This window comes from Acomys russatus, chromosome 31 (assembly GCF_903995435.1).
Source record: "Acomys russatus chromosome 31, mAcoRus1.1, whole genome shotgun sequence".
Lineage (NCBI taxonomy): Eukaryota > Metazoa > Chordata > Mammalia > Rodentia > Muridae > Acomys > Acomys russatus.
Genome location: NC_067167.1, coordinates 3279932 through 3352020, shown reverse-complemented (window position 1 = coordinate 3352020; position 72089 = coordinate 3279932). Strand labels below are relative to the sequence as shown.

General features: G+C 44.6%; 2 protein-coding genes across 2 annotated transcripts; both read right to left on the bottom strand.

Moving 5' to 3' along the window:
* Positions 1 to 29766: 29766 nt before the first annotated feature.
* LOC127212581 (zinc finger protein 431-like) lies at positions 29767 to 55041 on the bottom strand. Its single transcript, XM_051172670.1, has 4 exons — positions 54984 to 55041; positions 32267 to 32393; positions 32009 to 32066; positions 29767 to 31250 (listed from the first exon to the last, which is right to left on the bottom strand). Exons 1-4 carry the CDS (start codon positions 54984 to 54986, stop codon positions 29777 to 29779), a joined length of 1662 nt encoding a protein of 553 aa, XP_051028627.1. The 5' UTR covers positions 54987 to 55041; the 3' UTR covers positions 29767 to 29776.
* A 2302-nt stretch (positions 55042 to 57343) lies between these two features.
* LOC127212647 (zinc finger protein 433-like) lies at positions 57344 to 58612 on the bottom strand. Its single transcript, XM_051172733.1, has one exon. It carries the CDS (start codon positions 58610 to 58612, stop codon positions 57344 to 57346), a length of 1269 nt encoding a protein of 422 aa, XP_051028690.1.
* Positions 58613 to 72089: the final 13477 nt, after the last annotated feature.

Sequence of the window (72089 nt, the reverse complement as noted above, 5' to 3'; positions counted from 1 at the left end):
ACTGTCAGGAGACGAAAGATGAAACCAGGTACATGGGAGCTGCAGCAGTTACTTTATCTCAAACAATTTGGGCCCAGAAAGCAGGACTGACCAATCAGACCCGGGATCTCAGGTGGGAAAAGGAAAGCCTACAACCAAATACACAAGACACTCACACTATGCTTTTAATACCAGACATGTCCACAGTATGATGTACAGGGAAAGAGGGCTTCTAAACACGGGGGGGGAAAAGGACATTAATAAATCTTGGCCCTCCTAGAGACCATTTGGCTTTCCCTACAAACCTCTGTCCTCCAGTGCTGGGCTTCTGACCCAGCTGCAGACAAAGGGGCCTAAGCTCAATTGGGCACAATGACATTCTGATGACACGCCAGAGTCCTCTCCTGCCTGAGACTCCACGGTCAACAACAAATGAACAGCCCACAGGCTGATGGAGGACACCACTGGAAAAGTTCATCCTCGCAATTGATGGGACTTTTGGTAACTGCCGTTCACCAGGCTACCCAGAAACTAGGGAGTTCCCATTTCGAAAATAATAGTGTTGTGAAACGGAGGCTTCCTGAAAATCCCTTTAAAACTATTTTGGCCTTGGAGAAATATGGAAAACCTGGAGACTCAGACTCTATACCACAGGAAAGGACCCTGGGATGAAGTTAAACATTCCCAGCCAGCGCACACCTTTGATCCCGGCAGTTGGGAGGCAGAGGCAGGTGGACTGCTGTGAGTTCGGGGCCAGCCTGGTCTACAAAGCATGTCCAGGACAGCCAGGGCTACACAGAGAGACCCTGCCTTGGAAAACAAACAAACAAACAAACAAGCAGAATTCTGTCCACATTGCTGGTTATGCTCAGACACCTGGCTCCCGTCAGACTGTACGTGGGTAGGAACTAAGCAGCCCTTCAGCCCATTGGCTGACGAAGCTCGCAGCGCCTAGGGGCAGCCGGCATCCATGCTCTGCCTTACAGATTAACTCATCTGGAGGCGAACAGTATTACCGATTCCGGAGACAACTTTGTGGGCAAACAGGAACAGTTTGACTAACTGCACCTCTTCTGCTGCTTTCCAAAGCAAACAAGACAGGTTGATCGAGACCTAACGGTAGTAAAAGGTTTTGTTTCCGAATGAAAAGAGCGGTTAGAGTCCATCATTAAAAAAAAAAAAAAAAAGCGATCCTACCACGTTGAAAAGGCTTAGACTTACTTCTCCTAAAAGAAACTATTATCTGGCTTTGAAAAAAATAATAAACCTGTTGTTTCCATGCTAAGTGATCAGGAGTAAATTTTTTTTTTTTTTTTTTTAAATCTTGCTATGTTTGGAGAAATAATTGACCCTAGTCTCTGTTCTCTTGGTTTCCTGGCTAACTACTCTGCTATTAGCACTGGGTGGCCTGTCATTTTCCTTCTGATTGGATTAATAGTGAGGCCCTAAATCCTAAACTAAAACAGGATTGAGCCCATGTCTTGACTCGTTCACTGGGGCCACTGGGAATTTAACAGGGTCCCAGACCTGAGCACTTTACAAGAATGGGAAATGACCAACAGAAGACTGGATAACTAGTACACACAGTGACATCCTCTGACTTCACACTTCTAATACAAGTGCAAAAAAGACTGCACTGCAGCTTGGCAGTGGTGGCCCACGCCTGTAATCCCAGGCCTGGGGAAGGAGAGGCAAGCGGATTTCTGTGAGTGCTAAGCCAAACTAGTCAACACTGAGAAACCCTGATTCAAAAACAAAAACGAAACAAAAAGGACTGCTTTCTGGGAGAGAATAAAGGGTCTGGCAGAACATGAGAACAAACTGAGAATTTAAATAAAAATACACAATTAAAATGGTCAGTTTTGACACAGGAGAACAGAAAACTCAGTATGACCTTATTAACACAGGCGACTGGACCCCCGCGGCATCCACATGCAAATGTGTTAGTGACACAGACTTTCCACCTGCACAGAATTAACTGCAGACGGATCCTGCACCTGAGTGTCCAGTGCCCAGCGCAGAACTCCTAGAAGACGCTAGAGAAGCCAGGGCTCTGCGAGGCAGCGAGTCTGCCTTCCCCTGTGACAGTAAAAGCAGCAGGGAAGCTCGGTGCGTGGTGTCAGCAACAAGGATGTTTTCACACAAGCGCTCCGCTGCCCGGGCTCTGTGCAGACACAGCCGGAGGAATTAAGTTAGAGCTCCCGCTTCCGCCTGGGAAGTCCTCAGGTGAGCAAATGGAATCACACCGGATGACAGTCTCGCCGCCGCCGGCTCCCGCACCCCGGGACGAGCCCCACGCGCGCTCCCGCGGCTCCTCCCCGCGTGGGGACGGCGGCCCCGCTCACCATGGCGCGGATCCCGAGCTCGGCCCCGCTCTCCTCACAGCTCCCGGCAGCGGGGCACGGCGCGGCACAGACCCTTTCCCATCCCAGCATCCGACGAGCCGGCAGCGCGGCGAACCGGAAATTCAAGCCCCATTCCGACTGCCGGGTCCGCCTCGAGGCCCTGATTGGCTAGTGAGGCCTGAGTGACAGGAGCGGCTCTCTTAGACGTCACTGCACAGCGGTTCCCAGCCCTGGCCACCCCCTCAGGCACAGAGCTGTCCTAGCCCTGCGGAGTCTGTCATTGCGCCTGGACGGCAGTGTCATTCATGCAGTTTTCCTGCGCTCAGAAGGCGTTTCTCCATGTGGGCACAGGGTCTCTAGCGATACAAAGATCATTAAATAATGTGTCGTGGAGTGATCCCCCTGCCTCACAGCTCACAGGGCACCCAGCACATACAGGTCAATTTTTTTTTAAAGATTTTATTTATTTATTATTATGTATACAGTGCTCTGCCTGCATGTACACCTGCAGGCCAGAAGAGGGCATCAGACTACATTACAGATGGTTGTGAGCCACCGTGTGGTTGCTGGGAATTGAACTCAGGACCTCCGGAAGAACAGTCAGTGCTCTTAACCTCTGAGCCGTCTCTCCAGCCCAGATTTAAACCACCTGATTGACATTCAGCAGGCATCAGCAACTGCAGTGAGGCACACCTAGGACTGCTCACAGCTCTCCCACCTGCACTTTGGTAACCAAAACTCTCCCAGTTTCCCAGCACTTTCTGTGGTGGCTCTGGCCTATCGTGCCAGCATTTGGGAGGTGAAAGCAGAACATCAAGTTTAGGCCTGGTATACAGACTGAATTTCAGGAGAACCAAGAAAACAAAAAAAACCAACACACAAATAAACAGAAAAGCAAAGAACAAAACTTGGTCTATGACACCAAACACCAATATTTAGGGACCCCCCCCCCTCCCTAAGAGGAGGTGACCAAGGTGAGGACCTGGAATTAGAAGACAAAGATAGAAAATTTGGGATCAGTATGTCTTGCATAGCCTGATGGCTCAAGTACAAGTTCATTAAAATGTCCAACTCTGATACACTATTTACAGGTGGAGAATGAGACAGGCAGCAGACAGCTAATTTAGCAATGTTAGGAGAACAACACAGGACACCTCAGAGTGAGCACACAGCGGCCATGAGACTGCTAACCACAGACTCTCAGGCTGGTTCCCTTGACTCCTTCAAGAAGCTCGGTCAAGCACCAGACCAGACCCTGTCAAGTCTGACCTTGGGCAGAACACATAAGGACTCTTCCCTTGGGGCTTTCATCAGGGCATCTAAGAAAGCCTTGGTTAGACATGGCTCCTAGAAGGCTCACCTCCAACCTAAACAAACATGGAAACAAAAGACCCAGTGCATGGAAAGACAGGGCTTAGAGAGAAAGGCAAGTAGGGATTGGAGGCTCAATCCACATAACAGGGAATGAGAACGTGTTAATGACACCAAACATTGATTTTTAAAATCCATAGTTGATTCTGGGCGGTGGTGGCACACGCCTGTAATCCCAGCACTTGGGAGGCAGAGCCCGGCAGATCTCTGTAAGTCCCAGGCCAACCTGATCTACAAAGAGAGTCCAGGACAGCCAAGGCTACACAGAGACATCCTGTCTCGAAAAACCAAAATAAAGTAAAATAAAATGCATAATTGAAACAACTTTAGCTAACTTCACATCTTTAAAGAAGACAGACTCAAATTGCTAATTCCCCACATGAATTCAGAGCTGAGAGGGGTGGTCCAGTCCTGGAATCCACCACGTGGAAGGCTGAGGCAGGAGCATCACTAGTTTAAGGCCTGCTATGCCTGAAGACTGTGTTGACAAAACATTTGGGCAACTTTACCAGACTCTGCCTCAAAATAACTTTTATTTAAGGCTCTGTGTACAGGTGCTGGCCAAGCGGGGTGGGGGCACTAGAATGAGTGCCTATTATTTTCTACCCCCAAAATAAAAGCAGAGCAACAACGTTTTGACAGGCCTCCTGCCTTAGCCCCTCTGAGTGCTGGGATTACAGGTGTGTACCACCATGGCTCGAGAAAAGTCTTCTTCTTCTTTTTTTTTTTTTTAACCCACATTCATATTTTAGTACATAGTATGAATGCTTCCTAAGTTAATTGAGAAGTTTTCTGTCAATGGATAATTAAATATATTTTTCTCATTTTCCCTTATGTTAGTGTAGTGTATATTTCCCTTGCAGTCTTTTAATTGAAGTGATGACGTTGAACTGATTTTAAATTTGTTTGAAAAGTTTTTTGGGGGCTTAGAGGTTGGAGATATGGCTCAGTGGTTAAGATCGCGTATTGCTTTGACAGAGGAAACAATTTCAGGTCACGACATCCCTGTTGCATGGGAGCTCAAAACCTATAACTAACTCCAGCTCTAGGGATCCTCTTTCCTCTGGCCTCCTTGGGTACCTAAACTTTCCTCCACATATACAAAATTTTTAAAAAAAATTGTGCCTTAAAACTAAACTGAAAATACTAAGATGCAGTTGAGTTGTTCAAATTCAGTATCTGCTAAATAATGCAAGAGAAATTTTCAAATTCCTCAACAAAGGAACAGTTTCTATATTTTGTAAATAATATGTGATGTTTTAGTAAGAAAACTGTGAAAATCTATCTCTTGCTTTCTTGCAGTGCTGGGGATTGAACAACAGAACCTGGTGAACACAAGCCAAATGCTCTGTTACTATTACGTTTCAGTCTAAAATTTTCATTTTTTTCTGAAAAGCCATCTTCCATTGAAACTGTGGGTTTGTTTGTTTGTTTTTAGGTGAATTTGTCATATATTTATGTTATTATTATTTCATATTACCTTTTAGCCTTTAATAATATACATTAGGTACCAACTTAATATTGCTGTATGTTAATTTTTTTTAAAGTTTTGAGCAAGATCTGGTTATGTAGGCCAGGCCTTGAAGTCTTAGTCTTCTGCCTCAGCTTTCCAAGTTGTAGAAGGATTCAAATGCAGCACAGATTTATTGTCTTATAGTTTAAGGATAAAAAGTGTTAATGGCGCTGTTGAAAGAAGGCATGGGCAAGGATGTGCTACTTTTCCCTGTAGGAAGAGCCGCCTTACCTTTTCCAGTGGCCAGGAAGCTCCTGCACTCCTTAGCTCCTTCCATCGGAGCCCTGGTGCAACACTTCAGGTCTCTGCCTCTGACGTTTTGCCATCGAGACCTCTCTTTGCCCTCGGTGACTGGCCTTTCTTTTTTTTTTTTAAATATTTATTTATTTATTACATATGAGTGCTTTGTCTGCAGAAGAGGGCATCAGATCACATTATAGATGGTTGTGAGCCACCATGTGGTTGCTGGGAATTGAACTCAGGACCTCTGGAAGAGCAGGCGGCGCTCTTAACCACTGAGCCATCTCTCCAGCCTGACTGGCCTTTCTTAAACCTCTTTTAAGGACTCCTGTGATTGCATTAGTTCTACCTGGATACGCTCTCATCTCAAGGTCTTTTTGTTTGTTTGTTTGTTTTGTTTTGTTTTGTTTCCTTTTTCACATCCAGGCAGATATCTGCAGGCTCTTGGAATTAAGGAGGATCATCCTCAGGGGACCGTTCTTCTGCCTGGTACAGATTATGGTATCGTAAACATGTATGTCTCCAGAGGCAGAGGCAAGTGGATCTCCGTGAGTTCAAGGCCAGCCTGGTCTACACAGTGAGTCCAGGACAGCCAAGGCTACACAGAGTCTCAAAAAGAAAACAAATAAAGTGCTTTCTATGTGTAGAACCATCTTCATTTCTTGGCTAAGCTCTTACCATTCTTCAGATTTATGCTTTTCTTAGAGAAAAATAATTTCATTCAGTTTAAGTCGATAGTAGATTGGTACTATTTTTCTCTTGAGAGTTTGGCAGTAACATGGTCACCATGTTTTTCTTAGTTATGGTGACTAGTTCAATAAAAGATGTGTATAGATGCTTATTTGACACACGGATATGTGAATCATCACACGGAACAGTCTATATCCTGAGATAAGAAAGAAGGCTGAATGGACCCAGAAAGAAAGCTGAATGAGACAAAGAATCTGTGTTTAAAACACAAAGTTGTGGGCTGCGCACATGGCTCCGAGAGTAAGAACACTTTGTGTAAGGACTTAAGATCTAATTCTCAGGACCTGTGGAAAAGCAGGACTTGCCTGCACATGCTCATAACCCCAGCGTGGTGGAGTGGAGACACAAATCCTAGGAGCTCACTGGCCGGCCAGATACCTGCTGGAGAGCTCCCAGTTCAGTGAGGGACAGTCTCAGGGCGGCAAGGCAGAGTGACAGGAGAAGACACCTGATAATATGCTGCGGCCTCTGCATGGGTGTGTATGGGTCTGTTCCCCATATACTCATGTGCACACGTACACAAATTACAAATGTGTGAAGACTTATTCTAGGAAAGAGAAAACTAAGTTGCACATTTTGACTTCAAGTTTTGTTGGGGCTGTGTTAAATTTTGTGTGGCTTTTGTTTGGTTGGGTTTGTTTTGTTTTGTTTTTTTGGGGCTGTATTAAATTTTGTGTGGCTTTTGTTTGGTTGGTTTTGTTTTGTTTTGTTTTGTTTTTTGGAGGCTGTATTAAATTTTTTATTTCACTTGTAACCATACATTTGTTAGTAAAAGAAGCCTTTCAAGTTATGTTTAATTGTGTTTGGGTTCTATTAGTCCTCTCTTATCTTTTTAATTTTGTAAATTAAGTCGTTCATGACGTGCCCCCTTGCCAGGTCCTTTATATGTGTCCTTTCATTTTATTTTCACAGTAGCCATCTGAGGGTGATGGTGGCACTCTGTTTTTCTGATAAACTTTTAGGTTCCAAGAAGTTAGCTACATTACGCTAACATAGCTAGTTTACGTTGGAGCAGGACTTGAATCCAGATCAATCTAATACTTTGTACTAGCGCAGGGCTGTTTCGATGGGGAGTATTTTAGTGTGTGCTTTAAAATAGATGAAAAATATCTGGTGTAGACACAGAATCGTTGTGTTCTCTGTTACGCAGCTAGGAAATATGTAATTCAGAAATTTAAAGCTAAGAATCTTACATTTCTGCATCTATCAGGAGTTCTTGAAATATTATTTTAGAGAAGGGCAGTGAAACGGTGAACCACTTTGACACACATGGCAGGCATATAGACTATGCCTCTGTTCTTACTGCTGTGCCAGCTCAGCACTTGGGCACATCTCTGTGGCTTATATAGATTGGCAGTCATCTGGCGGCTGAGTGCGGTGCAGTACTAATCTTTTTCTTTTTCTTTTTCTTTTTTTTCCCCTGAAGAAGCTTACCTTATTTCTTTGCCATTTTGCTGCTTTTCTTAGTTGATCCCAGATTTCTATGGAGATTGCGTCACGGGACTTTGAGAGGAGTGATGTGTACTGTGGTTCAGAGCCTGCAGCCCTGGGAAGGAATGTGCCCCCCAGAACGGCTGCCTCTCCTGTGGTCTCAGGTCAGATTTAAAGAAGAGCCTTAAGGATGGCAGCTGCAGGACTTCACTGACGCTCTTTGGGGTGAGTGGGTCGGCCTGGTCCTGGCCAAGGTGCACGTGGAGGGCGTATCCTGTTTCTCACATGGTCCCTGGAGTGTCTCTGTTTGCTTGTCAAAGACTCCCATCCAGGTTAGGGTGTAGTTTGGACTTGGTCACATGAGGGTTCTTATTTTGCTTTTACTCAATCTAAGGGGGGGGGGGAGGTGGCAAAACCCAAAAAACTCCTATTAAAGCTGGTAAAGAATTGAAGTCAACTTCTCCAATAAGACAGAAGGGAAAAAGAAAAAAGCCAAATGAAGTGCACCCCCTGGGATGAAGGGCACCCCAGGGATGAGGGGCACCCCAGGGATGAAGAACATCCCCAGGGATGAAGGGCACCCCAGGGATGAAGGGCACCCCAGGAATGAAGTTCACCCCAGTTATGAAGTTCATCCCAGGGATGAAGGGCACCCCAGGGATGAAGGGCACCCCAGGGATGAAGGGCACCCCAGGGATGAAGTGCTTCCCTGGGAATGAAGTGTCCCCATAAAGATGAAGTGCTGCTGGTTCAGACTGAGGCGAGACTCAGGGAAGGACAGACGTGAGGAAGACAGGATAAAATGAGTAAAAGGAAGAACTGAGGTTATGATGCAGACCAGGGCCTGAGTCCGACCCAGCAGCCGCTCTTGGGTATGAAATTGGCTTACAAGCGGATATAAACAGCTAGGTTGTGTACAAACAAACAAACAAACAAACAAAAACCTGCTCTCTATACCCAGAACGTAGTTGAGTTCTCATTGAGGAACTTATTAGCTGAGTCAGTCTGGACAGTTATAAAACTTGCCCCCAAATTAATAGTGCACATAATATCTCTTCATAGCTGAGGGTGTGTTACAATGGGCAGAGCACAATTTTATTACAAATTTGTTCGTTTATTTATTGCAGAACTGTGCGTTGAGCCCAAGGCCTTGCACATGCTGGACAAGCAATCTGCAGCTGAGCCATCCCTAGATTTAAAGAAATATTTTTTAAAGGCAACACAGGTGGTTATATTTCTGCCATTTTCAAGAGTGCTGCTGTACCCGAAGAATTTGAAAACGTCTAACTTTTCCTAAAGCTCAAGTATCTGAATGTTGTACGCGCATTCTTCGTTTGCTTAAAAAAAAAAAAAAAACTGATTTTGTTGAATTTTCCCCTAAAAAGTCCAGCTGCTGAAATTCTTGTGCTGGCTCCATTGTGAACATGCCACAGCTCTCTTTTGTTGGCGGCCGGCGACTCCAACTGGTAGAGAGCTCTTGTCTGATTACGCGGAGCTTCGTTTTAATGGGAACAGCTTCTTTGCTGTGTTTTTAGGAAATGGACTCAGAAAATACTGATGACTTTTGTTGGGGGCACAAAGGGTTATTTATGCTGAAGGAAAATGTATCCCCCCACTGAGCTAACTCCGAGGAAGTCTGACTGGTTCATTAGCAGTGCTCACTTGTGCTTTGTCCTCTTGCTGTGGCAGACAGAAAGAAAAGCGAGATCAGAAGGGATATTCTGTGGTCTTTTGCTTTCTGCAATGAAAGTGCGATATGATGTTAAGCTCTTCAGTTAGCTTTGGGTGTGGTTTTACTTGTTCTTTAGAGAACACAGTGTGTACAGTTGGCACTGTGCATGAGACGTGTGTGAGAGAGAGAGCTGAGGGGAGGACATAGCTTTGTTAACAGTTAACATTTTAGCCTTATAAACAGTTTTATAATTTTCTCTTAAAATCTTTCAGTGGTAGTTTCTAATAAAAATAGAGTTTGTTATGCTGCTAAAAAGAAGCAGCAAACCTATGCTCTAATATAGTCTATATTATTGTTGTCTTTAAGCTTTTCACTTGTTTTCTCCCTGGAAACACATTAAGGAATTGTACTGTTCTGATTTAATTTATCTTTTGTCTTTCCTTTGTAGATTTCAAGAACAGAGCTTGGGAGATAACACTGCTGTTTCTTTTGCTTTTGACAAATTGTCACAGCAAGGTATTAAGGATTTTTAATTCACAGTTGAAATTTATAGTTAACTTTACTTTCTTGGTATCTAGCAGAAAAAAAAAAACTTATCGCTAAGCATGTGATTTATAAAGTCCATGTTATTCATAAAAATGTGATGATCACTACAAAGAAAGATGCCTGGCTTGGGGGCGGGGCTGTATTTACATTGCTTTTGCATTATTTTATAGGGGGAAAGGCTCAGGGAGACTGTTCTGTGGAGCATGTTTTGTCATGAACTCCACCTCATCCCCGCCCCCCCAATGCTTTAACAGCTGCCTTGACACCAGCACCAGGGACAGTGCACTGCGGTGTTTCAGGTCTTCCTCCTGCGGGTAACAGACGCCCTGATGGAGGCAGAAGGGAAGAGTCACTGCTAAGCGCCTCGTTGTCACATTCTCCCAATGAGAAGAGAATATGTCTCAGGTGTTCAGTCAAAGTAAGTCACATGCTCCGCGGGATGTGAGGGAGCAGGGGCTCTGCTATTATCTGCACACTAAAGCCTTCTTCTCTCTCCAGAACAGATTTCCCATCGCAGTGTCGATTAGCATGCAGCCTGCAATCCAAGTAAGTTTTCTTCTTGTAAAAGATAAATATAAATTATGAATTTATATTATTGATTTAATTATTTTTATGGCATGAGTTTTTGTTTTGTTTTGTTTTGTTTTTGAGACAGAGTTTCTCTGTGTTAGCCCTGGCTGTCCTGGACTCGCTTTGTAGACCAGGCTGGCCTCGAACTCACAGCGATCCACCTGCCTCTGACTCCTGAGTGCTGAGATTAAAGGTGTGCGCCACCACCGCCCAGCCTGGCATGAGTTTTTTTGACACTACATTTTAACTATAGGAATAGTGCATTTTGACTTTCTAGTTCCAAGAAGATTTTAATTCTGAGTTTTACTTCTGCTAGATATTTGGAAGAATCCTAAATGTTTTGGGGTTAGTGGGTGGGTCAGCCTGGGGAAAATAAGTGGAATTTTTATAGTACCCCCTCGTTACAATATAGTACATGTTTGTAGTTTATAGTATCCCCTTGTTACAATATAGTACATGTTTGTAGTTTATAGTATCCCCTCTTTAGAATATAGTACATGTTTGTAGTTGAAGGAACAGTTAATCAAAACCAAATACAAGGTTGTTGGGTTTTTTTCTAACAACTCTTAGTTTAAGTAATTGTGCATTTGTAAATGAGCCTGTACCTGACTGTATGTTAAAGATTTTTTTTTTAAGAGTAGGGTTTTGTTGTCGTTGTTACTGTTTGCGGGCATTAGGTTCTCATGGATTGTGTACATTTTTCCATTGTTCACTCAGATGCTGATTTCTTTACCTGCCCCCCCTGGCCCCCCCCCCCACTATCTGGTTTCAATCAGACATTGTATTGTGATGTTTATTCTAAGTATCTTCTGTCTTGTTTGTGTAAACATTGCCACCATTTGTTCTCTGTACTGCCAACAAAAGCCAACTAGCCAATCCTGAGCAAGATAGAGACTAGGGTGGGACATCCTGGTCCAGTGAGGGAAAGAGAAAGAACAGGAAGGACAGGAGAGATGCGTGAGGAGAGGGCTGGGGAAACTCCAAGAGGAATGAGCCAGGCCTAGGAGATGAGTAAAAAGCAAGAATAATGTGGGAAATCTGAATGGGAGGAAACTATACTACCTTGGAAATTTAAGATGGAGTAATTAGTAGGCTGGCTGTGGTGGCTCACGCCTTTAAACCCACCACTCGGGAGGCAGAGGCAGGCAGATCATTGTGAGTTCAAGGCTAGCCTGGTCTACAAAACAAGTCCAGGGCAGCCAAGGCTACACAGAGAAACCCTGTCTCGAAAAACAAAAACATAAACAAAACAAGGCAAAAAAGGAGTGATTATTGCAAAGCATTATGCTCTAGGCTAATTAGATTCTAGTCTCTCTGTGTGGTTCTTTGGGCATATAACTAGTTAAGGAGTCACTTCTGATTTATTAAAAGAATAGATCAATATTAAATATTAATAACCCTTCAACAGTTGTTGTCTATGATTGGACAAAGCCAATTGTGGGTTATCACAGGAATCATGACAGTCTTGTATTTAAATGATTTCCAAAATTTTGTTTGCTGTATTGATTGCTTTTCTTTGTTTTTTTCCCCCTTTGGATATTAATAGAACAACTGAATATTAATTTAAAGACAAAAGGTACACTGAACTTTTCTACATAAAAAGATAGAGTCAGCTGCTAATAAGAACTTAAGAGTCAGTTGGGGAGGCTGGAGAGATGATTCAGAGGGTAAGAGCACGGTTTGCTCTTTCAGAGGTCCTGAGTTCAATTCCCAGCAACAACATGGTGGCTCACAGCCATCTGGAATGAGATCTGCTGCCCTCTTCTGGTGGGCAGACACATATGTAGTCAGAAAACTGTATACATGCACAGTAAATTAAAAAAAAAAAAAGTCAGTCGAAGTTTCATTCATTCTGATCCCACTTTTGTCAGTCTCATACTGAGAGGCTTGTGAATTATCTTGCCTTGTAAAGGGAGACAAAAGGATTAATGAATGGAAAGATGACAGTGCTCAGGAAGAGATTAGAGACTAAATTCACATAATAGGGATTAAGAAACTATTAATGACAGCCAGAGTTAATTTTTAAAACCATAATTGATACACTTTTACATATATTACTTTTCAAAAGAAGACAGACTCAAATTGCTATTTTCCCACCTGAATTACAAACTGAGAGTGGTGGTGGTGCCCTGGAATCCCACCACGTGGGAGGCTGAGGCAGGCGCATCACGAGCTGAAGGCCTGGTACGGCATACTGACATAGGAAACTTGAGGAACTAAACCAGACCCTGCCTTAAAATAAGTTTTTGTTCAAGGCTCAGTGGACGGATGCTTGCCAAGCAAGGCAGGGGCTCTAGTGTGAGTCCCCAAAAATGAAAGTAGTGCAGCTACAACCAACGTGCTGAAATATGTGGAGTAGAAGGTAGTGCTGTGAGAGGGACCAGCTGCTTGGTTGACTGAGTAAGGGCACCTGCAACCAAGGCTGCGGGCCTGAGGTCAATGCTCAACCTGTCCTGTTTGTTCATACGCATCCCCATGGCCTAAATTCAGAATTTGTTTTTAAAGATTTATTTATTTATTTTATGTACGTAAGTGTTCTATCTGCATGTACACCTACAGTCCAGAAGAGGGCACCAGATCCCATTACAGATGGCTGTGAGCCACCCTGTGGTTGCTAGGAGTTGAACTCGGGACCTCTGGAAGAGCAGTCAGTGCTCTTAACTGCGGAGCCATCTCTCCAGCGCCCCCCCCCCACCCACCCAAATTCAGAATTTTAGAAAAGAAAAACACAGACAAAATAAAAATTTAAAAAGTACCAAAAACTAAAAACTCTAGCAAAACAAAGTAGGTATGTGTTAGTATGGCCACTGTCCAAAACACAACTCCTTCGCCACACTGCCAGGGTGACAACAGGAAGCAAAGAGTTCACAGTTAACTTCCTGCCAAGTTATCAAGTTTTCTCTGCACGGCTTCCTTAGGGGAACACGGAACAAATGAAGAACTTCTCATGGAAATTCTCATTTCCTGGGCATTTCTTTTGAATTAAACAGCTAACTCTACTCTGAGTTCTCAAAGAAAGGAATATAGCAAAGAAAGAAAGACAGACAGAAAGCGAAGAAGTTTGTAAAAAACAAATTCATAATAAAACGAGGAAGAATCAGGCCAGGCGTGGTGGCGCACGCCTTTAATCCCAGCACTCGGAGGCGGAGGCAGGCGGATCGCTGTGAGTTCGAGGCCAGCCTGGTCTACAAAGTGAGTCCAGGATGGCCAAGGCTACATAGAGAAAGAATCATTACTCATCATGAATATAGGATCTAACCAATCACACCTTTAGCAGTATGCACCGAACTCTGTCTCTGTGGTAAGAACTTCCTGTCAGGCCTGCTCAGGTAGTGCTTACACGGCATCCAGACTGAAGAACGAGGCTATTCTGTCATTAGCTCTTTATTGAAGGGTTTATTGGGCTAGAGAGATGGCTCAACAGTGAAGAGTACTGGGAGGCTCTTCCAGAGGTCCTGAGTTCAAATCCCAGCAACCACATGGTGGCTCACAATCATCTGTAATGTGATCTGGTGCCCTCCAGGGAGACAATTGCCTTAGCCGAGAATCCTAACACTCAAGACCAGCCATGTTGTCCACAGACTGATCACGTGAAATGGCTGCTCCTGCTTCCGGTGGTGAGAGTGCAGGTTTGTAGGAGACACAGCATTGTCTTGGGGTTGGCTCCCTTCCTGTATATTCTTACTTTCTCCCCTGGGCCCACTTCATCCCTACTTTTCTTTCTTGTGATTGAAAATACATCTTGATTCGCTTTCATTATTTTATGATGAGTCTACCTGGAATTTTTAAATGTTTTGAAATTTCATACAAGTATGCCATCTATCCTGGTCATACGTACCCACTTCTGCTTGCTTCATCCTTCTTTGCTTCCCCAAATGCCTGGCGCCTCCCTTATGAACTTCATATCTTTTATAAAACAGAGTCTATTTTTATTTTATTTTTTTAATGTTTGGATTTGGGAAATAGGGTCTCTCTGTGTAGTCTTGGTTTTCTTGAAACGGTGTGTTGTAGATCAGGATGGCCTCAGACTCACAGAGATTCCCCTGCCTCCGACTCTGAGTGCTTGGAGTAAAGGCTTGCACTACCATTGACAATTGGAAAGCAATCACTTTCCCGCTTCCCCCCCCCCCCCACCCCCCGTTTCTGTGTGTCTGAACCTGTGTCTGTGTGTCACACATATTCAAGCTGTTTATAAGGTCGGAGAGCGTGTTGTACCCCTGAGGCTAGAGTTACAGGTGGTTTTTGTCTGCCACAAGCCTTGGGGGTCGAGAACACAGATCCTCCAAGTGCAACAAGTACCCTGGAGCATGGAGATTCCGCTTAGCTCTTGCCCTCCTGGACCTCACTCTGTAGACAAGGCTGGCTTCCAACTCACTAGGTCCACTGTCTCCGCCTCCCAAGTGCTGGGTTTGGAGGTGTACACCCCCACCATGAGGCCTCCCTTCAGGCATTTTTCACTCTCTTGACCTTGGGGAGGTCTTGTGCCCATAACCGTAGCTGCTGGGAGTTTGAGCATAACAGCCCTGTTCTGTCCAGAAGCCAGCCTTGCACAGCATGTTTCTCCATCCTCTGGCCCTCACAGTCCTTCCACCCTCTCTTCCGTGATGTTCCCCGAGGCTGGTGGGAGGAGGGTTGGTGTAGGTGTTCCATCCACAGCTGGAAATCCACCAATCTCCCGTCTCAGCATTAGAGCAGCCTTGACTTCTCATTAACCGCCATCCTCTGCAATAAGAACGTTCTCTGACAAGGATGAGAAGTGCCCCGGTCTATGGAGACAAACGTCAGGGTTTAGGAAGAGTTGACCGGCACGACCTCTTAGCAAAGCCACAGAATTCATTCATTTCACACGTGTACGCATGATACAATACAGCCAGAACAGACGCTAGGGAGTGAGTGACACTCACTGAAAGCAACCTTGATATATTTCTTTCTGAGGCTGGCTTGATGTCTTCAATATGATTTTCCCCATCCTCTGTCCCCCCTCTGTCCTTCACATATATGAAGTCATTCTTCCATATGAGTGGGAAGAAATCCATCGGGCTACATTCCTGTTACGATAAAGAGGGGGTGCATTTGACACTTACACCCACCTCTGCGTGTTTAGATCACCATATCCAAGCGTATTCGACATGCCATCTGCCACCTTCTGTTTGTCATCTCTGAGTCTGAGATTTTGAATCTTGCCCTACAGTTTGGGTATGAGAAAGTGATGGCTCCTGGAAAGAACCCTCTGAGACAAGGATGCTCATAGAAGGGCCACGTGAGGATGATTGTGTCTCTCAGGAGGATTGCCTCAGCCTTAGGTATCTCTTGGTGGCAAGAGGAGCAGGAACCGGTGGAGAGCAAGTCCCCCAGTCCCCTCTGCTTTTGTTCCTGGCTCTGTTTTCCCCTTGGGTCATCACGAAAGACATCACAAAGGCCTCATTGTGATTTGAGGTGCTGCAGCATGCTGTCACCAAGGGGACTGCATCTGGACTTCACTGAAACCCGAAAGCGTAGGGCCACACCCGTGAGGGATTTTGCTTGATTGAAGTTGGAAGACCCACTTCTGTTCCAGGTCCCTCAAGGGTGGAACAATCCTTTGATCCGGATCTTGGAGAAGACACACCCCCTAATCCGGGCCACACCTTCCATGGTGGCCTATATAAGGGCATGAAGGAAGGAGGTCTCCGTCTTTGCCTGCTTGCTCTCCCATTGCTAGCGAGTCCCAGTGGTGTCTGAGTCAGAATGTCCAGAGAAACAATGTCGCCCTGAGGAGAACCAGTGCAAATATAAGACAAATGCTCCTCATTCCTCCTTGGTAAGAGGACATTTATTCTCCTGTGGTAACTGCTGTCTCTGGGGATTACTGCCTCTGTCTGAGAACCTAGGCTTAGTCCTGGGAACATGTAACCTCAATACAATCTAACCTGGGATGCTTTCAGCTCTGAAACTTACTGTTTAATAAGCTCACCCCATCTTGTTCTTGCTGAGCTCTGGGCTGGCTGGTTCAGCTCAGCTGTTCTGGCTCCAACTCCTCTCCCAGCTGACTGATTCAGTCTGGCTTCTTTCTCGACCCCTGAATTGCTCTGTTTGGCCTCAAACTAACTCCAACACTCTGCTCTAATCTTCTGGCTCCTTCTCATTCTCTGGATCATTCAATCTCTCTCTCTGTAAAATTCTTCTGGTAAAACTGCCTCTCTCCTCCTCCTCTTCCTCCTCCTCCTCCTCCTTCTTCTCTCTCTCTGTGTCTCTGTGTCTCTGTCTCTGTCTCTCTCTCTCTCACTCTCTATTGTCCCTTAAGTAGTTTCCCTGTCCCCTCTCATCTGCTGAGAGTTGGGCATATCCTATTCTGTCAAATCTTTCTCTGATTCATCACCTTTTCTGCCACTCAATTAGACATCACTTTCAAACATCGGCGCTCCCTTCGACTAACTTTATCTTCATTTGGGATTAAAGGCATGTACCACCACGCCTGGACCTAAAGCTTTTCTTCACCTGAAACTTGATCTATACCAAGCTGGCTTTGATCAGATCAGCTTGTCTCTGCCTCTGGGATAAAAGGCATGCTTGTATTTCAGCTGTATTACACAGGCCCAGAAAGTCTCCGGACGTGATCTCTTGCCAGAACAGTCATGTTCTGAATTAAAATTCCTCTACATTCCTTGTTTCCACATTTGTTGTGCTTCTCAGTGAAGAGAGAGACATCTGTGCTTGTGGTGTCTCTAGGATTCTCTTAGATTAGTACTCCTAGGATTAATTTCTTTTCTATTAGATCATAGTTAGAACAGAGAGACAAAGCTCTTGGGTGCATGATAGCAGGCGTCTGTCTTTCTTCCTTTATGGGGTATCAGTATAGATTTTCAAATGTTTTATTGACCGGTGTGTAATTTTCCTTCTTGGTCTGTCTTTACTGTATTTTGGTATCACATAATTATGGTTCATAAAAGAGACTTTGGTGGCATTCTGAGTTTTCCTATTTATGGAATTGTTTGAGAAACGTTAGTGTTAATCCTTCTATGAAGAATTCACCAGTGACTCTATCTGAGCATGTACTTTAATTTTTTAAAAAAGATATATTGATTTATTTATTTTATGTATACGACTGCTCTGGCTGCACGTACACCTGTGTGCCAGAAGAGGGTGCAAGAGATCAGGAGAGTCCATATCAGGAAGCAACAAATGAAAGAGACAGAGAGCCGGCCAGTGCAAAAGCAGGAGGCTTTACTGTTCCAGCGCGCTGGGGTCCGCCTGCACACAGGAGCCAGGCGACCCGCGCGCTGGGGTCCACATGCACACAGAAGTCAGGCGACCCGCGGACCCGCGCGCTGGGTTCCGCCTGCACACAGGAGCCAGGCGACCCGCGCGCTGGGGTCCACATGCACACAGGAGCCAGGCGACCTGCGCACTGGGGTCCACATGCACACAGGAGCCAGGCGACCCGCGCGCTGGGTCCACATGTACACAGGAGCCAGGCGACCCGCGCGCTGGGGTCCGCCAGCACACAGGAGTCAGGCGACCCTGGACAGCAAATCCATAACGCTCTTATACTCTAGCAAAGGCCGACTTCAGTAACAGTACCATAATTGGTCAGTAAACTGGTTGGCTAAGGCATATTGGGTGAGAATAAGGGTGTATTTGGAACGTGGGATTTTCTGCCTTGGCAGGTGTTCGGGCCCGCAAGGCAGTTTTTCCTGGTAGGGTGGGGTAGCTGTAACAGCCAGTGGCAATGGAATTTAATTGTATCTAATTGCTCCGGTGGCGTTTCTGGAGGCTGCTGGCAAGTCTAGTTTACAGCAGTGCGTAGTCATTCCCGGAACGCAGGACGAAGTGAAGTCACCTGGAGGAAAGGTTTTCATACAGAACATGGTATTAAATGCAGAATATAAATTACATAAAGGATATGGCATTAATTTTGCCCCTACAAGGGCATGAGATCACATTATAGATGGTCATGAGCCACCATGTGGTTCATTGAACTCAAGACCTCTGGAAGAGCAGACAGTGCTCTTAACCGCTGAGCCATCTCTCCAGCCCTACTTTAAGTTTTGTAAAGTGTTGTTTATGTATTCAATTGTCAGTCTTGACACTAAAGCTTTTAAAGAAAGTTATAAAGTTAAGCCTTTGGTTCTAAAGTGAGAACCAGTTCATGATATATCGGCCATTTCTCATTTGCTCTAAATAAAACAAACAGGAAAACTACAGGCACAAAACATGATAAATATTAAGGAAGATTTTAATGTTAAAGAGACAGATGTGATCATTGCTGATGGTGTAAAAACCACCACAGGAGAGGACACTGCAGAACGGCCGGCTAACACGTCTAGACATGTTCTGTGGCTGCAGGGGTCCGCGTTTAAAAGAGGAAACGCGCGTCTCCTTACCACTTGTTTTCCTTTGCTCAACCACTTCTTCGCTTGTGTTATTCCGTAGCCGTGACGTGGTCTGCAATCTCCTTTGCTCCTTGAAACTTTGGTTTGTTAAAACATTGCCAAATCGAAGTGTTTCGCTTAGTGGTCAGGAGCACTGATTGCTCTTGTAGAGGGCGCAGGTTCAAATCCCAGCACCCACACGGTGGCTCACAAGCATCCGTAACTCCAATTCCAGGGAATCTGATGCCCTCTTCTAATCTCCACAGGCACCGGGGATACATTTGGTGTACATAAATACATACATCCAAAATGCTCACACACACACACATAAATAAAAATAAAACCCAAAGCCAAACCAGCTAAAAAAAAAAAAAAAAAAAAAAAAAAAAAACCAAAACGACAATGTATTTTGGTCGTATTTTTTCCTGTATAGCACCTTCCCCAGGCCCCTCATCTCTACTCATCCCATTTCATAGTTTTCTCACTTAAAGGAAAACAAACAGCCGGGCGCGGTGGCGCACACCTCTAATCCCAGCACTCGGGAGGCAGAGGCAGGCGGATCGCTGTGAGTTCAAGGCCAGCCTGGTCTACAAAGTGAGTCCAGAACACCCAAGGCTACACAGAGAGATTCCGTCTGGTGGGGTAGGGGTGGGGGGTGGAGGACTGGGGGGGGGGGAGAGGGGGGGCGGAGAAGAAAACAAACATTCGAAATCAAACCAAACAATCAAAAAAAAAATCACACATACACACACGTACGCATGCACGCAAGCACGCACGCACGCAGGCACGCACGCCAGGGGGAGGAAGAACGAGAACAAAATGAAAAGCCACAAAGCCACAACACAGACAAAACTACATGGAGTTCATTTTTCCTGTTCATGCGTGCGTGCGTGCGTGCGTGCGTGCGTGTGTGTGTGTGTGTGTGTGTGTGTGTGAACTCCTCCTGAGCATGGTCCCTGTCGTGGAGTGTGATTGATACACCCATTGTCACTCCACTGGAGGAAACTGGTTTTCTCTTTCCCAGGAAGTATCAATTTTGCATAGGTTCCTGGTCAGGGGCGGGACTTAGTGTTCACCTCCCCTTCACGGTCCTGCGTTTTGTCTGGTTTGCGCTTGTGCAGGTACAGAAGCTAGAATAAGCTTTAATTTTTTTTTTAATTACTTAAAAATACCTATTTCCTTCACTCTCTCACACTGCTGTGTCTTCCGTGCTTTTACATCAATTTTCTGCTCCTCTGTAAGACAAGCACGTGTGAGCTCATTAGGAAAACACTTAGCTCGAGTGTGGTCACTGTAGGCCCCGCTGAGCTGTGGGTCCATTTGCGCAGCCTCCCAGGATTCATGGTCTTACCGCATGAACCCCTGGAAGTCAGCACACACAAGCAGAATTTGGTGTTTTCCTGACTGTACCAGTGTTTTGAGATAGTCTAGTTTTTAATGTAGAGGCTGTATTATAGAAAAGCCTATGACCGTACATCAGGCGCTGGGCCACTCTGAGTGCGTCTAAGCACTTTTGTTTGTTTGTTTATTTGTTTGTTTTTGTTTTAATCTAAAAAACGTTGCCTGCATGTATGCTTGTGTGGTGCAGCATGTGCATGCGAATGCCATGGCGGCCAGAAGAGGGCGCCAAATCCCCCGAAATTTGAGTTACAGCAGGGTATGAGCTTCCAGGTGGATGCTGGGAAACAAACCGGGCCATTTGCCAGAGTTGCCAGAGCAACCAGCGCTCCTATCCTTTGAACCTTCTCTCCAACCACTGAGCTTTTTTTTTTTTTCTCCAAAAAAAGGAGCATTTTCAATACTATTACTGTTTTGATCTAACTGCTTTTATATATGTTTAAATTATTTGTCACATCTTGGTTTAATTTGGTCACATCATATGCATTTGCAATCCATCCATTCTTTTATAAATTTCTGATTTTGTGGAATACGTGTTTTAAAGCTATGCCCTAACGTTTTCTGAGTTTCACTGGTATTTGTTATAGTGGCTCCCCTCTTATCTCTGCTTTTTAATTTTGATACTTTCTCTCCTTCTCTTTGGTCTTTTTTTCCCCAGTGTTAGTGTGTAGTGTGTGTGTGTGTGTGGTGTATGTGTGGTGTGTGTGTGTATGTGTGTGTATGTGTGTGTGTGTGGTGTGCAGTGACATGGCCTCTTGTGGAGGCCAGAGGACAATATGCACTGATTTCCCTCCTGTCATGTATGGACTCAAACACAGGTCTTCACATTTGGTGGCAAGCTCTTTGCCTACTGAGCCATCTCTCCAGCCCTTGTCTCTTTTTGTTGGTTTAACTAAGAGTTTACCAATGTTACTTATCTTTTCAAAGAACCAACTCTTAATATTAATGTTTCTATTTTTTCTAACTTAATTTTTCATTTCATGAATTTCCACCCTGCTCTTAATCATTCCTTTTCAATGCTTTGGCTTTGTATTTATTTACTGTATCTCTGATTTCTTGACGCAGAAATACCAAGGTAGAGACTTCCCCCTAGGCTTTCATTGAGTGCTGCAGGCCTTGCTATCTTTTGTTTTCAACTTTGTTCACTTCTACAATTAAAACCAAACAAACAAACAAACTTCTTTCTGTCTCCTTCAGTTACCTAGCCACCATTCAATACTTTCCTAAAAGAACTAATTCAAAATAAAATGATAAAAAAAAAAAAAAAAACAAAGTATATATGTTTTTAAGTTGACTATGACCTTTTTGGAGGATTTGCTAGGACTAAGTCAAACACACTAACCATCTCATAGCTAATTTACAACCTCAAACAATAAGAACCATGTCGCAGAACCAGAACTGGGACAAGGGTTAAAGAGATAGCATCTTGACCAGAATTGTATGATTATGCATATCTCGTCCTTAAAAAATAATTTAAAATTGTATAAGTTTAAAAACTCATGAGACTTTACCAAAGAAAGATTTAGGAACATTAGCTATCTTTATTTGTTTATCTATGTGGTCACATTAATTAAATGTACCTTCTGTCTTTTATGATTATTTGTTTCATGAAATTTTAGTTTTATTGGGAGCCAAAGAAAGCTGTTAACAACATTAGTTTACACGAGCACTTACTTTTAAGCCAATGTGGTACTAAGTAAATTTTATGTTGAAAACAAACAAACTGGAATCACACACAGACAGTGTGTATATGCACACATATAATCACTTATAAGGTATGTTTTCATAAATCAAGATTTTTGAATCATTAAAAAAAAATCTCAAAGCCACATGAGGCGGCATCTAAAAAAACAGAATTTTTTTTTTTTAACAGGCTTCATGAAGCAGCACAGATAGCAGGGATTATCACAGGAGCCGTTTGCGCAGGGATTACTACTGCTTGTCACTGTCTGGCAGTAAGAACCACCATGACTCTTTGCTTTCACCATCTCATTACCTTTCACACATACAACGTGGCCAGTGAGAGGACACGATGGAGAACAGAGCGGCTGTGACAGCATCGTGAGAGTGACAGCTGCAGAGCGGCACAGAGGCACTGTTTCCCGGTAACGGGCTCCGGTGAGGAGCTTTGGGCTGAGTACCTTGTCAGCCGCGCAGTGTCTCAGCAGTTCAGAAATGATATTACACCGTTTTAAAAGTATTTCCGTAAGTAGCGCCAGGCAGCTGTGATGGCTAACCCTGGCTGCTGACGTGACCACCCAGGAGACACACCCCTGCATGTGTCCGTGAGGGCGTTTTCAGCAAGATCACGCTCACCCCGAATCTTTTCCTTTGGCCTCTTCTGTCATCCGAGGAGGTCCCGAGCAGCGCCATGGAGATGCTTGGCCTGCATCCTTCTTCGCTGGCTTTCCGGTGGGACTGATACAGGCTCGACCTGCTGCAGGGAGGTGGGCACAGCATCCTAGAGTTAGTACCATGTCAATTTCCATGACAAAACGGTCATAATTTTGGCTTAGTTTTCATTGGCTTGGGTCATAGCACCTGGATATTTAATATTCAGTCTTGAGCTGACATCTCTGTCCCTAAAGGTACATGTTTTCAAAATTAGAGACAAAAAAACTTCAAGTAAGCCTTTCATGTTAAGCATTTTTTTTCCCATATCCCCTACATAAGTCTACATCTCATTTCCTTGGTCTCAACCACTCTTAAAATCGTTTCCTCATATATATCCTGTATGTTTTATTAATTCTTTATGTCTATGTTTATCTCCAATTCTCCCCTCGTGTGTTTGTCTGTTTGTTGAGCCAGAGTCAAGGCAGTAAGATGGCCCAGTGTGTGTGTGTGTGTGTGTGTGTGTGTGTGTGTGTGTGTGTGTGTATACTAAAGAAGGTTGGGTTTGCTAGTGGCTCCTGCTTGTTTAGTAGTATAATCCTTGGCTTCAGTTCTCAACTCACACTGGTTTTCTGTGTTCAGGTTTAAGGATTTAAAAAAAGATATTTTATTTAATTTATGTGTGAGGGTGTCAGATCGTGGAGTCACAGACAGTTGTGAGCTGCCATGTAGGTGCTGGGAATTGAACCTGGGTCCTTTGGAAGAGCAGGCAGTGCTCTTAACCACTGAGCCATCTCTCCAGGCCCCAGGTTTAAGGATTTCAAGTATTTACAACACAATGTCAGTGTTCAGACATGCTGTTTATTTTCCTTCCCCTTCTCTTCTCTACTCCCTGCCCCAGTGTGTGTGTGTGTGTGTGTGTGTGTGTGTGTGTGTGTGTGTGTTCAGGTGCACTCGCCCATGTAGTCATACATGGAGGCCAGAGATTTATGCATTGGGATATCTTCTTCTATTGGTTTTTCTTTATTTACTATATATCTAATATATATATATATTGAGACAAGATCTCATTGACTGTAGCTCAACATTTGGCTGCACTGGTTGGCCAATGAGGCCTCCAGGATCCTCCCATCAAGATTGGGGTGACGGGTACTTGCCACTATGCCTGGATTTTGATATGGATATTTGTGATCTGCACTTGGACTCATGCAACAAACACTGAGCTATCTCCCTACCCCACAGTTTCATTTTTAAAGTCATGATAAGCTTTTAAATCCAGACGGTTGGCCCTGTCACTACATTTACCATTTTCCTTGTGCTTTCTGGCAACTAGCAAAAACGAGGTGAAGTCACAGTAGGGCCCTGGGACTTGTATGTGTCACAAGAACCATTAGGACATGTATTGCCCTGGCAAGGTTGGCACTGTGGGCAAAGCAGGCTGGGAAGGCTAATAGTCAACATCACAGGCTATGGGCTTCAGCTGCAGATGGCACAGGCTCTAGAGACTTGAAAAGCATATTAGTTAGGGTTTCTACTGCTGTGATAAACACCATGACCAAAGGCAACTTGTATAACAGGACTTCTTTGGACCCACCAGTGATTTAATAAAGACATGGAGACTTATTAATATTTACAAATCTTAGGCCTTAGCTAGGCAGACGCTCAGCTAGCTCACCCTGACTGTTCTAGCCCACGACCCACCATGTGCCTAGTTCTTTACCTTCCTTCAGCCCCTGTATGCCTATTCCTTCTTGTGTCATGGTGGTGACTCCCTCACATCTAAATTCTTCTCCCAGAGACCCTCTCCATGTCTGGAAGTTCTGCCTTTCCCTTCTAACTAGACATTGGCTGAAGGATCTTTATTAAAAACCAATCAACAGCCGCCGGGCATGGTGGCGCACGCCTTTAATCCCAGCACTTGGGAGGCAGAGGCAGGCAGATCTCTGTGAGTTCGAGGCCAGCCTGGTCTACAAAGCGAGTCCAGGACAGCCAAGGCTACACAGAGAAACCCTGTCTTGAAAAAAAAAGACCAAAAACCAAAACCAAAACCAAAACAAAACAAAACAAAAAAACAATCAACACGTGAGGAAGGTGAATGTTTACAGAACTTGAGGTCAGTGATGGGCCATAGCTCTGTGTTGATACAGAATTAACAATTGAATACACAGGGACACACCTTCATACAGTGCACCCCAACATCTTTCCCTTTTAGTCCAATAACTGGGTTTTTCATATACATATGCAGTAAAAACAATTATGAAAACTATCAGATAAGAATCATATCACCAGAGTACATGTGAAAGTCATACCCCACTTTCCACTCAAATGTGGAGAATGTCTGTCCATTGGCTAGACCATGGGGAGGCCTGGTGGCACTCAGAGGAAGGACAGCAGGCTACCAAGAAGAGACTTGATACCCTATGAGCATATACAGGGGGAGGAAGTCCCCCTCAGTCACAGTCATAGGGGAGGGGAGTAAGGGGAAAATGGGAGGATACAAGGGATGGGATAACCATTGAGATGTAATAAGAATAAATTAATAAAATTAAATTTAAAAATTAAAAAAAAAGAATTACATCACAATGCCCAGTCATTTGTATTTGGAAATCTTGGAGAAAGCATTTTAACCCATTCTATCTTGCTGAGTTCAAAGTTCCGTGCCTAAATCACTTCATATAAGCTTTTATATCTCCTAATCTTTACAACTTGCATTTATCAATCTAAAGACATCTTTGAGACCTTAAAACACTTTCTTACATCTTCAAAAACTTAATCTTTTTTTTTTTTTTGGTTTTTCAAGACAGGGTTTCTCTGTGTAGCCTTGGCCAGAAACCAACAACAACAAAACCCTCAAAACGACTTCCATAAACTGCTAGGGGACTTGGATTGGGTTAGACCTATACTAAAAATTCCCACGACTACAACCTTTACTTGATGTTCTTTTTATTATTATTATTATTATTATTATTATTATTATTATTATTATTATTATTATTATTATTAATTTAATCACATTACATTTACTTGATGTTCTTAAGAGGAGTCCTGATCTTTCACTCATGATGCATATATGTAGCATTGCAGCAGGTGGAAACGTACTTCGGGATGCTCAACTTCCGCTCCTCTCACGTCCTACACTGTTCCTGCGCTTAGTTATTCTTCCTCCCAGCATATCCCTATGGAGTTGCTCTGGGATAACAGGCCTCCAAAAAAGGTGATCACTCCATATTGGCTCATGGTTTCTGAATTGGTAATTCCAGGCAGGACTCGGATAAATATTGTTTGGTCAAGAGCCAATACAAATTTGTATTCCTTACGATAAAAACAGTTGGAATCTTTAATGAAGACTTCAGAGGACTTAGCACTGGCTTTTCCTGCATATGCCGTTCAGATCGGTAATCAGCTTTCTTCCAGTAAACTTACTGAATTTTGCATCAGAACAAGCTACTCTATTCCCTAAAAGTACAGGCTTCAGCAGTTACCCTCTGCACAAGCAGTATTTATCCATGCCACAAAAGACGGTGTGGGTGTCCTGGTTTCTAGAGGTGGTTTGCTGGTTGTTATCTAAGCAGGCTCTTCAGTTCAGCAGTTGCGGTTACACATGCGTTACAGTGTCATCTTCATTCCCCGAACTTATATTCTGATTCACAACACGCAGTCAACGGCAGCGCACCGGCTAGGAACACTGTGCGTCATTGCATCAGGCGCCTCTCTTCATGATTTACTACCGTTAACACAACGGGAAATGCAGACTGAGGAGCATCTGGTTTATATTGGCCGTATTAGGTCACAGTGTAATCTTCCAGGACCTTTGTCTGAAGAATCCGCAAAGGCAGGTCCCCTTGTAACATTGTCTCTCTCCCTAGGAGCTAACAACTAGAGGAAACATCAGAATCTCCTGCAAGCTTTCGTTAAAATGCTGCAACCCTGAACACAGTTTTCACTAACAAAAAAGCAGGCTCCTTTGACAATTAAGGAATGCTCTTCATGTGTACAATTTCCTATCATGCCTCTTATGACTCAGCAAGGATCATGCCCAAATCATATGTGGCACATATGGTTGTTACTCATGTCCCTAGGTTTGGGTGGCTGAAATATGCTCATGTCATTGTTGGACACTTCAATGTTCATTTTTGCTGCTCCCTTATTAGGGGAAGCGGTTAAGAAGGTTTATTTATTTATTTTTTTAACCTTTTTACTCAGAGCTTTTGCCGTTTCAGGCTCCTTGTAAAATATTAAAAGCTGATAAGGCTCCTGTACACATTGCGAACCCTTTTCAGGAAATTTGCCAGCAGTTTGATGTGCAGCAAATCAAGGCATCCCATATTATTCTCAGGCTAAATCTTTAGTGGAAAGAGCTAGTGGGCAACTTAAACACTACTGAAAAAAATAAAGGAGGGGGTACAGAGTAATATGGCTTCTTCACAGCATTTTATCCTCTATTATATATATATTTTAAATTTGGGCAAGGATGGCCTCACTGCTGCAGGACAGTTTGGGGCTCTCAAAAAAAAAAAAAAAAAATCAAGGTCATGGTCCTTTGGAGAGATGTCAGATCAATGGAATGGCCCAGATGCAGTAAGTCACCGGGACCCAGGCTATGTTTGTGTCTTTCCGCAGGGTGCTAAAAAGCCTTAGTGGATACTTGAAAGACTGACTCCACCTATGGGAGATGAACACCGAGCTTGGAAGTCTCTGCAGAGGCCACAGCTAAGGAAGAGAGTGCGGCGACGGGGCTGTGAGCCATGAAGACAACAGGGGAGTTCAGATGTGTCACGGTACATGGAGTGACAAAATCAAGCCAGATGGCCCCCCAAACAGGTTTCTCCATACAGGCGTATAAATGCTTAACTGAATAATAACATCAAACAACAAGCAATATGAAGCAAAGTCACTCCTATCTGCAGCACCCGAGAAAACCTCAAACATACATCCCGAGAATAATTCTGTGTTTTGAAGACACTGAGGTCAAAAGACTCCTGCCTTGTTTTCTTGGAGTGTTCTCCCAAGCACAGAGAAGGCTCCTCACATGACTAAATTACAAGGCCATGTTCCAACAATGCCCATAAAAAACAGACATGAAGAAAGCCCCTTTAAACATATGGAGTCTCTCTCTCTCTCTCTCTCTTTCACACACACACACACACACACACACACACACACACACGCACACGCACACGCACACGCACACGCACACGCACACGCACACGCACACACACACACACACACACACACACACACACGTCCTTATACCATTAGTGTACCTGGTACTTAAAGAAGGCAGACAAAAGCTGGGTGTGGTGGTGCACGCCTTTAATCCCAGCACTCGGGAGGCAGAGGCAGGCAGATCGCTGAGTTCGAGGCCAGCCTGGTCTACAAAGTGAGTCCAGGATGGCCAAGGCTACACAGAGAAACCCTGTCTTGGAAAAAAAAAGAAGAAGAAGAAGAAGAAGAAGAAGAAGAAGAAGAAGAAGAAGAAGAAGAAGAAGAAGAAGGCAGACAAGCTCATCAGACCTCCTGGACCACCAGGGTTAACAGGGATGTCTGAGCCATGTACTGTGAGTGCTAGGAACCAAACTTGGGTACCTAACAGCAGCAGTACCACTGAGTCCACACTCCAGTCCCCAAATCTGTCATATATAGACGATGAAGGTTCCCATTACTCCACCTGTTTTATTTTTATTTTTTGAGACAGGGTTTCTCTGTGTAGCCTTGGCTGTCCTGGACTCACTTTGTAGACCAGGCTGGCCTCAAACTCACAGAGATCCGCCTGCCTCTGCCTCCCGAGTGCTGGGATTAAAGGCGTGCGCCACCACGCCCGGCCTCCACATGTCTTCTATCACTGAAAGATTGAGTGAATTTTTGTGACTCTGAATGGACTCTGCACATTGCTTCTCATGTTTACACGTTTACACAGTTCTCTTGATGCGATAAAGATGAAGACTTATTTATGTAGATATGGGCCCAGATTATGTTAGGAAAAATTCCATAATGTGATATATGCCTTTTATAACTGATTATTTTAATTTTATGTGCATAGGTCTTCTGCAGGCATGGATCTCTGTGTGAGGATGTTGGAGCCCCTGGAACTGGAGTTACAGATGGTTCTAAGCTTCCATGTGGGGATGGAGAATTGAACCTAGGTCCTCTGGAAGAACAGGCAGCGCTCTTAAACTCTCAGCCATTTTGCCATTTATTGCTTTGAGACAGGATCTCCATACATAGCTGTGGCCGTCCTGGAATTCACTACGTGAACTAGGCTGGCCTCAAATTCAGATTATGTGCTTGTACCACTCCACCCAGGTGAGCTTTGTCTTTAGAATGACCTATCTATGAACCAGCAATGGAAATAATAATGCAAGATTTAATCAGGAACCCTTATTATAATTAACAGCAATTTTTTTTTTTTTTTTTTTTTTTTTTTTTTTTTTTTTTTTTTGGTTTTTCAAGAGAGGGTTTCTCTGTGTAGCCTTGGCCATCCTGGACTCACTTTGTAGACCAGGCTGGCCTCGAACTCACAGCGATCCGCCTGCCTCTGCCTTCTGAGTGCTGGGATTGAAGGTGTGCACCACCACGCCCGGCCAGCAATACTTCTTGAGTTTTACACTATATTAGTTGAAACTTGTAAAGTTGTGTCCTATGTTCTCAATATTATGTGTCTTTTAAACTTTTTAACTGTGTGTATACACCTGTGCCATGGGGTGCGTGTGCCAGTTTGAGGACAACTTACTGCTGTCTTATCCAGTTCCTCTATATGAGTGTACCAGAGATCAAACCAAGCCATTCAAGCTGCCAGCAAGTGCCCTAGACTGGCGCATGAGCTCACTGGCCTTTATTTTGGTTTCAACAATACTTGTTATGTGCTGCTGTGTGGGTGTGCATACAGCCCCAGAGCAGGTATTCAGAGAGAAACTTGCGTAAGTGATGTGGGTTCCAGGAGAATGAACTCAGGGCATCAAGCTTAGCAGCTGCCACTTTACTCTCTAAGACAATTCTCTGGCATTCATTTGTGTTTTGGGTATAATTGTCAAGAACAAGTATTTTGTCCCTAGCACAAATTAATGTAACCCCCAATAACAAATGACAACATAAGTATCATTTTCATCTGCAAATCTGTTTTATTATTCAAACTGTCCTGTATTCCTGTATTCTTGGATGACAGTATGTCCATATTTTAAAAGGAGGCAATATTTTGATGATAGAATGGTTCTGCTAATCTTACTCAAGCCAACAGTGAGCGAACTCTGGGGAAAATGATTGTGGTATGAAAGACGAAACCTCACTGATTAGGTTCCTGGGGGATATTTTTGTCCATATGATGTTTTTCATGCTTTTGAAAAGTACTAAGACATGCAAAGGCTTTACCACATTGATTGCATTCAAAGGGTTTCTTTGCAGTATGATTTCTTTCATGCATATGAAGACTACTACGATACGCATAGGTTTTACAACATTGATTACATTCAAAGGGTTTCTCTCCAGTATGAATTCGTTCATGTATTTGAAGATAACTGGGACAGGCAAAGGCTTTGCCACATTGGTTACATTTATAAGGTTTCTCTCCAGTGTGACTTGTTTCATGCAGTCGAAGACTACTGCGATATGCAAAGGCTTTACCACACTGATTACACACATAGGGTTTCTCTCCGGTGTGAATTCTTTCATGTCTTTGAAGATGACTGCGATATGTAAAGGCTTTCCCACACTGATGACATGTATATGGTTTCTCTCCAGTATGAATTCTCTCATGCATTTGAAGGTGACTATTACGTGCAAAGGCTTTAGCACACTGATTGCATTTATAGGGTTTCTCTCCGGTGTGAATTCTTTCATGTATTTGCAGAGTACTGTGACATGTAAAGGCTTTACCACACTGAGTGCATTCGTAAGGTTTCTCTCCAGTGTGAGTTCTTTCATGTTTGTGAAGACTGCTGCGATATGCAAAGGCTTTACCACACTGACTACATGTATAGGGCTTCTCTCCAGTGTGAATTCGTCCATGTATTTGTAGATTACCATTACATGAAAAGGCTTTACCACAGTGACTACATTCATAGGGTTTCTCTCCAGTGTGAATTCTTTCATGCTTGTGAAAATGACTTTTATATGCAAAGGCTTTACCACATTGATTACATTTATAGGGTTTCTTTACAGTATAAATTCTTTCATGTATTTGAAGATAAGTGGGACACACAAAGGTTTTATCTCCTTGATTATATTCATAGGGTTTTATTTCCAAGTGAGTTCTTTGGTATAACTGCAAAGAGCTTTTATCACACTGATTACCTTCATAGAAATCCTCTTCATTATAGGCTGCCTTGTATATGTGAAAATACCTGTGTTGGTTAAAACCTGTATTACATGTCCCAGATTTATCACATCCCTTTCCCATAGGAGTTTTTCCATGTCTTTGAAGAGAACTGGAAGAACTCAGCACTTTCCCACACTGATGACACTCACAACCTTTTCCTGCAGACTGAGTCACACTACATGTGCGAAGTGAACCCGGAGACACAGATGAGTTCCCAAGTTCCTTGTGTTCGCAGAGCTTTTCCCCATTGTCAGTCTTCTGGTGTGTTCCCACGGGAGCTGGGAAACCAACGCCTTGTAAGCGTGTATCCCATCCACCTCGTCGTCTCACAGTGGGGATGACTACGTGTCTCCTAATGGCTCTGGGAAAGAGAGAAGTGCACTGCTTCCTCTCATAGCCCTCAGGATCACATGGGATGTCTCCAGAAGGACAGTTGAAATACCTATTAAAGGAGGAACACAAATAAAAGATGTTCATATTGAGCTGGGCATGGTGGCGCACGCTTTAATCCTGGCACTCAGGAGGCAGAGGCAGGAGGATCTCTGTGAGTTTGAGGCCAGTCTGGTCTACAAAGCGAGTCCAGGACAGCCAAGGCTATACAGAGAAACCTTGTCTCCAAAAAAAAAAAAAAAAAAAAAAAAACAACAACAACAACAAAAAAAAACAAAACAAAAAACCCAAAAAATGTTCATATTACATTTACAGATTTTTAAACTTTCTGTTCCTCATAGACATGTGGTGCAGGGATTCAAGTTTCTCCACCGCAACAACCTTCTTGACTCTCATAAAGGGCACCGCACACTAAATTACAGTAAGTCACCACAAGTACATGAATAACACTAACTTTCCTATGGATGATTTACTTATAACATGTCCTGGGCATCCACTACTATGCTAATCAACCTGTATGCTTTTCATGACACCAGAGTAAGTGCATGGAGAGCTCTACAGCATGGCTCTCATGTGGCCGTGGTTAAAACTGGGACACCTGTTAAAGCCTTGTTTCTTTTCTTGTTTCTCAGAGGAATACTTTGCAAACACTGAGCAGCAGCTATCTGACACCGAGATAGACGGCGCTGTAACAGCTTAATAATCCCCACAAAGCTGTATTTGCTTATGCTGTTTTGTTCATGAAAATGATCAGAGTACATTAAATTTTCTTCAGAGGTACATATGTATCAGATTACAGATGAAAATTACCTTCCACATCTTCTAGAACTTTGAGGATATTCTTCAGTATTGTCTTTCCATTTGTAGCCTAAAATACAGTACCAGAAAAAGTATGTTATTGAAAATTATGCAAAATTTAAATTAGTATCCTTGGTGAACCTTAGAAACAATGCCTGCTTTATTCCCCATATTTCTCTTCTTTCACAGTCTAAGTCACAGAAGACCACCAATCTTTAAGAAAGGCTTGTCCCCTTAAGTTAAAAAGTAAAGAAAAATGCATGCTATTACCTATACAAGTGAGGTTCCAGTAGGTTTCCAGCATCATATCTTTGTAGAGACTCTTCTGGGAAGGATCCAGCAAAGCCCACTCTTCCCGAGAGAAGTTCACATGCACATCCTCATAGGTCACTGCATCCTAAAGGAGACCAAATGTATGTGTGTATATATGGCATATGTATGCAAATATTTAAAGTATATCATATATGTATTAGAAATTGAGAGGGTGACAGCAATATAAATATACATAACATTGAAAACATATTTACATTATTCTGTGTACTCAACATACTAATTGCATGTCACAGAATTCAAAATCAGTCACCAACTCATTTGAGAAAGGAACAAAGAGAAGCATGCCTCTCATCTCTGTGCACGTTTAGCAGGACATGGCATTGCAGGAGAAATGCCTGAGAACACACACAAAGAGCCAAGCAAACAGAAAGCATAGAGGATACGTCAGCAAAACTGTATCACAATTACTAACTTCGAAAATGTATGCAAAAGATGGGTGTGGTAGCACTCACTTTTAATCCCAGATCTCGGGAGGCAGAGAGAGTTGAGTCTCTATGATTTCCAGAATAATCTAGTCTATATAGTGATTTTGAGGACAGCCAAAGGCACATAAAGAGAGCATGTCTCAACAAACCAAACCAAACCAACCAACCAAACAAACAAACAAAAAGAGAGCACACAGGGGCTCACTCAATATTCCTCCAAAGAGTGAAACATTTGCACCAGTAATACACTTGTCTATCAGAAAACTGGCGTGGCCATGTATGACACTAATATGATAGTCCTATGAGAATGCATTTTAATAAGTTACTGACAGATTAAAGAGTTCTCAAAAAGATTAGTAAAACAAATGATGATCCTGGAAAATAAAAACTAACACCACAACAAAATAACAACAAGCAATATAAAGACGACGCTACCGTGAAGGTCACTTGCTCCTTTTGCAGATGCTGCAGGGGACCTGGACCAATCCCCCGTCCTCACTGTGAGGCTTCCAACCACTGCTAACTCTAGGCCAAGAAAACCCAACGTTCTTTTCTGACTTCAGTGAACACCAGGCTATCACATGGCTCACACTCATAAACACAGGCAAAAGACACACACACGTATTTTTAAAGGCATACATAAAAGTAGGGAGAATGTTCCACAGCTGCAATCCAACCATTCTGGAGATCAGCGTTAATATCATGCACACATGCCATCCTCGTATAAAAGATTATACCCTCTGCCAAAGTTCAAAAGTCTAGTATGTAGAGAAATGTAATTCCACAAGACAAAAATAGAAACGTGAAAAATATCATGCTAAGCCGGGCGTGGTGGCGCACGCCTTTAATCCCAGCACTCGGGAGGCAGAGGCAGGCGGATCTCTGTGAGTTTGAGGCCAGCCTGGTCTACAAAGTGAGTCCAGGACAGCCAAGGCTACACAGAGAAACCCTGTCTCGAAAAACCAAAAAAAAAAAAAAAAAAAAAAAAAAAAAAAAAAAAGAAAAATATCATGCTAGAAAAATGGCTTCTCAAAGAAAAGCAATTGCTCCTACTTTGCCATGCATTATTTTGGGGTAGAACCAACAATGGAGGTGACAGTGTGGCTGTAGGAGAAGGGGGCTGCTCAGTTTTAACCACACAAACAAGACAACCGTGATGAGGGTATAAACACGCAAGCCCTGTCACCAGAAAGTATCTTCTAGAAAGGATCCTCCTCCTAAAGGTTCCATAAGCAACATAATGAAGACCACAGAGCAGAGACAAACGCTCAAACACATCACCATGCCTGGGAGATTCTTCGTTCAACCCACCACATATTCACACAGGTCATGACAGGCTCACACTCAACCCATAATGCAAAATGCGTTTATTCTAACTTCAAAGATTATGTTACAGTCTCAACACTTGAAATATCCAAAGTTTCTTTTAACACACAAGGCAATCTCTGACTTTGACTCTTATAAAATCAAAACACAAATGCTATCTTCCCAACACACAATGGCAGAGAACGCACATTTCCCTTGCAAATAAGCAAAGATTGGACCAAGGCAACCCTGAAATCCTGCTGAGCAAACACACCACATCCTGCAGCTCTGTGTCAGACACCTGGGGACTCAGTTTCCAAGGGCTTAGCTGGCTGTTTATCTCTGCAACTTCTCATCCACCTTGTTCTTTGCCTACTTCCACTGCCTATGCGCAGATACTCATGACAGCTGTCTCAGAGCCTGGGCAGCTCAAAATCCTGTGCTCTCGAAATGCAGCCCAGGCTTCATGCAATGAACTCTCCAAGTCTCCTCACTGAAACAGTGCTGAAGACACAGAGGAAGATCCCATGGCTGTTAAAATTTGCTTCTTTCTTCTTTCAAGGAAAAGAAACACTGTGAGGAATTGTAACTTTGGATGGGCCCAACCGCGCTGCAAGGAGTTGTTCTCTGGGACTCGCAATCACCTTGCCTTTTTCTTCCATAGTGAAATGTAGTGCTGGGTGATGTGTCCTTATAACACATTTTCTATATGTCCAAAGAAGAGACTGTGCCATCTCTTTAATGTCCCTAATCTCTCTGATAATTGCTGCCTGTTTCAGCACATGACTGCCATATGAATTGACCTGGAGGCATTTTTCGTTCCAAACCACACAGGTTTCATTTATATCCGCCCCTGTTCTTGCTCTTTCTTCTCTGTGGACCTGTATGAGTCACAAGTAATAACTAAGCCACAGACTGAATGTTTAGTCTAGAGATCAGTCCTTTACTCGTTCATTAACCCTTACTTGATTTCACAGGACACGCAACGAAGAGATAATATGCCAAATTACCCAGACAGCCTGTCTCGGGGGCTGGTTCTGTTACTATGAAGAAGTGCTATGAACAAGGCAAAACTCGGGGCGGACTACTTGGGGGATTGGTTACAGTGACAGAGGGTTGGTTACTCCATTGTCATCCTGAAAGGAAGCACCATGGTGGGCAGTACAGCCAGTCCCTAGAGAAGAAACCTTGGGCTCCCTTTTACTTTTTCTTCTTTCAATCCTGACTGTTAGGAGCCATAGGACCTTGCCTGACCTGCCCCAGTGGCTGAGAGGCCCTGCTGGCTGAAAGCCACAGCTGTCTGCATACTTGAGATAATTATTCTGCCTGGCTACCACAAAGATCCAGCCTGACCTTGAGAAAGAGAACATTCAGTGTATCGAGACTTCTGTATAGTCGCCCCACTCCACACCTGCTGTCCTTGGGCCTGGCCCAGAAGATTTTGTAACTTTCCACTGCATTCCTTCCCACCCCCCGCCCTTTCAGAAGCTTACTGTAAATTTGGATACCCCCTTACAATAAACGGCCCTCAATAAGCAAAGTTTTCCTGGGCTCGTGCCTTTCTTTCATCCATTCTTTATTCACAGGTCGCGACCCTCCTCGCCACTCCACGAATAACTGAACCCGCGGGTCGGGAACACCTGACCAGTCGCTCAGGCGACTGGTCAGGATTGAAAGAAGAAAAAGTAAAAGGGAGCCCGAGAGATGAAGTAAACTGGAAGGGAATCTGCATCCAGCCCCAGAGACCCTACCCTGGCCCTTTCCAGAGCCCAGATGAACATTAACACACCTGAAGAGGAAAGGGTAATCAAAATCAAGAAAAAAGGATGGAACGACCATAGCGGATAAATAGTAAATACAGAGACATCCTCTGACCTCAAACACAATTGCAAGAATGTTTGTATTGTGCAGCAAAGAATAAAGCAATCAAGAGAACACGAGAGCAAACTTAGTTAAAAGAAAAAAAAAAAAAAACCCACACAATTAAAATAGAGTTAACGTCGAGGAACGAGGCCAGGAAACCCAGGGCCTCAGGCCCTTTCTAACATATGTGACTGGCTCATCGTGGTATCTCCATGCTAATGTATTAATAACACAGGCATAGAATTAATTCCAGATGAATCCTACACCTGAATGTCAAGTGCCAAATGCAGAACTTCTAGAAGACACTAGAGAAACTAGCGTTGTGGGAGTCAGGAAAGCCTGTCTTCCCTAGCCACTGTAAAAGCAGCTGCAGTGCAATCACTGCATGGTGACATCAGCAACAGGGATGTTTCACAGGAGGGCTATGCTCAACGCAGGCGCAGCCAGGGGAACTGAGTCATTCAGAGGTCCTGTTCCACCTGAAAGGTGCAGCGACCTCAGGTGGACAAGGGGGATCACAGAAGGAACCCCATAAGGGCTCGCACGGGGAGGGGAAGGAGTGCTCCCGTTTTCGAATTCCAAGCTCGCCCCACTCTCCTCAAAGCTCTTGGAATGAGACCAGGAGAGCCATCCTCAACCCTTTATCCCAGCCTGCAGCGAGACGCCCAGAAAGGACTAACCCCTGGCTGCTCGGTCTGGTGGCCCTGATTGGCTAGTGAGGCCTGAGTGACAGGAACATCTCCTTTGAAGACAAAATGCTGTAAAGAGACACAAAGCGGTTCCTAGTCGCCACTGCAGGCGCAGAACTGCCGCAGACATGCAGAGATGGACACTGCAGGGGAACTTGCGCCTGGACTTTAAAGTTATCCCTGCGCGGTACCTGAGCTCGGTAGACACATCACCTTATCTAGGCATAGGGTCTATAGTGTATGCTGATCGTAAGGCGTGGAGTAGTCCACCTGCCTCACAGCCGAAAGAGCTCCCAGTCTATCCAGGACTAACTTAAGCCACGTGATTGATATTCTCCAGGCATGGGCAAGGCTCACCTAGATTGCTGACACCTCTCTTCTCTCTCAGCTGAACGCTGGTAGCCAAAACTTTAACACTTTGCCATCTTTCTGCCTGCATTTGGAGGTGTGGGTGGGGGTGGAGGCAGAACATTAAAAGTTTAAGCCTAGTTAGTCAACAGAGTGATTTCCAGGACAGCCGGAGCTACAGAAAGAAACTCTGTCTCAAAAAACAAACGAGTTTAAACCAGCTCGGTCTATGACACCAAATACCAATAATTAGGGCCCCCCATAAGTGAAGGTGACCCGGGTGAGTGTTGTTCTGTCTGGTCTGCCTGTCCAGGCACTGTTTGCTTCTGGGCGGGAACAGAGGAACCTTGAGATCAAAGGTTCCGTTTCTCTCCCAGAAGCAGCTTAGAGCACTCAGGGTGTTACAATTAGCTCTTTTAAAATGAGAGTGCTGGTACCAGACGGCAGTGGAAATTTGGGTGCTCCAAAAGCCTGTGATGTGCCTGCAGGGGTTATAGCCCTTCGGTTAAGCCCATGGTGTAAAGGCAGGGTTGCAGGTGAAAGCCTGAAACTGCCCGGAGGGCAGGTCTGGCGAGCCTCAGGCCATCTCCTGCTGGGGAGCAGTGGTTTCCAGTGTGATTGTGTTTGGTTTGCTGGGGCTATGGATGTCAGGGATATACTTAATCTACCTGTAACAAACAGCCCTATTATAAGAGGGGGACGTTATAAAATTATAAGGGGGAGAATCTCCAGGTACAGTTCAAGGTCACTGGTTGGAAGCCATCTTATTAGCATAGGGTGGGTGTCTCCAGGAATCCCCGGTACTAGCTGAAGAGGGTTCTTATCAGGAAAGGGTTGGGCTGTAATCTTCCCCAAGGGCTATGTGACACTCCTTAAGGGATCTGGGGTTCTCCAGATCAGACAAAGAGGGAACCCCATTGAGAAAGGGCTCAGAAACGCCAGAGGCCGACCTTAATAGCAGGGTTCCACAGGGGAGGACCTTGGATGAGAAGACAGAGACAGAAACTTCGGCATTTGTACGTCTTGCGTAACCCGACGGCTGATGTTAAGCAAGTTTATTACTGATAGGTGGAGAATGAGAGCAGAAAGACAATTTAGCCATGTTGGCTAGAAGAGCTCAGAGTGAGCACACACTAACCACAGCTGTTCAGCCCAAAGAGCACGACCCTTTACTCCTTCAGGATGATTAGTCCAGTAAATGGCCAGATCTTCCCACGTGTGCCCTTGGGCAGGACACTAAAGTAATGTTCTCTTGGTGGTTTCATCAGGACGTGAGAGAACCCGCCACAGGCCTTGTTAAGAAAAGGCTCCCGTCCAACCAAAAAAAAAAAGAAGAAAGAAAGAAAGAAAGAAAGAAAGAAAGAAAGAAAGAAAGAAAGAAAAGAATTGTGCATGGTGCAGAAACTTAGGGCTAGTAGAGGTTTTAGATCCACATAACAGAGATTAAGAAAGTATTAATGGAACCAACAGTGCATTAAAAAAATTTATTATTATTTTTTTTATGTATACAGAATTCTGCCTGCACGTACACCTGCAGGCCAGTTGAGGGCACCAGATCTCATCATAGATGGTTGTGAGCCACCATGTGGTTGCAGGGAATTGAGTCCAATAGTGCATTTGTTTGGTTGTTTGGTTTTTCGAGACAGGGTTTCTCTGTGTAGCCTTGGCTTCCTTGAACTCACAGCAATCTGCCTGCCTCTGCCTCCTGAGTGCTGGGATTAAAGGTGAGCACCACCATGCCCGGCTCCAACAGTGCATTTTAAAAAACCATAATTGAAACAGATTTAGTTAAATGACTTCTTTTTTTTTTTTTTCTGAGATAGGGTTTCTCTGTGTAGCCTTGGCCATCCTGGACTCACTTTGTAGACCAGGCTGGCCTCGAACTCACAGCGATCCGCCTGCCTCTGCCTCCCGAGAGCTGGGATTACAGGCGTGCGCCACCACGCCGGGCCTAGTTAAATGACTTCTAAAGAGAAGACAGACTCATATTTGCCATATGAGCTTAGGGCTGAGGGTGGTTCCAGGCTGGGAGTCCCACCACACGGAATGTTGAGGCCGAACATCACCAGTTTAAGGACTGGTGTGACTACAGGCTGTGTTGAAAAAAACAGTGAGGAACTAAGCCAGACCCTGCCTCACAATAAATTATTCTTTAGCCGGGCGTGGTGGCGCATGCCTTTAATCCCAGCACTCGGGAGGCAGAGGCAGGCGGATCGCTGTGAGTTCGAGGCCAGCCTGGTCCACAAAGTGAGTCCAGGATGGCCATGGCTACACAGAGAAACCCTGTCTCAAAAAACCAAAAAAAAAAAAAAAAAAAAAAATTATTCTTTAAATACCAGTGGACAGGTGCTGGCCAAGCAGGGGGTAACATAGTAGTCTATACCACAGAATGAAAGTAGAGCTGATGCAACCTATATACTGAGGAGGTGGCTCAGACCCGTGGGGAGCACTGTGAGAGGAACCGTTAGAGGGCTCCAACCAAGGCTGAGGGACTGAGGTAAACACCCGGGAGAGTGTTCCCCGACGCTCACACAGGTGCTGTGGCCTGCGGTGTGTCGTCATAGCCATCTCAAAGCCAGAAATTCAGAACTCGTAAACAAAGAGGGATCAGGGTAAATGTGTACATAAATAAAATCCAGCAAAACAGATGGCTGTGTTAGTACAATCAGTGACCAAAATAGAACTCCTTTCACCACCCTGCCAGGATGCAGTCACAGTTAACTTCCTACTAAGGTGTCTCTGGGCCATCTCCTCAGCTTAGCCTACCCAATTTAATGTACCTTTGTGGTTTGGTTTTGGTACTGAGATAGTAGCCTACTATGGATTCTCACTGGCCTGACACTAACCATTAGACCAGGGTGGCCCAGAACTCAGAGCAATCCCCCTGTCTATGGCTCCAGAGTTCTAGAATTAAAGGGATGCTGTTAAAAATGCTGGGCTGGCTGCTTTGAAGAGACTGCCCTAGATCTGCCCAACACAGAACATCCAGGGAGAGAGCAAGTAGCTATTTCCACACTCAGGGTTTGGAAACAAGCGAGCGGTGGGAATGGCTTGTGGCGTGTCATCTTCAGAGCCGTGCTAAGGTAGCACTGGAGTTTGGCTTCGATGCTGTTGGCCAGAGCCCAAGGCCCAAACCTGCCCAAACCTAAGGGCTCACCAAAGGGTTGCATGGTCAGCATTTTAGCAGAATAGAACTTTGAGGCTGGAGGGGTTTGGAAACTGGATTTGCTAGGAGGCATTCACAGGGGCTAGGAAAATACAAGAAACTATCTTTTTCATCTTCCAGATCCCGAAGCCTGTAAGAATACGGCCTGGTTCTTGGCCACATGCTGATCAGGACAGATGCAGACATGATTTTAAGCCGTGGGCCTCAGGCGTGGCCTCTGTATCCTCACCAGGGACCTGGAGGACCACCCAAACAGGCTTTGGGCAGCTCCATACTCCTCATCCTCGTAGCCCACACATTAAATTAAGAATTACATTTGGGTTGGCTTCTGTTTGACCGTACTTCCAAGACTGTTCTAGTGAGGCCTGTGAGGCTGGAAGCGCAGGTGGAGGCCCTCTCAGAGTCAAGATTTCCATCACTCAACTGCACATGGCCTTAGAGCTGATTATTATGTAGGAACAGAAAACTAGCTGTAGGAGCTATAACATAAATAAGTTTTAGAGAGGGAGTGAGGGACGGAGGGAGAGAGGGAAGGGGGAAAGAGAGGGAGTGAGGGCGGGAGAGAGAGAGAGTACGCTGAGGTGCAAAGAAAAATTTTACACAATGAATGCCACACTCTGGTATTCATAACCAAAAGTGGTCATGAGTAAAACTTGACCTGTGCCCTTGGCTGCTGCGTCCACAGGCGTGAGTACGCTCAGGCTACAGAAGAGGCTTGCCTCTAGTGTCCTCCACTGCAGAAATAAGAAGGCCTGGTTGGACCCCAAAGAGACTAACGAAATCGCTAACGCCAACTCCCGTCAGCAAATCAGGAAGCTGATAAAAGACAGGCTGCTCATCCGGAAGCCTGTGACTTTCCATTCCCAGACTTGATGCCGGAAAAACATCTTGGCTTGACGGAAGGGCAAGCATATGGGCATAGGGAAGTGTAAAGGTACTGCCAATGCCCGCATGCCCGAGAAGGTGACCTGGTTGAGAAGGGATGAGGATCCTGTGCCGGCTCCTGAGGAGACTCCACGAATCTAAGAAGACTGACCGCCATATGTCCCACAGCCTGGACCTGAGGGTCAAAGGGAACGTGTCCCAAAACCAGCGGATTCTCATGGAGCACATAACACCGGCTGAAGGGGGACGAGGCCCGCGAGAAGCTCCTGGCTGACCAGGCTGAGGCTCGCAGGTGTGAGACCAAGGAAGCACAGAAGCTGGGGGGGAGGGGGAGGGCGGGGGGCGGGGAGAACGCAGGGGGGTGGGGCGGAGGGGAGGGGGAGAACGGGGAGAACGCGGGTGGGTGGGGCGGAGGGGAGGGGGAGAACGCGGGTGGGTGGGGCGGGGGGGGGGGGGAGCGGGAGCAGCACTTCCAGGCCAAGCTCATCAAGACCCTGTCCGAGGAGGAAGAGACCAAGAAATGAAGCTTCCCTCGTGTCTACCTAGTGGCCCGGCTGTGGCCTCACATGGATCAGTCATTAAAATAAAACAAGCCTTTGTCTGTTGCCCTCTTTAAAAACAAAAACAAAAGCCTCAACTGTTAGGGCGATGGCAAGATGCTAGCACCCAGCGTCTCGTTGTCTCAGAGACTAAGAAGGTTGAAGTCTAGAAGAAGCAAGGAAAGATTTGTGTTTAGAAAACTACACCCTATAGAACTGACTGGGAGCTGGAGAGAGTCAAAAGGAAAGCCAGATCGGGACAAAATGACTAAGGCAGACCTTAGTATACTGTTGACTGGGAAAAAGAATCCACTGGACTCAACTTGGCTTGAATTTGCAGAGGTGACTAACTAGGAGAATTAGGGGACCTTAGGGGGAGTGAGGGCACAGTACAAGTCAGAAAGCAGAAAACGTGGGAAAGGTGGTGTAAGGGCGGTGGACTTGGGGTCATTGGACTTGATCTTCTTTTTTTTTTTTTTTTTTTTTTTAAAGATTTATTTATTTATTATCATGTATACAGTGCTCGGCTTGCACGTACTCCTGCAAGCCAGAAGAGGGTGCCATATCACATTACAGATGGTTATGAGCCACCATGTGGTTGCTGGGAATTGAACTCAGGACCTTTGGAAGAGCAGGCGGCACTCTTAACCACTGAGCCATCTCTCCAGCCCCAGGACTTGATCTTCTTACGAGCTCCCTGATGGCTGAGTATCGTGATTTTTTTTTTTTTTTAAATGTCCGGGACTCACATGGTAGAAAGAGAGAATCAACTCCCACAGTTGTTATCTGGGATTCACACCGGGACCATGACATAAGCATGTCACTCACCATCTAAGCTTATAAACAAATAAACATCATTTAAGAAATAGAATGTATCTAGATTCTCAGAAGGAAAGCCACTCATCCCCTGGAAGTTGGCGAGGCTACTACTGCCTCAGTAAAATGGCTCACAGCCCTTATGATTCAGTTTTCTTAAAAAAAAAAAAAAAAAAAAATCAGAGTTTGTATGCCATCTTATGGTATTATTACATTTTCCTAAATCTCTTAATATAGTTGCTAAAATATGCAAAAAGAGTTGCTTTACATATTTAAAGCGCTGAACTTATTTCCGGTGGTTTAGAATTAATTTTGCTACAGACTTGAAGAAAACAAGAACAACAAAACGGATTACGTATATGCTGATCCCTCTCATGGTGACAGCGCTGAGACATAACTGTCTCTGTATAGCCAGTAAACTTTTTGGCCATAGAGTGCTCAGGACTTATTATTACTTGCTATTCTTTCATAGGGCATGAATGGAAATTTTTATTACAGTTTAGTTATACATGTCCCATCAGACTTCTAAAGTTTGCAGCCTTCCACCTACTCAAACAGAGCAGAGAATCATCTTTACCTATTTGTGCACTCCGCACACTCCACACGTGTGTTAACGCACAAATGTAGATTATCTTTAAAGGCTTGCGTTTCAGAGCGAGAAGAGCAGCCGCCAATGAAGATCCCAGGTGATCCAGCCTCACACACTCCCTCAACAGCTGTTTCCCCAAAATCTGCATCCAAGACAACTTCAGAAGGACTAGCTAAGATGGTCCTGCCTCACAGACTGTTCCAGTAAGCCCTGTGCTTTCCCATCACACAAAAACTGGACAACAAATGACACAGCTACTTCTCCCAGTGTTTGGCCATTATTCTAATTTTCTTAGGGCCCCTTAAAGATGCTGTCAACTCAGAAAGCAGGAAGCAATATTTTTGTTTTGTTTTTGTTTACGAGACAGGGTTTCTCTGTGTAGCTTTGGCCGTCCTGGACTCACTTTGTAGACTAGGTTGGCCTCAAACTCACAGCAATCCGCCTGCCTCCCTCCTGAGTGCTGGGATTAAAGGCGTGCGCCACCATGCCTGGCCCATAGGAAGCAATTTTAAGAGAATGATACCCATATTCCCAAGAGGTGGGGTGGGGGTTTGGTCATTTGGTGGGTATCTGTCATCATTTAAGGGGGCTTGATCACAGCTTGTTAATGGTCTTGGTCAGAAAGGAAACAAAATAACTCAGGGATCTTTCTCTCTCTTCCTTTCTTCTATCCTTCCTTGTCTCCTATCTCCTGTTTAGGGAATGGGGGGGGGGGGGAGGCAGGATGAAACAACAAAAGGAGCTATAGGAGTTAATAGGATAGAAGGGCAGATAATTCAATCTACCTTCAAACTAAAGAGCATCAAGAAGCCAGATATTTTACACTGGTATAGAATACTTTATAGCATTACAAATTTAAGATTATATTTTATTATAACATATTGTATCTGTGAAACTCACTTAAACATGTAATGACAAGTTCTAGTCCTTGAAAGCTGCTACTGCAAAGTGTTTAGGATGATTAAGAAAGGCAAGTTAGCTGTCAGTCGATCAAGCTTGTGGTCATGTTAGGTACCAGTTTAGCTAATCACAGAAATAAGTAGAAATAAGCTTCTAGTAGATATTTCCAAAATGCAATGTTTGCCTATTCAGATATACTTTGGGCAGATATATGGTCTTCAGACACTTCAGAGACCAGGAGAAAATGGCATTTAAAGATGCTTTAAGCTCTTGAGCACTCTGCCAAATATTGGGATTTCAGGCCTGTGTGACAGTGCCATGACACGAAATGTTCAACTCATGTCTACCAGAAATCAGGCTTTGAATGGACTGCTTGTAAGTCTGACTGTGAGATGGGAAATGTTGCTACTGCTTTCGATAGTTAGTGACAAACAGATCTGAACAGCAAAGATGGATATTTGTTGCACGAGAGAGGTACCTGATTATCTTACGGCATCTACGGCTGCAATAAACACCATGCCCCAAAGCAGCTTGGGTGAGAAAGTGTTTCTTTGGCCTACACTTCCACATCCACACTGTTCATCACTGAAGGAAGTCAGGACAGGAACTGAAGCAGGGCGGGAACCTGGAGACAGGATGTGCGATACAAAGTGCAGCTTACTGGCTTGCTCCCTATGCTTTGTTCAGCCTGCTTGCTTACACAACCCAGGACAAACCACCAACCTAGGAATAGCACTATCCATAATGGGCTAGCCTCGCCCCCCACCCCTGGCCCCCCACAACCACTAATTAAGAAAATACCCTACTGGGACTGGAGAGATGGCTCGGAGGTTAAGAGCACTGTCTGCTCTTCCAAAGGTCCTGAGTTCAGTTTCCGGCAACCACATGGTGGCTCACGACCACCTGCAATGATATCTGGCGCCCTCTTCTGGCCTGCAGGTGCACATGCAGGCAAAACATTGTATACATAATAAATAAATAAATCTTAAAAGAAAAAAGAAAAAAGAAAAAGAAAAATACCCTACTGACTTGCCTGCAGCCTCATCTTATGGAGGCATTTTCTCAAATGAGGCTCTCTTCTCTCAGAGGGCTCCAGTTTCTGTCAAGTTCACATAAAACTAGCTGGACACTGGTGACTCAACTTAATTTGGATTAAATGAACGAGTGTTGTCTGCAGTGGGGTAGAACGGGAAGGAGCTGCCAGAGCCTATGTCCTGCTGGATGTAACTCCTGGGGCAAGAGGAGTGTAGATGCCTTCTGCTGTTAGTACTTCTGTTTGATTAGGATGCCTTTACTTGGATTTTCCAGATTTTTAAACAATATATCAAGCTGAGTAGCTGGTACCTGCCTGTTATCCTAGGATACAGACAAGCCTGGGCTACACAGGGAGGTCCAGGGTCAGTGGCAACATGAGAGGGTCCTATACTATATCATGAAATTTGTTGTTTTGTTTTTTGTTTTCAGACAAGGTCTCTCTGTGCAGCCCTGGCTGTCCTGGACTTGATTTGTAGACCGGCTGGCCTCAAACTCACAGAGATCCTCCTGCCTCTGCCTCCCAAAGTGCTAAGATTACAGGCGTGTGCCACCATGCCCACCTACAAGATGTTTTTTGAGGTGCTACAATGGGACCCAGAGTTTTGTACATGCTAGGCTAAGTGCTCTCTCTGTGACCTACATCTTCACACCATAGTTTTCATACGTGATGAGTTAAATATCGTACACATGGTCAAGTCAGAGAACAGCTTGTGAGGGTTTTTCTTCCTTTGTCATTATGTGGGTCCTAGGGGTTAAACTCAAGAAGTACCTTACTCAATGCTCAATATTTGTTTTTAATGGCTTATGACACTTTTTGTTTTGATGCCAGGGGCAAGGTCTCCTTATGTAGGCGTGACTGGTCTGGAGCGTTATGTGAACACTAGGGTGAACGCGCTTAGATGTTTCTGCCTCTGGCTCCTGAGTCCTGAGAATACATTTGTACACAACCACACACAACTGGGTTTTGTTTTGAGGGGAAAGGATCTCCACTAATCCAGGCAGGCCTCTATAGGCATATTTTTAAAAATCTATCTTTATTTTGGTTTCTTATACCTCTTTCTCTCTTCTCCACCTCAATCCCTTCCAACACCCAACACCAGGTAGGAGAGAAAAGAGGTTAGTGAGGGAGAAGTGGAATAGTTTTCTTTAGTTACTTCCTGTTGTTTAGAGTTGTGGGGTTCCCGGGGGCAAGTCCAGTCCTCCTTTCAGGATTACCTAACTTCTTGCTGAACAGCAGCCGGGAACAGCAAGGGGGACCACCAGCAGCCTTCCTTCTCAGGTACCCCAGTCTCTCTCTGGCAAAGACCATGTCCCCGCATGAGGCAGTTCCCAGCTGACAAACATCACGTGCCCTCTCACGAGGCAGTTATCAGCTGTGGACAAACTGGAGCAGCCCCCATAGCCCACACTTGGGATTAAAACGAAAACATGTTTTCATGTAAACCAAACCTTCCACAACAGGCCTCGAGTAGTAAATAGCCAAGGTTAGCCTTGTATTTTTCTCCCCCCTACCACGTACAGCTTCCAGGTCATGACATTGTGATACACTGGATCCTGTGATAAATACTTTTATATCAGTACTGGGGAGGCGGAGGCCAACCTGGTCTACATAGCAACTTCCAGGCAAGCAAGCAAGAGTCTGTGAGAGTCTGTCTAAAATTAAAAAAAAAAAAAAAAAAAAAAAGACAAGAAAGAAAGAAAAAGGAAAATAAGTTAAAAAAAAAGTTTTTGTAGGTTTGTTCGGTCTGTTTAAGTTTTTATTTACACGTATTTGTTATGCGTGTGTATGTGCACGCTGTGCACATGTGTCATAATGTGGGCGTGCCAGTCTTAGGACAAAATGAGGGTCCCTGGGACTGAGCTCAGGTTACTGGGCTTGGCACCTCCACCTTCTGGGGAGGACTGTGTTCTCAGCCAGGGACTGATACAATGCTGGCTGGCCTGAACTTGAGCTGTGTAGCTAACGACGCCCTAGAGTAGGGTGTGTTTTGCCTCCTTCACTACCTAAGATTAAAGAGGTGCCTGACCATACTCTGAAGGAGGGTATTTTTATTCACCTTTGGGCTTTTAGTTTATAAGATATTCTGTGGCACGTTTAGAGAAACAAGTATGGAAAACGAATATCAAAGCTTCCTTAGAAAGAGAAGGAGAGAAGGGTAAAAGGTTATAGAGCAAGCTTCCTCCATTTGCCTGATTCCATGATGGGGCTGGCGGTTGGGATGCAATGCCATCTTCAATGTAACTCCTGCTTAGCCCAAGCACGGCTCAGGATTTCATCTCCTTAAAACCATCATCCTTAAAACCAAAGCGCCACCCAGGGCTACAGGGATAAAATCCTAGCACTTGGGAGGCTGAAAGAAACATTTCTTCAAGTTCAAGGCAAGCCTAGGATGTCTGCATACATGCAGAATCCCTTGTCTTTCTTGGATATATGAAACTTTGTCAAAAGGTCCAAACTGAGCTCAGTGGTTCATTTCTTTAATCCCAGCACTTGGGAGGCAGAGACAGGTGGATCTCTGTGAGTTCAAGGCCAGCCTGGTCTACAGAGTGAGTTTCAAGACAATCAGGGCTACATAATGAGACCTTGTCTTGAAAAAACAAAAAATTAAACTAACCAATCAACCACCACACGGACTATGGAAACAGTTTGTAGAGTTGTTACTTAGCATACTTGTGGCCCTGATGTGGGTCATTGCTGGACCGAGGTAGATAAAGGTCCACTTCCCTTCTGGAAAGCCAGCCTATCTGCGCTCGGGAAGAGGCGGGTGACTCCCCTCTGATCTCAGCGGACCATAAATCCTATTTGGTGGGAAGTGTCACAGACCTGGTTCTGCTTTGATAAGAGACTTCAAGGCTGCTGTTCCTGCTCAGGAGATGCACTCTCAGGATACACTGTCAACAGAAACCATATCCTGGGACCGCCCTTCTCTTTTACAGCTCAGGGCTTAAAACTCCCAGGCTCTCGAGTGAGGGTTGCCTTCTCAGCCGCTTTCCTGGTCGCCTTTTTTTGCCTCCTACCCTCTGGAGATTTAAGTCCCCTGCCTTTCTCCCGCCCTGCCTTTTGATTTCTTTTTCCCTTTTGGTCTTGACCAACACCCCACCACCACATAGAATGTGCGAGACACTGAAGTTTAGTTCCTTGTTTTGGCTGCCTCCTTCTGGCTTATAATTTTAGCTACCTCTGCACTCAAGCCTAGGGTTTTCTTCCTGCTTAAGAGACGTGGGGGGCGAGGTTAGGGGGCACCTTCCCGCAGAGAGGCATGAGAACCAGGATTCTCCCTGCCCCAGAGCGCATGGATTTTCCTGCTCTGGCCCCAGGAGAGCAGCCGCCATCACGCTTTGTTACAGTCTCTCATGCTGTAAGGCTCGCTCACACCCACCCCTGTGGGTTTGCTTCTTCCCACTCCTCTGTACACCTGGTCCAGAGCAGCCGCTGGAGCAAGCTTCCCAGGACCCCGAAGGAGAAGAGAAGCCAAAGGACCACACCCTGGATACCGCCCTCTGTTGCAGGTATTTTTATAAAACAGTGTTTGTTTCTCTTAGCTTCTTTCTTTTTGTTTTTTGTTTTTTTGAGACAGGGTCTCTCTGTTTAGCCTTAGCTGTCCTGGACTCACTTTGTAGACCAGGCTGGCCCAGAACTCACAGCAATCTGCCTCCCTCTGCCTCCCGAGTGCTGGGATTAAAGGTGTGCGCCACCACGCCCGGCTTTTAGCTTATTTCTTATCACACAAATAATTCAGACTCTTTTATAATACAAGATTTCTTTTTTCCTTTTTTTTTAAATTTTATTTTGTGAGACAGGGTTTTTCTGTGTTAGCCCTGGCTGTCCTGGACTCACTTTGTAGACCAGGCTGGCCTCGAACTCTCAGCGATCCGCCTGCCTCTGCCTTCTGAGTGCTGGGATTAAAGGCGTGGGCCACCACGCCCAGTTAATACAAGATTTCACAACACAATCTGAGCAGCTTAAGTCTGTTCTTAACCCCCTAGCTATTTTGTCTCACCCCCAGCAAACATCCCCGCCATACTTGCAATTTGTAGCTTTCCTCGGCTCCAGCTCCTTTCTCCTGGTTTTCCTCGGACCTCTCTTTGTGGCTGAATCCCCTGGCTGAATTTTCTATTTCTTCTCCTAACTCCTCCTCCCCTGGTTGGCAGGAAGTCCAGCCCTATTCTCTCGCCTGCTCACTGATTGGCTGGAAGCTGCTTCATTGGCATAACATGGGACAATTGGGGAGCACAGTTTACACAACATTTAGACAGGACATCAGAATTTAAACTACATAATAAACTTATACCTACAATCCCCAATAGTTAATGATGCCACCTGAGATCATGGTGATATCCTGGCCTGCGCGCTGTCACCGAGGATGATCTTTGAGTCTGCAGGCCAGTGGGGGTGGGGGCGACGGTGTGGGGGGTGCAGCGGTGGGGAAAGGGGCCTGTTACCACCAAAGGCCACACAGAAGTCCTGGTCTGGACTGCCAAATGAGGCCATGTTGATGTCCGACAGCTGTGCAGAGGTGACCCTGCCCCTCAGTGGAAGTACGTCAACCAAAAACATGTTTTTTTTTTTTAAAGATTTATTTATTATTATGTATACAGTGTTGTCTGCTTGTACACCTGCAGGCCAGAAGAGGGCATCAGGTTACATTATAGATGGTTGTGAGCCACCATGTGGTTGCCGGGAATTGAACTCAGGACCTTTGGAAGAACAGGCGGTGCTCTTAACAACTGAGCCATCTCTCCAGCCCCAAAAACATGTTTTGTGTGCATGTGTGTGTGTGCTTAAAAGCTCCTCTGAGGGACGCTTGGGGATACACTGGAATCCCAAACATGGATGGGTTAAGAAAGACTTTCTATTGGCTTAAACCCACGTTCCAGCAGTGTTGTCTGATGACCACTCCACATTTCTAGAGGTCCCACTGAGATCCCAGAGACCACAAATGGAGACAGTGAGTATCTGGACCAAGTTGCCCTAGGATTTAAAGACACTTAAATACAGAGTTGCTGCCCTTCCCTCACAGGTTTCCTGGAAAAGCAGATGACAAAAGCAGCACTGAGGGACTCTACAGGAGTTCCAGGCCTTGGGCTACAGAGTGTCTGCTAAGAAAGCCCAGTTTCCACCTATCTTCACCAGAAGACAGAGGGAGGCAAAGGGAGCCTGTTCCAGTACGATTGCTGCCTTGCTCAGAGCCCAAATCCAAAGACAGAGAGACAGGTTCAAGAGTGCCTAAGTACAGCACAACTGGACACTGCTGTCTCTGCACACCAGCACAGCCTTGTGCATTCCGACCACTGAGCCATTCATGTAGACCGAGACTAAACCAAAGGCATTGGAGGCTATAAAATCAGCTCTGTCTTCTCATTCAGCCCTAGTGCTTCAAGATGTCTCAAAACCTTGTCATCTGTTTGTTCATAAAACAAGACCAAATGAATTTCAACCGAAGCTTTTGGGACACAGAAATGCCCCGGGACATACCTGTCCAAATGACTGGACCCTGTAGCCACAGGACTGCCTACCTGTCTATAGCAGCTACTGCAAATTTAATGAAAGAAAACAAACAAGGTAATAGACAGGGTTTCTCTGTGTAGCCTTGGCTGACCTAGACCAGGCTGGCCTCGAACTCACAGCGATCCGCCTGCCTCTGCCTCCCGAGTGCTGGGATTAAAGGCGTGCGCCACCACGCCCGGCTCTGATTCAATATGTTATACTCACAGCACCACACAACATGGCTGAGGAAATCCTCTGAGAAGCCCCACAACACTGGCTGTCTAATGCCTGTGTGACCCACCCAGTACCAGGCCCAACTCCTGGCCCACTGCACAGTCCACTTTGAGAAACCCACCGTCAACAACGCCACTACCTGGTTGTCTGATGACACAGATGCTAGCCCATGACTGTCAGGAGACGAAAGATGAAACCTGGTACATGGGAGCTGCAGCAGTTACTTTAACTGAAACAATGAGGGCTCAAGCCAGGTACCTGAGCCCAGAAAGCAGGACTGATCAAGCTGACCCACGCTCTCAGGTAGGAAAGGAAAGTCCACCACCATATACACAGACAGCCACTACGCTCTTAATACCAGGCATGTCCACAGAATGATCTACAGAGAAACAGGGCTTCTCACCACCGAGAAAAAGGGCATTAAAAAAATCTTGGCTCTCCTAGCGGCTATTGGCTTCCCCTACAAATTGCTGTCTTCCAGTGCTGAGCTAGGAGCAGGCTCTCAGACAATGGGCCCTAAGAACAACGGGCCTATTGATAGTCTGATGACATGCCAGGACACCTTCCGGACTGAGACTCCATGGTAAAGAAATGGCACATGTGGCTCAAAGCCACAGCACAGGTTGATGGAGGACACCAGAGGAAAAAAGACTATTCTTCCGAAAAAGAACAGGTAACAGGACTGTTGGTAACTGACCTTCACCAGGCATTTTGTGAGATGCTCAGAGCAAGGTGTGTTATACCCAGACTGGACAGCTTCGCATGGGCTATCTCAGCCAGATGCCACACGCCTGTGCTCACGGGAATCCAAAATAGAGAGCCCTTCCCCAGTATTATAAGATATGCGGCTAGTGGGTACCTTTGTTAGGCCCATGCTAAGGTTGCCACTAAGTAATTACACAATGTCACAATTCTCCTATAAAGGGGTTTACTGGGAAAGGGGGAGGGGCAGCTGGAGGAAGGGGAGAGGACAGGCAGGCAGACAGGAGAGGACCCACGGGGACAAAGAGGGGGAGAGAACAGGGGCTCCAAGGCTGGAAGGGGGAAGAGAGCAAAGAGGGGGCTGGGGGCTGGGTGGTAGGCAGTCCTTTCATATGCAGAACACTGCAGGTAAAGGCAGCAGGTGATGATTTATTTAGCCATTGATCTGGGTCCCTGAGAGGAGGCTAGTGAAATTGCCTGTGTGCCAATGTGGACCCAGGGAAGGGTCCAAAGGACAGAGTTAGAGCCCCAAGAACTCTGGGGAAAGTGACATCATCGAGACCCACCCTGACAAGAGACTATCAAGGTACTTGCTTGTTTTTTATACATAACTTTTCCATGTGGTAAAAGTGTTCCCCTCCCCGACTAAAACTACTCAGATGGTCCCCTGATCTGTCCTCCCCCTAGCAATGGAGTCCCACAGTGACCTTGCTTTCATAGCTCAGATTTCCCAAATAATACCTAAAGCTTTAGACATAGATTGAAAAGTTCATTGTGCATGCGGACCTCACGGTCTGGCCAGGCTAAAAATAAAAAAACAGGACATAAAAAACAAAACAAAACACACACACAAACAAACAAACAAAAAAAACCTTTAACAAAACTCTCATTAGAGTCTACCAAGGGATGGATAAGCCTCCTTCCTTCCTTTGCTTGACTTCGACCAGCTGCGCCCTATATAGGGAGGGATGCACACCCCTCTCACGTCACTACAGGCACTCCAGTGCTTAATAAAGTATTTTCATTGCACTACCTAAAAGAACCAGCCAACCTCTGAGTCCATCGCCAGTTTGCCCTTGTTCCAGTCCAACCATGATACTGTCTGGGTCAAGTGAGCAGCCAAACGGCCCCTGAAACTAACCCAGAAAGGACGCTAAAAGGTGATTCTCCCCACTTCTACGATGGTGAGGGCAGCTGGCATTGTACCACGGATCCATCACAGCCTGGTCAAAAAGTGGAAACCATGAATGCTGCCGAATTGCTCCCTCTGGATGATGGGCCCATTAAAAATTAAGGTTTCTGTGGGTCTTCAGGCCCTTCCATGCCCCGCCCCTCTACTTCCTCCTGAGTCTTATGTTTGGTATGAATATATATATAGTTATGGTTCAACCCTTACTACACTCAAGCCTGGACAGGGAACTAAGAAAGACAGATGCAGAGAAGGTATTACAGGCAAGCAACCCATATGCACTTTGACCTTTGCTCACTGATGCCCATTTTAAATGTCTGGTTGTGGTACAGAAGGGAAAGATATGGAGCTTTATCTATTAAGATAGAAATACAGACTTTACAAATAATAAATTAAAAAAAAAAAAAGAAAAAAGAAATACATAGACAGACCCCCAGTGCCAGAAACAAGAGAATTTCAATTACAAAAATGGAGTTTGTGAAACTGAGGCTTCCTGAAAACATTCCTTTAAAAAGATTCCGGCCTTGGGAAAATAAGAAATATGTTGAGAAGCAAACACTATGCCCCCATGAAAAGACCCTGGGGATGGAGTTAAACATTCTCAGCCAGAATTTGGCCAAGATTTCAGGGTATGCTCAGACACCTGGGCCCCATCATGCTTTATATGGATAGGAACTAACTGGAGTTTCAGCCCACTGACAGACAAAACTCACTGTCACTAGGGGCAAACATTCTGCTCTGTAGGCTGATTCACCTGGAGAAGAACAACATTACCATGACCCAGAGACGACTTTGTGGGCAAACAGTAATGGTTTGACTACCTGCGCCTCTTCTGATGACAGGCTGACCGGAACCTGATGCTACTCAAAGTTTCTGTTTCTGAATTAAAAAACAAACAAACAAACAAACATTAGATTCCTTTACAAAAATGATTCTACAAAACTGAAAAGGCTTAGACTTACTTCTCATAGATAAATAAAACTATGTCTGGCTTTGGGGAAAAGAAAACATTGTTCTTAGGCTAATTGATTGGAGTAGTTTTTAAAAAACAAACAAACAAACAACCTTGCTATGGTTGGGGAAATAATTGATATGGAGTCTCCTTACTCTTGGTCCCCTGGCTAACTACTCTGCTGTCAGCCCTGACTGAGTGGTCTTTAATTTTTCATTCTGACTGGATTAATGTTGGGGCCCTGCATCTTAAATAGGATGAGTTCATGACTTGACTCACTGACTAAGAACAGTGGGGAATGTAACATGGCCCCACACCTTAGCACAACTGACTCCATGATGGCAGAACCATTCAGGCTGTAAAACTCAGCACACACGCAGCACCAACTGCCAAAAATAAAAACAAAGGCCTAATCCATCAAAGTCCATAGTCACAGGAGAGTACTAACCTTGCTCTCTGGCTTCTATAGTTCTACTTGTGGCTTACTGTCCTAATTAAAAAAAAAAAAAAAAAAAAAAAAAAAAAGCTCAGGGCTACACTGGGCTGGGCTCCCCTTAAGCAGTGGCTGAGCTAACCTTGAGTAGAAAGCAACTATCTGATTCACTGCCATCTTACCTATTATGCCAATACCATATGCCAATACCATATTGTGACAATACAGAATGAGATATAGACGCAGCAAAAGTCCAATAAAAAGTCTGACAGTTTATGTGACCAACAGCAGAAAATATGAATGAAAAAATGAAAAATGATCAAGGTAAGATTGAAGAAATAGTACACACAACGACGTTCTTTGACTTCAAATTTCAAATCCAACTGCATCGCTGGGCAGTGCTTAACCACGCCTTTAATCGTAGCGGAGGTAGAGGCAGGTGGATTTCTATGAGTTCGAGGCCAGCTTAGTCTAAAAGGAGAAACCCTGCCTCAAAAGACCAAAAACAAACAAACACTGTACTGTCTGGGAAATAATATAGATATAGACAGAACATAAGAACAAACTTAGAAGAAACACACACACACACACACACACAGACACACACACGAAAATACAGTCAATTTTGCACATGAGACCAGAAAACCATCTGACACAGGTGACCTGGACCCCCGCGGCATCCACATGCAAATGTGTTAGTGACACAGACTTTCCACCTGCACAGAATTAACTGCAGACGGATCCTGCACCTGAGTGTCCAGTGCCCAGCGCAGAAATCCTAGAAGACTCTAGAGAAGCCAGGGCTCTGCGAGGCAGCGAGTCTGCCTTCCCTGGCAATGAAAGCAGCTGCAGTGCGCTCATTGCACGGTGACGCGAGCAACAAGGAAGTTTTCACACAAGGGTCCCCGCCCTATGCTCTCCACAGGCGCAGCGAGGGGAACTAAGTCATCCAGGGGTCACACCTGGGAGGTGCAGGGACCTCAGGAGGCAACACACCAGACACCTAGTCCCGCCGCCGCCGGCTCCCGCACCCCGGGACGAACCCCACGCGCGCTCCCGCGGCTCCTCCCCGCGTGGGGACGGCGGCCCCGCTCACCATGGCGCGGATCCCGAGCTCGCCCCGCTCTCCTCACAGCTCCCGGCAGCGGGTCACACGGAACCCGGAGAGACCTCTTCTGTCTCTCAGCCGACCCTGGAGCATGGCGGACCGGAAGTGCCCTTCCCGTTCTGACCGGCAGGCCCGTCCGGAGGCTCTGATTGGTTAAAGAGACCTGAGTGACAGGCGCTGCTCCTTTAGGGGCTGTGAAGAGACCCTGCAGCGGTTCCCAGCCCTGGCTTCCACCCCAGGCACAGAGCTGTCCCAGACCTGCAGAGACTGGCATTTCAGAACAACTTGCGCCTGGACTGCAAAGTCGTCCCGCACTTTTCCTGCACTCAGTAGGAGCTTCTCCTTCGTGTACGCAAAGAGTCTCTTGGATATTAAAATCACTAAACGCTGTGCGCTGTGCACTTTGATGTTTAAGAAAAGTCATGTGACTGAAGGTTTTACACGTTCAAGCTGGATAAAATTACAAAAGTCAGTCACATAGGAAGAAGGCATCTTTTTCCACAGGAGTATATAAAGGAGAATTTTAAAATGTAATTGAATAAAAACAAACAATAATGAGTAACAGCACGTAAACTCAGTCTCAACTGGTATATTGGGAGTTACATGCAAACACATTTCAAGAACAATACTGTTTTGAAAAAAAAATCTAAGCCACAACAGTCTTGTTTTCTTTGAGAGTTCACCCAAGCACTCGGAACTCTACTCACATGACTATTCCAGGACAGTGTTCCAACCAATATTCATTAAAGTTGTTTTATTTTCATTACAAAGAAACCAAAATACACTTGAAGGAAGTCCTATTTAAAATATGGAGTAAAGCACCCTTTCTCTCTCTCTCTCTCTCTCTCTCTCTCTCTCTCTCTCTCTCTCTCTATATATATATATATATATATATATATATTCCATAAGAATCATAATACATAGTGTCACCAGGTGGTGGTGCACGCCTTTAATCCCAGCACTCGGGCGGCAGAGGCAGGCGGATCGCTGTGAGTTCGAGGCCAGCCTGGTCTACAAAGTGAGTCCAGGACAGCCAAGGCTACACAGAGAAACCCTGTCTCAACCCCTCCCCCCCACAAAAGAATACATGGTGCCCAAGTAAGGCCTCAAAGTTCATCAGATATCATGGACCAATATTTGCTGGTAGTTCTGTGCCAGCTTATGTAGCTGTAGGAATCAAATTTGGTACCAAAGGACAGCATTACCACTGACTAAATCCCCAGCTCCTAAAAATGTAATTATAATGCAGAAAACGAAGATGCCACTACTCCTTCTGCCTTCTGTCACTTGTAGGCGGTCAAAGTCCTTGCTATTGGGTATTGAAAGACTGAACACATTTCAACCCATTCACAGACACTGCATATTGGCTCCATGGTAATTGTTAACACAATTTTCCAGATATGAACAATGAAAGTTCCATAATGTCACACATGCTTTTAAAAATGAGTATTTTTATTTTACATGCATAGCAGAGTCTTGTCTGAACATCTATCTGTGGGAAGGTGTTGGGTACCCTGAAACTGGACTTATAGACCATTGTCAGCTTCAGTGTGGGTGCTGGGAATTGAACCTTACTACTCTGGAAAAGAAACCATCTTCCAAACACCTTTTTTTGTTTTTTTTTTTTGTTTTTTGTTTTTGTTTTTGTTTTTTTTTTTTTTAGACAGGACCTCAGTAAATAATTATGGCCATGCTAAAACTCACTATTTGCACCAGGTTGTCCTGAAACCCGAGAGACATCTTTCTGACTGTCTCATAAATTCTAAGACTACAAACATGTCACACTATCACCAGGTGAGATATGTTTTATAAATGATCTATCTTTGAATCGGACAATGAAAGGATAATATAAGATTTAAACAGGAACCATCACTGTTTCGATGAACAATAGTACTTCTTGGAATTTTTTAAAGATTTAATTTGAACTGGTAAATCATCATGTTTCTGGACTCTTGGATACAACATGTTTAGAGTTTAAACAGGAGACAATATTTTAATGATGGAGTGTTTTTATTAACTTACTGAAGCTCCTGTGAGACAGCTCAGTGGGAAAAATATATGCAGAGTACAAGGCTGTACCTCCTTTATTAGGGTCATGGGTTTTTTGGTTTTTTTTTTTAACCATTGTGAATTCTCTCGTGCTTTTAAAGTTTTCTACAACAAGCATTTATGGCATTGGTTGTGTTCACATGGTTTTTGTCCAGGATGATTTCTTTCATGACAGAGAATTCTTCTGTGAAAAAGAGTTTACCATACTAATTACATCCATAGGGTTCTCTCCAGTATGAACTCTTTCACGCCTCTGAAGACGACTGGTCCATTCAAAGGTTCTACCACCCTGATTACATTCATTGGGTTTCTAGCCAGTGAATTCTTTCATGCTTCTGAAGAGCACAACCCCATGCAAATGCTTTACCACATTGATTACATTCATAGGGCCTCTCTCCAGTGTGAATTCTTTTATGGTAGTGAAGATTATGTTTATATGTAAAGGCTTTACCACATTTATTACATTCATAGATTTTCTCTACACTGTGACTTCTTCCATGCTGGTGAAGAGCACTGGCACACGCAAAGGATTTGCCACACTGATTACATTCATAAGGTTTCTCTTCAGTGTGCGTTCTTTCATGAATTTGAAGATTACTCTTATGTGTAAAGGCTTTACCACACTGATTATATTCATAGGGTCCCTCTCCAGCGTGAGTTCTTTCATGAATTTGAAGATGACTGTTCTGTGTAAAGGCTTTACCACAATGATTACATGCATAGGGTTTTCCTCCAGTGTGAGTTTTTTCATGCATTTGAAGATGAGTGTTACTTACAAAGCTTTTATCACATTGATTACATACATAGGGTTTCTCTCCAATGTGTGTTCTTTCATGATTCTGAAGATCACTGTTTTGTGCAAAGGCTTCACCACACTGATTACATGCGTAGGATTTTTCTCCAATGTGACTTTTTTCATGCATTTGAAGACTGTTGTTATTTGCCAAGGCTTTATGAAGTTGGTTACATTCAAAGGGTTTCTCTCTGGTATTAGCTCTTTCATTTATTTGAAGATAACTGGGACACGTAAAGACTCTACCACACTGATATCCATAACTTTTCTCTCTACTATGACATCTAGATACTTGATGAAGACTCTGACATGCAAAGGCTTTACCACTTTCATTATATTCAAAGGTTTTTATTTCCAAAGGCGTTCTTTGGTGTGACTGTAAAGAGGAATCATATCTAGAGGCTTCATCATGTTGATTACACTCACAGAGATCCTCTTCATTAGTGGCTGTGCTGTGTGTCTGAAGATGCCGCTGATAGTTAAAGCCTTTTGTACACGGCTCATATGCATCACTTTCTTTCTCCATACGAGTTTCCTCACATCCTTGAAGAGAAGTGAAAGAACTCAGAGCTTTGCCACACTGATTACTTGCACAACCTTTTCCTATAGTGTGAGTCACAGTACATGTGCAAAGTGAACTAGGGCAGGCAGATGAATCTCTATATTCCTTATATTCGTGAGTTTTTCCTCCAGGGTGAGTTTGTTGATGTATTCCCACTAATGTTGGAAAACCAATTAATTGTTGACTTGTATCGTAGTCACTGTGTCCTATCATAGTGGGGACTCCTACACTTCTTTTAATGATTGTGGGGGAGGCAGAGGGACATTGCTTCTTTCCATGTCTCTTCTGCTCACATGGCTTGAATCCAGAGCGACAGATCATTTGCCTAGTAAACAAAGCATCACAAATAAAAGGTTTTCACATTGCATTCACATAGTCTAAGCATTTGTGTTCACAGTGATGTGCTGTAGGGGTTCAGGGTTCTCCACCACACTCACCTTCTTTTCTTTCATAACCTGCTGTTCTCACTAAAGTAGGGTAAGTAACTGCAAGTATAATGGGGGATGCTCCCTTTAACATGGATGGTTTGCTTATAAAAGTTCTTTTATGTACACTAATCTCATCAAATTGTATTCTTTTTATGATAGCTAGGTGCTGAGACGTTATGTGTATGGGCAGGTCTAAAGCCTGCCTACAATGTGGCTATGATCAAAATTGTGACTTGTGGTTTTTTGTTTTGTTTTGTTTTGTTTATTTTTCAAGACAGAGCGTCTCTGTGTAGCCTTGGCTGTCCTGGACTCATTCTGTAGACCACACTGGCCTCCAACTGACCGAGATCCACCTGCCTCTGCCTCTGCCTCCTGAAGTGCTGGGATTACAAGTACGCACAACTGTGCCTGGCTGTAAATTGTGACATCTGTTAAGGAATCGTGTCATTGTCTCACTTCATTGTATCTCTTTTTCTGTGGGGGAAGGACATGATGTTTGGGTTTTGTGTTTTTCAAGCAACGGTTAGCTCTGCATAGCCACATCTGCTGTGGAACTCCCTCTGTAGAGTACACTAGCTTCAGACTCTTGGGGGTTTTCCCGCCTCTGCCTCCTGAGTGCTGGGATCAAGGGCACGTCGCGCCAATGCCTGGCTTTCTGTCTTGTATATAAAGGAATGCTCTGCTAACAATGCTTAGCTACCTGGCATTGAGACACATGCCATTGTGACATTTCAATAATCATCACTAAGCTGTTCTTATTTACGCTGCTTCGTTTCATGAAGGCTTCGGGGAACGTTGGAGTTTCTTCAGCGGCACAAACATATCAACGTGCAAAAGAAAATTACCTTCTGTGTCTTCTAGAACCTTGACATTGCTCAATATTGACGTCTTTCCATTTATAGCCTAAAATACAATACCAAAAATGTATGCTATATTACTGGAAATTATGCAAAACTAAAATTACTCTTCAGCGAACCTCAACAATGCTTGACATTCACACAACAGAAGACCACTTTCCAAAAAAAAAAAAAATTGTCCTCTTAAGTTAAAAATTGAAGAAAAAATTGTACTCTTACCAACATAAGTGAGGTTCCAGTAGGTTTCCAGCATCACATCTTTGTAGAGACTCTTCTGAGAAGGATCCAGCAAAGCCCACTCTTCCCGAGAGAAGTTCACATGCACATCCTCAAGAGTCACTGCATCCTAAAATGTTCCACACATAACATAATAAAAATGGTGTGTGAGACTTTGTTGTAAATGTGCACGCCATTTAGAATATATTTCATAATTGTATGTGCTCAATACATTAATTTTATGTCAGAAAATCTCAAATGTATTCACCAGCTCATTTAAGAAGGAAAGAGAATGGTGGTGTAACCCAAAAGCTCTTCCGGCGAGCAGCGGTGATTGAGGTGCAGGTGAGCTGCCGCTTCCGTCTGTGTCCTGCTGACAGGTGACCTGACTGACGCCCTCTCGGCTGTCCTGTGCAGCCTTGCGAGAGGTCAAAATGAACTATATGCCGAGCACCACAAACTTCGTCGAGGGCAGCGACAAAAAGCACTTGGCCCTACCTTGAGATGGAAGGACACTTGTAGGTTTTTTAAGAAGCATTGATCAGTTTGCCAACTTAGTGTTTCATCGGACTGTGGAGCCCGTTCATGTGAGCAAAAAGCATGGTGACATTTCCTCAATGGTCAGAGGTGAAGATATGGTTCTACTGGGGAAGAAGCATTTGAAGATAAAAATCCTCATGGTGCTGAGAAATTATGACCCATGACAGTCATCTGGCTTAAGTAGAAAGAGCTCTAAATAAAGAGTGAACTTTTTGATGGAAACACAGCGAGAGAAAGAGGGAGGGGGAGGGAAAAGGAGCAGGAGGGAGGAAGAGAGGGAGGGAGGGAGACAAAAATATTTCCTCCAAAAGGGGAGTGGGCCAGTGTGACACTTATATACAAATGTATTAATGACAGAGACATTACACCCTGGATGACATTAATTCTACACCTGAATGTTTAGTGCAAGGGGAAAACTTCGATAAGATACCTGAGAAAGTACAGCTCTCCGAGTCAGCACACTGTCAGGAAAAACTAAAGGCGCTGAGGCACGCCCGTTGCATGGTGACGTCAGCAACAAAGATGGCTCAACACAAGGGCTCCCGCTCCCCCAGGCTCTAGACACAGACACAGAGCAAAGGCTATTGAGGTCCGAGGGCCAAGAGAAACTCTGTTAAGTACAAAGTCCTGTGGAGTGACTCAGCAGAGTGAGTCACAGAGCTGCCTTCCAGCAAAGGAACAGAACTGTCCCAGCACTGCAGCGACTGCCACTGCAGTGGAAACTGTGCTTGTTCTTCCTGCGCTCAGCAAGGCACTTCATCTTCTTCCTCTTGGACTATGGTCTTTAGCATACCCAGAACATCATGCACTCTGCAGTGGAGCAATCCCCCTGCCTCACAGCAGAAAACGTAGCTGGTTCATTCGGGTCAAATTTAAACCACATGATGAACATTGACCGTGTATTAGCAATTAAAAAAATATTTTATTTAAATTTTAATTTATGTGCATTGGTGTGAAGGTGTCAGATCTTGGAGTTACAGACAGTTGTGAGCTGCCATGTGGATGCTGGGAATTGAACCAGGGGCCTTGGAAAGAGCAGACCGTGCTCTTAACCACTGAGCCATCTCTCCAGCCCAGTATTAGCAATTTTAACAAGGCAAACTTAGGACTCTTATGGCCTCTCTCAGCTGCACATTGTCAGCCAAAACATGAACGAATATTCTCCCAGCCTCCTATGGTGGCGCGCCTATCATGTCAGCACATGGGAGGTAGCATCGAAAGTTTAAGTGAGCTTGGTCTATGAGGCACAACACTAACAATAAAGTCCCCAAAGGGGAGGTGACCAGGTAAGGATCTGGAATAAGGAAAGCAAATTGGGCATCAGTATTTCCTCCACAAGTGGACGGCTGATGCTAAACAAAGTTATTAAGAGGTGCAACCCCTTAAACACTATTTGCAGAGAGAGACTAGGACAGAGTCGGCAGAAAGGTAATCAAGCAACACTGGCAAAAAGAGCAAGGGACACCACAGACGGAGGACAAAGTGGGCATGGAAGCAGAGCCTGCCTTAATAAAAAACGTCTTAATTAAGGCTCAGTGGACAAATGCTTACCACGGAGCGTGGGAATTCAGCGCTCTCCCTCTAGAATGAGCACACGTTAGGTGAAACGCCCTCTCTTGAGGTCCCAGATCCTCAGAGGCGAGAAGGACCCACAGTAAACTTCTGTCACAAGAGCTGAGAAATGGGCTGATGATCACAGAGCAGACTCAGTCTCCAGTCTGGATGCTGTGTGGGTAAGGACTGCCTGAGCAGGCTAGGGCACAGACCTTAGAGTCAGGATGTACAGCCGATATACTGGGACGGGAGGGTAGACGGCAGTGACGCGCGGGGGGCCAGCTAGTGGGCTGAGTGAGGAAAGCACTTGCAACCAAGTCTGACATCCTGAGGTCAGTACTCAGGAGAGAACCGATTCCTCCACCGTGCCCTTGGCCTTCACACATGTGGTGTGGCGCGTGTGTTCACGTACATTTCAACAGCCCAAATTCAGCATTTTAAGAAGAAAACTCAAAATAAAAAAAAACAAAAAAAAATCAACAGACCTAAAATTCAAAAAAAAAAAAAAAGAAAATTAGCTAGCTATGCGGTAGTAGAATTCTTGACCAAAATAGAACTTCTTTCTCTCCACTGCTAGGATGAATTAGGAAGCAAATCACTGTTAACTTCCTACTAAGTTATCAAATTATATCAAATTATCTCTGTACTGAGTCCTTAGGTAACACAGGAGCAAGTGAAAAGATTTTCATGGAAATTCTGTTTCTTTGCTTCTTTTTTTTTTTTTTTAGACAGGGTTTCTCTGTGCAGCCTGAGATGCCCTGGACTTACTCTGAAGACCAGGCTGGCCTCAAGCTCACAGCGATCCACCTGCCTCTGCCTCTCTGAGTGCCGAGACTACAGGTGTGCGCGCTACTGTGCCTGGCTCCATGGAAATTCTTACTGCCACCCTGACCCACTGTTTCTTTATTTCTTCTTCTCCTCCTCCTGCCCCTCCTGTTTGTTTCTCAAGACAAGGTTTCTCCGTGTGAGCCCTGGCTGTCCTGAAAATTGCTCTGTAGACCAGGTGAATCTGGAACTCACAGCTACCCATGAGCATCCACGCCTCCCAAGTGCCGGGGTTAAAGGAACACACAAACACCACCCGGCTTCTCCACTACTTAAAAAAAAAAAAACTTTGCTATCATATTTCCATGCAGTGTGGAAATGGATGGGGTGAGGACAGGGCAAATGCATATATTGCCTGTGGGAGTCAAACAAATAAAAAAACCTCTGTGGAGACTCCTTATAGGTTTGGTGGGATTAGGGATATTGAAATCATATGGTCATATGCATCTTATGCCCTCAAGCCCTTTGCTCATTGAGACATCTTGTCCCAGCCTATCAAAATGAATACAAACTTCTTTGTTTTTGGTTGCGTTGTTGAAAGTACTACAATATATACTCTTGCTGGGCTGATCCTGGCCATTAAGAGCTAAGCTGCCCAGAACTCACAGGCACTATATGTCTCTGCCTCCACAGCCCTAGAATTAAAGGGATACTCTTAAAACTACTGGGATGAATATAACAAAAGATTTTACACAATGAGTGCTACACTTTGGTGTTCTTTTTTGTTTGGTGTGCTTTTTTTTTTTTTTTTTTTTTTTTTGAGACAGGAGGGTTTCTCCGTATAACCTTGGTTGTCCTTGACTCACTTTGTAGACCAGGCTGGCCTCGAACTCAGAGATCCATCTGCCTCCTCCTCCTCAAGTGCTGGAAATAAAGGCCTGCCCTACCATGCCTGGTTGTATGCTGGTATTCATAACCAAAAGTGGCCACAAGAAAACCTGAGCTGAGTAGGTAGTGTCAAGATTTTGGTACCCACCGTCTTAAGCGTGGGAGAACTGTCATGCAGCTACCATTCATGCCCAGATCTAGGGTTTGGAAGAAGAGGTCAGGTGAGGATAGCGTAGCAGAAGCCAGAGGAATCAACCCAGACCAACGACTCACTGCAATAGACAATATAGAAACCAACAGCAAATATCAGTACCTATTCGCTATAGTAAAGTGCTAGCTAGAGATACAAGACAGCTGAAGGAGATCACGAGGGTACATGTTGGGAAGAAAGGAAAGTACTGCTATTTGGACATGACGTGATGGTATATATAAGTGACCCCAAAATTCTACCACATGATATTGGCGTAAAAAAGGAACGCATGATCACTGAACTTGAAGTGAAGGCCCAGAAAAAGCCCCCACACTTATGGACACCTGATTTTTGACAAAGAAGCCAAAACCATACAATGGGAAAAAAAGTAAGCATCTTCGACAAATGGTTCTGGTGTGATGGGATATCTGTATGTAAAAGAATGCAAATATGGGGGCTGGAGAGATGGCTCAGCGGTTAAGAGCACGGTCTGCTCTTCCAAAGGTCCTGAGCTCAATTCCCAACAACCACATGGTGGTTCACAACTATGTATAATGAGATCTGGTGCCCTCTTCTGGCCTGCAGCAGTATGTGCAGGCAGAACACTGTATACTAAATAAATAAATAAATAAATAAATCTTTTTTTTTTTTTAAGAATGCAAATAGATCCATACTTATCACCCTACACAAAACTCAAGTCCATATGGATCAAAGACCTCAACATAAAACAGATAAAAATCTTATTAGAAGAGAAAGTGAAGAACAGCTGTGAACTCATCTTGAACAGGAGACAGAACACTAACAGCTCAGGCTCTTAGGTCAAAATTAATAAATAGGTGTCGCGACCTGAGCGTTCTTCTCCAGGCAGTTTATTCAGGAACCTTTTCAGCAAGCTTCTTCTTCTCCCGCTCGCTCGCTTCTCCTCCCCCAACACCTCCGTGCCCCTTTATATCCTCTGCGTCAACCAATCAGCAGCCCTTAAGTTGGTAGCTCCAATTGGTTCCTGACAAGGCGGGATGCACACGTCAGAGCAAAGCACGGCCCACAACCCAAATAAGGACTTATTTACCAGGAGCAGAATTGCAAGTCATCCTGCCTGGCAGGTTGCCAGGCGCCATCTTAGCGAGGGCAATAGCTTCAGCTTCCCACAAATAGGACCTCATGAAACTGAAAAAAATCAGTAAGGCTAAAGAATACTGTCAAAAGGACAAAACAGCAACCTACAGAATGGGGAAAGCTCTTCACCAACCCTACATTCAAAAGTGGACTAATATCCAAAAATACACGAAGAACTCAATAAATTAAACACCAACAAACCAACTAATCTAATTAAAAAATGAGGTACAGGGCTAAACTGAATTCTCAACAGAGGAATCTCTAATGGCAGAGATGCACTTAAATGTTCATCTCCCTTAGTCATCATGGAAATGGAAATCAAGATGACTCTGAGATTCCACCTTACACCTGTCAGAATGGCTAAGATCAAAAACTCAAGTGACAGCACGTGCTGGCGAGGCTGTGTGTAGCAAGGGGAGCACTGCTCCACTGGTGGGAGGGCAAACTTGTACAACCACTTTGGAAATCAACCTCAAGGTTTCTTAGAAAACTGAGACCGAGCTGTACCACTCCTGTCTACACACCCCAAAGCCGCTCCGCCATACAACAAGGACACTTGCTCAACTATGTTCATAGCAATTTTATCTGTAATAGCCAGAACTGGAAACAACCTAGATGTCCCTCAGACAAAGAATGGAGAGAGAAAATGTGGTACATTTACACAATGACATACTACTCACCTATTAAAAATCAAAGAAATGCAACTTGCAGGCAAATGGAAGGGACTGGAAAAGATCATCCAAAGTCAGGTAACCAGGACCCAGAAAGACACAGATGGTATGTATTCCATGCTACACTCCACAGACCCAAAGAGGCCAAGGAGGGCTCAAGAGAGGATGCTTGATTTTCAAGCAGAATAGGAAATAAAATAGACACTTGAAATAGATGAAGGGAGGGAGCAATGGAGGAGAGGAAGTGGGGAGTGTAACCTCAGTGGGAGGTACGGGACTCAAGGGGGAACAGAAATCGGTGGGAGAGCATCTCTGGGACACCAGAGGCCCCTGGGAATCTATGGGGTGGCCTTAGCTGAGATCCCTAACAGAGGAGACCATGAGCCTGAAGTTGACATCCCCTGTAGCCAGGTGGGACTTCCAGTGCAGGCAAGGCAACACCAATCCACCCATAACACTTTCAACCCAAAATCTGTCTTACCTTCAAGAAATTTAGAGATAAAGATGGAACAGAGATTGAGGAAATTACAAACCAATGACTAACCCAAACTGAGACCCACCCCATGGTAGAGAGTCAAGCCCTGATTCTAGTAATGACACTCTGCTTTGCCTGCAGACAGGAGCCTAGCATAATTGGCTTCTGAGACGCTTCATCCAGCAGCTGATGGAACCAGACACAGAAACCTGCAGCCAAACAGTAGGCCGAGTTTGGGAAGTTTTGTAGAAGAATGGGAGAAAGGATTGAGGGAGCCAGAGGGGTCAGGGACAACACAAAGAACACCTACAGAGTCAACTAACCTGGGCCCATGGCGGTTCACAGAGACTGAACCAGCAACCAAAGAGCATGTGTGGACTGGACCTAGGTCCGCTACACATATGCAGCAGATGTGCAGCATGGTCATCATGTGGGTCCTCTAATGATGGGAGTAGGGGCTGTCTCTGACTCTGTTGCCTGCCTCTGGATCCCCTCCCCTTAGCTGGGCTGCCTTGTCGGCCTCTGTGGGAGATGTTCTTCTTAGTCTTGCTGTGACTTGAGGTGCCAGGGCGGGTTGGTACTACTTAGGGCTCTCACCGTCTCTGAGAGAAGGAGAAAAGAGGATGGGGAGGGGCATGAGAGTGGGGCTGGGAGGAGAGGAAGAAGTGGCTGGGATCAGATTGTAAAAAAAAAAAAACAAAAAACAAAAAACCCATAGCATCCCCATTCCGGCCTCATGAATTGTGCCTAAATATTTCCTCACCTTTTATAATAAATCAGGACGAAAAGTTCAAAATCCCTCTCGCCACGGCCGCCTTCAGCAACCCACGACAATGGCCACAGCCACCAAAACGCAACGCGGTTTCACTGTCACAAGTAGCTTATTCTCTCTATGCACTAGCCCTTTATGGTCCACTCTCTTTCTTCACTTCCGCCCTCACTCAGAGACAGCTTTTTTATACAGTCCCCAATAAACCTCTCCCATGAGACCTGTTGCATGGTGTGACTTTGTGGTGTTCCATGGATCCAATCCAACTAGGCACCCTTCCTTTCTGAACAAAACCCTAACCAACAGCCACGATCTCACTAACTGGGAGGTGGAAGAAAGAGAACGGGGAAATCAAGGCCAGCCTTAGCCACATGACTCCTATCTTTAAAAGCAAAAGTTTCTCTAAGGTGAACACACAAAGATGCCAATTTATTAATGGAGTTCTGGGAGGAAATCATTATACCAAAAAAAAAAAAAATTCATAGCTGGGTGTGGTGGCGCAAGCCTTAATCCCAGCACTCAGGAGGCAGAGGCAGGTAGATTACTATGAGTTTGAGGTCAGCCTGGTCTACAAAGCGAGTCCAGGTCAGCCAGGGCTACACAGAGAAGCCCCATCTCGGAAAAAAAAATTCATTTTTATTGCAAGGATTATTTATTTAATAATGCCCATACGTAGGTTGACTTGACATTTTAGTCCCATCACAATGGTTAATTATCATATACAACCAAAAAATATTCTTTTTTTCCCTAGATAGAGCATTAAACATTTGTATGTATGTTGTGTGTATCTGTGACTTCTGTGGGGATGTGTGTGGCAGGACAGACACAGCAGTACCATTTTCAGCGTTTAGAGATTAGTGGGCGATGCTTCGGAGTTGGTTTTCCTTTCCACCAAGGAACCCTGCCATCACACAGATCAGCAGGTTTACACAGCAAGCACTTTTCCTCCTGAGCCAGCTAACCAGCACTATCTGTGTGAATTCTGACCCGTAGACAGTCTTATTCTGATACTTAATCACATTCTTAATTTTCTGTGTGATTTTGGAGACAGGATCTCTTTGTAGCTCTAGCTGGCCTAGAACTCAGTATTTCGACCAGGTTAGTCTTGAACTTCCTGAGTCTCCGTCCAAATTGCTAGGATGACAGGTGTGAGCCTCATGCCCAGCTAATGAAACATATTGATTAAATCAAAATATAATGTGGCAAAAATAAAGTGACAGATTAGTTTTTAAATCTCGTAACTCTTGCCAATGAAGTCTAATTACATAGCAGGTGTCAATGCTTGGTTTCCTATTTGCCTAGGAAAATGTTGATTTTTATTTCTCAATGGTACACAGTAGAACTTGGATAGCTTACACCCGGGTGAGATCATGGTCTTCTACTGAGGAAATCATTTTGTGTTCTTGGAGCAAGGCCTCATTCTGTGCTGTGGTCTGTCAAGCTGGTGGGGAGCCTCCTGCTTCGGCTGTTCAAGTGCCCAGATTACAGGTGCAAGTAACCAGAAATGACTGAGGAGCTTCTGTATACAAGCTCACTCAGCACTAGACTATTTATTTACCAATTACATTCGAGATGCTTGGGTTTGATTCCCAGCCCTGGAAAAAACAAAACAACCAACGGAGCCTCCTAGCTCATCTAGGATGCCCATAAGCATTTAAAATGCATGTGAGGCTCTTCAAACCAAAATGGATCAAAAGGGACAGGGAACAACACCATGGATTCATCAAATTCACCAAGACATTTCAATTTCTAACATCTATCCCTCAAATATAGTACCCACATTCATAAAAGAAAACACTTGAGAAGCTTAAATCAGATACTAACACTCACACACTGACAGTGGGAGACTTCGATACCCCATGCTCACCCGTGAACAGGTCATCCAGACAAAAACTAAACAGAGAAATACTGAAGATAACAGAGGATATTATTATTATTATTATTATTATTATTATTATTATTATTAATATTATTATTAGAGGTGCCATGGTGAGCAGGGAATATTATTATTATTATTATTATTATTATTATTATTATTATTATTATTATTATTATTATTATTATCTTTTGAGACAGGGTTTCTCTGTGTAATAGCCCTGGCTGTCCTAGAACTTTCTTTGTAGGCCACGCTGGCCTCGAACTCACAAGAGATCCACCTGCCCCTGTCTCCCAAGTGCTGGGATTAAAGGCATGTGTGACCACACCCGAGATAACAGACATTATAAACTAAATAGACCACAGGAATTTAGATAACATTTCACCTAAACACAAAACAATAAACCTCAACAGTGGAACAGGGTCAAAACTGTAACACTACAGACTCCATGATGGAAGTGTCCCTCAGGCACTAAAATTCAGCCCATAGAAAATAGCACCTTCAAAAAATAAAAAAACGAAAACTTAATCAATCAAAGTCCAAAATTACAGAATGTACTAACCTTGCTTTTTTGCTTGTATAATTCCATTTCTGGTGCTAACTGCTCTTGTTAACTGAAGTAAGTAAATTTAGAACATGTTTGTGTGCTTAACAGCTCACTCTGCAAAAGGCTTAGGGTGACATTGAGGTCTCAGACATGCAGCGTAGTCACCAGACAGCTAAGACAGAGTTCTTCTGGCTAAAAACCATGTCCCAGCCCTCTTCTCTGGTGAGTAACCCATAACACCCACCTCATGGAACTTTCTCCAAAACTGACCACATAACTAGGACACACAGCAAGGCTCAACAGATACAAGAAAATTGAAACGTCTACTTGGATCATGGGGAAGCTACAAATTCACAGAGCATTAATACCTCTCTAATGAATGAAAAATGGGCCACGAAAGGAAAAAAAAAACACTAAAAACTTTTTAGAGATAACCATACTATAGATTGAATGTTTTGTCAAGAAATCCATCCATTGGGCTTTCATCCAGCCTTACATGACTTCACAGGACAGAATACAAGACGATAACATGCCAAAATATCAAACGAGCAAACTGGAAAAGTGACAACTGTACTGCGGTGAAAATGCATTATGACTAAGGCAACTATTATTGTAGGGGGTTTTATTTTATTTTATTTTTTTTTAAAGATTTGTTTATTTATTATTATTTATACAGTGTTCTGCCTGCATATACACCTGCAGGTCAGAAGAGGGCATCAGATCACATTTTAGATGGTTGTGAGCCACCGTGTGGTTGCTGGGAATTGAACTCAGGACCTCTGGAAGAGGAGTCAGTACGCTTAACCTCTGTGCCATCTCTCCAGCCCCTTGTAGGGGGTTGTAATTTGGAGACTGATTACTCCATTATCATCTTGAAAAGAGGTGCCATGGTGAGCAGGGAAGGGACTCAGTGTGACCCCCTGACGCACAGGCAGGCTGGACTCAGTGTGACCTCCTGACGCACAGGCAGGCTGGACTCAGTGTGACCTCCTGAGGCACAGGCAGGCTGGACTAAGTGTGACCTCCTGACGCACAGGCAGGCTGGACTCAGTGTGACCCCCTGACGCACAGGCAGGCTGGACTCAGTGTGACCTCCTGACGCACAGGCAGGCTGGACTCAGTGTGACCTCCTGACGCACAGGCAGGCTGGACTCAGTGTGACCTCCTGACGCACAGGCAGGCTGGACTCAGTGTGACCCCCTGACACACAGGCAGGCTAGACTAAGTGTGACCTCCTGATGCACAGGCAGGCTGGACTCAGTGTGGCCCCTGACACACAGGCAGGCTGGACTCAGTGTGACCTCCTGACACACAGGCAGGCTGGACTCAGTGTGACCTCCTGACGCACAGGCAGGCTGGACTCAGTGTGACCTCCTGACACACAGGCAGGCTGGCAGAAGCAAACACTTGCCTTGCACTGGTCTTTTGAAACCTCAAAGCCAACCATGGTGCCACAAATGAGACCAACCTACTCCACAGGGGCACACCTCCTAATTTTACACAATGATTTCTACTAATTGGGCTGTGACTGTTATGTAAACGTAAAGAATGGCAGGAACACCCTAAGTACGAAGGAGTAAAAGATATTAAAAGAAACAAAGACAGATAAAGAGAGAAGAGGGAGAAAGAGACACCCAGAGAAAGATAAAAGGAGGAACGTATTTCCTCTAAATATGGGGGAGCCAAATCCTCTTCCTGGGTCACAGGCTTCCTTAAATAACCTTCGCTATCCCGTCTAAGAGAATATTAAACAGGTCGAGGCCTTGAAAATTATGTTAAAGTCCATATTCTTGTTCTGAGTGCATAGCGTTATCCCTTGCTTACCCAGGAAACCTGGAAAACCTTGGATCAAGTCTGGCGGTAGCAATGAAAGGAGTTTCTTGGTGTGTTTAAGTATTACTGTTTGTTTGTTTGTTTTTGGTTTTTCAAGACAGGGTTTCTCTGTGTAGCCTTGGCCATCCCGGACTCACTTTGTAGACCAGGCTGGCCTCGAACTCACAGCGATCCGCCTGCCTCTGCCTCCCGAGTGCTGGGATTAAAGGCGTGCGCCACCACGCCCGGCAAGTATTACTGTTGAAGATGATGCCATCTGCATTTCTCGCTGGGTAGAAGTGCAACACAAGGCTACTAAGATGGTAAATCTGATTTAACTATTTTAACAAGTTGACCATACTTAACTAGGATAAAATGGGGCCAAGGAAGATCGTGTGTCTGGGGACTGAAGAGAAAGTGAAACGCTTACATCACAGTGTTTGGTTTCCGCAATTATAATCTATGTGATAAGACATATGGATGGACTCAACTGTGTCCGTTTTAAAGCATAGAATGCGTCCCTCTGTTCTTTGGCTGTGAGGACTCTACCTGGCTAGGACATCTCCTCCTATAGGCCTGACTGAAGTGTCCTTTTTTTTTTTTTTTTTTTGGTTTTTCGAGACAGGGTTTCTCTGTGTAGCCTTGGGCATCCTGGACTCACTTTGTAGACCAGGCTGGCCTCGAACTCACAGCGATCTGCCTGCCTCTGCCTCCCGAGTGCTGGGATTAAAGGCGTGTGCCACCACGCCCGGCTCTGAAGTGTCCTTTTAAGGAAAAGGCAACAGTGCACATTTAATCTTGGAGAAACGTGGGTCACACTGGGCCATGTGCCTGATTAAGGATTGGGCTCAACCTATCAGGGAGCTGAGCTGACCTTGAGTAGAAAACAACTTGGCTGTTATGTCACTATTACATTACAACCAAATCAAATTTGAGCTATATATTTTGCAAAAAGTACAATAAAAGTCTAACAATTTTCGCTACCC

Excerpts from the sequence above, each read along its gene's own strand:
- LOC127212647 (XM_051172733.1), bottom strand. The coding sequence starts at position 58,612 with ATGATAGGACACAGTGACTACGATACAAGTCAACAATTAATTGGTTTT.
- LOC127212581 (XM_051172670.1), bottom strand. Across the intron at positions 32,067-32,266 it reads CTGGAACCTCACTTGTATAG|GCTACAAATGGAAAGACAAT; the intron begins GTAATAGCATGC and ends ACTGTATTTTAG. Across the intron at positions 31,251-32,008 it reads AGTTCTAGAAGATGTGGAAG|GTATTTCAACTGTCCTTCTG; the intron begins GTAATTTTCATC and ends CTCCTTTAATAG.